General features: G+C 36.0%; 1 protein-coding gene across 1 annotated transcript; it reads left to right on the top strand.

The window, feature by feature from the left end:
* Positions 1-7,460: 7,460 nt before the first annotated feature.
* On the top strand, positions 7,461-53,802 carry LOC128552733 (uncharacterized; the record flags this gene model as incomplete). Its single annotated transcript, XM_053533789.1, has 10 exons — positions 7,461-7,561; positions 14,858-14,983; positions 15,924-16,011; positions 26,606-26,737; positions 31,549-31,681; positions 43,881-44,671; positions 46,750-47,012; positions 49,713-49,862; positions 51,330-51,432; positions 53,440-53,802. Coding segments are annotated over 10 exons (2,108 nt in total), but the record flags the coding sequence as incomplete, so codon positions are not given.
* Between the last annotated feature and the right edge of the window lie 1,690 nt (positions 53,803-55,492).

A 55,492-nucleotide genomic window follows, 5' to 3' on the forward strand; every position in this document is an offset into this window, starting at 1 on the left:
AGTTTTCAAGAACCTTTTTAATAAAAAATAATGTTAAAATATTGTCGCCGTAAGTTTTAACATAAAAAGATCGACTTCTGGGAGACATATTTTTAACGGTATGATCATACAGGCACCACACTGAGAGTAAACAACAACAAGGTCTACATTTCTGAAGACTTTTCTCTAACTGTACTTGTTGAGCGTCAATAAAATACACACCTGTGCCATGTGAGTGCCGTTTTGAAACCCCTTACCATCTTTAAAAACGGGTCATTCTTTAAATATAACAAATTAAGGCTTAGAATTTGAACTGGTTATTGCAGGAAGACATGACTAAACGATACTGTATCAAAAATGAATACATTTGGAGTATTTACTGAGTATTTTACGTGTTTTTTTGACATTTGACATTTTTGAGTCAAACGTTCACGTTTAACTCGCCGTATTTTGTTTATTTCAAGATGAAATGTTGTGACACTCACAGAACATAGTCATCAATTATTCATCAGGGCGCAGATATCTTTCATTTTAAAAAAAAATTTTGAATTACCGGAGATACAATAAGAAATACTTACACCACCGCTCCTCCAAAATCGCTTATCGAGCGCTGTATGTGTGAGTGCCATCTGTACTTGGGAGCGCCGGTACCAGGGTGTGGAAAAGAGGCCCCGCCCCGGGGAGAACTCCAGTTTCAGATAGACTTATATAGGAAAAAATTTAAAAATCTTCTTGTCTGAAACTGTAAGACATAGGCTTTTGATATTTTGTATGTAACATTGCCTTGTGGTCCTTTATAAAGATTGTTAAAATTGTGCCCCTCGGGTGAAAAGAGGCCTAGGCCTTTGATATTTGGTATTTAGCATTGCCAAGTGAACCTGTAACAGGATTGTTCAAATTATGTCCCTAGGGTGAAAAGAGGCCCCTTCCTGGGGGTCACTTGTTATATGTGTTATATAGGAAAAATACTTCAAAAATTACCAGATCATAATTCTTAGACTGTTTAATCATATTTACCTGATGTACCTAAGTGATTATGTGTCACCTTACTGTGACCTTGACCTACTAACCTATTTTCTTGTTTTTTAAGTTACAACCTTGAAATTTTGTAGACATGTACAGTTTTGCATACCGATCTTAAAAACTGACTTTCAGTGACAATGAATGTGACCTAATGACCTACTTTCGTTATATTTTAGCATCAGTTTGCCATTTGAAACATGTGGCTCATATTACTCAGGTGAGCGATTTAGGGTCATCATGACCCTCTTGGTTTGCTTTAAGCCCAGTATATTTGTCACAAATTTTGTAGCAGAAATCATCAATATGTATAGTTTAACAATGTTCTGTCTGTAAATTTTGAACACAACTTTTGAGATTCAAATTCAAAGGCATGGAAAAGCATGTGTTGCTTATCTCCCTTTCACAGCCGTAGACTGTTAGGAGTTTGGTAAACTTTCGACCAACATAGTTTGTGTTCTTGATAAAATTCTGATCATGAACTTCTTAGAATAAATTTGAAATAAGAATTTATCATGTCAATGGTTGTTTATCATTCTCCCACACAAGAGGTTTACCATTAACTAATTAGTGGGAAAAACTTTGTCCTTAAAGATGTCATTTGACATTATAAATGACATTTAAAAGAACTGCAATAGTCTGTGTTTAGGATAACAGGTTTATTTAGGTTCAAAAGTTTATTTGTTTGAAGATCATTAGATATCTACATTAAAAATCTAAATCACTATTTTCTAATATCCAGCCGAAAAGAGACACATTTCTATTTAATTGGTTTCTATGATCATAACTAATATGATTAACCCTGGAACAACTGATACGTTGTATAAGACCTTCCTGGATTAACCATATAAGAGAAATATTTTAGTTATAATTAATTCTCCTCATCTTGTGCTGTAGAAGACTTAAATAGAATAAAAAAATGCCAAATTGAGTTTTAATTTATTGTAGTCTAAGAATCACAACAAACTGATATTACATTCAGGAATTATGGATTATCATTAATCCAAACAACTGACATTGTGTTAATAACTTTATAGAACATTAAACTTCATAAAAAGAATCTTTAATACCAGGTATTGCCATTAATTTATGATAACACAACTTCTTTTATTTTTATGGGGCACTGTTGGTTAATCAAGAGAATTCTGCCTTTTAGATAGCAACTCAATTCACACTGGTTTCCTATTAATTGTGATGTCCATTTTCTCTTTACAAAGATAAGTTTTAAAAGAATTTTTCTAAGTTTGCTATTAAGTATTACTGTCACGTCTGACTTGATTTGCACCCGCATAATCTAAATGCGCTGATACCATGATGTTGAATGTGACGTTAAAAAACACAGGATTAATGTATATTTTTAGATTATTTGTTACTTGCACATGAACTGAAAAGAAACTTTGCATTCCCGGATTAAAAAAAAATGTATCAGAGAAATGAATCTACAGCAAAAGCATGATCGTTGGGGCCCATAGCGCTGACTGTATATACTGGACTAGTGGCATCTAGTGCATTTGGGGTCTAGATTCTTTGCACCCAACTATTTTTCCGCCGTCAGTCTAGTCTTGACACATTTGAAGAAATTATCTGATCTCGTTCATTAAAACCAAGAATTTTAAAACATTTACCCTTGTTCATAGTTTTTATAACAAAAGGCTGAAGAACGAAACCGTCAGGCTTACTGTCAAAAATGAAAACATCAAAAAGAAAAATGAATACAGAAAGTAGATTTTGTATGACTAGGTTTTCCCGTCAGATAGGCAGCGCCTATTTTCATATTATTCTTAAAATACTCATGAACTATTCCTTAAGAAAGTGAAGTATGTAATTTTCACAATGTGTTATTTTCACAGTGAACTAGTTTGGGCGAAAAAATGTAGGTCTTCTTTTTTAATTTGTTGTTGATAATTATTTGTAGCTGCAGTGTGTATTTCTTCTCATTAAAATGCTGTAGAAAGGAATAATACAGTGAAGTGGGTACTTTTTTATCTGTATTTTGATATGTAATGGCAATAGTTTTATGATGACGCAATTGTCATCAGTTTTTGCGATCTTAGTATCATTATTATGTTACATTATAAAGGGATAGGTTTTGTAACTCACAAAGCTAGTATTTCCTCACTTTTGTTGCTGTCATCACTTCTCTGATCATTACTTGTATCTACAAGCAAATTGAAACTTAAGCATCTGACAAGCATTGTATTTGCTGCGGAATCTCAGATGAATATGAATATCAGGCATTTCTTACGTCAAAATATACTTCATGAAATATTCAAAAAATGCACATAATTTTGTCCATTGAGTTTCAAGCATTTATCTTTATGCATTATGAAATATTGAATTGAATTAAATGAATGAAATATTCTTGAACAGAAAATGAGACATTCAAATAATGAACAAAAACATTCATGAAATCCTCATGAAGTATATTTTCAAGAACTTTGGTCATGAATGTTCATGAACTCTTCATGCACAAGAACCGTGAACAATTTCATGAATAAATCCTGGATATCACCACTTCATGAAAAATCCATGAAGTTGCCTGTTTCAAACTTCATGAACAGTTCATGAACATGTGCTGGACATGATATCATGAATAATTCATGAACTGTGTTTCATGCACATTTTATGAATAAGTCTCATTTTCTGTTCACGTTTCTTCCCCTTGGAGTCTTCATGAAGTACCTACATGAATGGTTCATGAGTACTTCATGAAAAATGACTAATATTTCAAACACCACAGTCGACCGTGATCTTTATTCAATGGTCTAAAGACCATGCATGCAGACCACAGTTAACAATTGACTACTGTCACAAATTGTGGTGCCATTAAACAAAACATAGTAGACCGTGGTTTTTCCATTGTTGTATCATGGTAGTCAATTTGAATTAGCAGCACGCTGATTCAGCAGGGTCCAGTGCCAAAGAATAACATTGTAAGCACTACAGCTGCAATATTGTCTATTGAATTAAATATTTGTTTTATCTAGGACATTTTTAACAATCAATATCTTGGCACAAAAATCACCAATAAGGCAAATCTTATACAAAGCCACATCAAAAGAGAGAAAAAAACTATTATTTGTTTACATGTCAGTTTTAAGGTTTTGGTTTGGGGTAAGTTTCTATCAGAAATATAATATGGTATGAAATTTAGTTATTTAAGGTAGTTTGGAACAAATTTTATCTACAACGTAGATTTTGATCCAACCCCGAAACTTAAGAATGTATTTAGACAAGTATTCAGCAAGTAAAAAAGATAGGGCTATATGCTTGTATTTTTTTTTTGCAGACTTAAAAAGAATATTTGAAAAAATTGGACCTAACACAAGCTTTATGGGAAAATCACAATTTTAGTGTTATATTCGCTAAAGTAAATTTAATGAAACATCTCACAGATGGTCTGTAATAGGGTGAATTAAGATATATAGGTAAGTGCGCTTGTTTTTGAGATATATGCCCGTAATTACTTGTAATATCTTTTCATATTTATGAAATGTATTTGTAATATAATTTTCGAAATAAATATGTTTAAACTAATTAAAAAGGTCAGCATATTTCAAGCTGATTCAAGGCATTATTTGGCTTTATTAAAAGTGTCAGTATTTTTAATATTTTATCTTTAGAAAGATAACAACTGCCATTTTAATAAATGTTTGCCATTAATTTATATAAAGATTTTTGTTTCCATATGCTGAGTCCACCTGGCTTTATTTTACATTATTCGTATAAATGTTGCGCCATCACTTCGGGTTAATCAAACTTGCATAATTGCCTTAAGAGTTTTGATCAACATAACATTGAAGATTCTTGTTATACTTTATATTGGTGTTCTTTTGATCGGCTTTTACAAATAAGAATATTGCTTTTTTCCTTTGTTTTAATGACTATGTGTAATGGCAATGTTATATCATTTTCCATTCATTATTTTAGATACATATTAAATAAATATGTAGGGTGCTTGTCTTTTAATAAATTTAGTATCATGGACATTCATTTGAAACTAGAAAATCATCAGACAGTATTAACATGACTAAATGATACAAACTTCTTGTGCAAACTTGAATAATGTGTTTGTCAATAAGTCCTCGGCTAAGTTCGATAACCATCCAAATCGGCCCAGGCACTTCGGAATTATGGCACTAGAATTACCGTAAAACGCTCAGTTCTTGAGACCTAAAGGACCAAAATACTACTGATTAATCATTAATAGAGTAAGAGTCCTTTTAGGGCCCTTTATTATGCGCTCTAAGTCCAATCTTCACCAAACTTATTGAAAATCGGCCTTTTTTTTCTTGTCCGCGCTCTAAGTCAAACAGTTCTTATCCAATCTTCACCAAACTTGAACCAAATGTTTTTGATCATAACTACTCGGCCAGGTTTGATAACTAGCCAAATCGGCCTAGGCACTTTGGAGTTATGGCCCTTGAATTACCGAAAATCGGCTTTTTAGCTCACCTGTCACAAAGTGACAAGGTGAGCTTTTGTGATCGCACAGCGTCCGTCGTCCGTCCGTGCGTCCATGCGTGCGTAAACTTTTGCTCTAGAGGTCACATTTTTCATGGGGTCTTTCTGAAAATTGGTCAGAAAGTTCACCTTGATGATATCTAGGTCAAGTTTGAAACTGGGTCACGTGCGGTCAAAAAATATGTCAGTAGGTCTAAAAATAGAAAAACCTTGTGATCAAAAGATCTTCATGAAAATTGGTCAGAATGTTCATCTTGATGAAATCTAGCTCAAGTTCGAAACTGGGTCACGTGCCTTCAAAAACTAGGTCAGTATGTCTAAAAATAGAAAAACCTTGTGACCTCTCTAGATGCCATATTTTTCAATGGATCTTCATGGTCAGCTAGGTCAGTAGGTTAAATAACAGGAAAACCTTGTGTCCTCTGTAGAGCCATATTTTTCATGGGATCTACATGAAAATTTGTGAGAATGTTCATCTTGATGATATCTAGGTCAAGTTCGATACTGGGTCACGTGCGGTCAAAAACTAGGTCAGTAGGTCAAATAATAGAAAAACGTTTTGACCTCTGTTGAGGCCATATTTTTCATGGGATCTGCATGAAAATTGGTGAGGATGTTCTCTTGATAGTATCTAGGTGAGTTTTGAAACTGGGTTATGTGCGGTCAAAAACTAGGTCAGTAGGTCAAATAATAGAAAAACCTTGTGACCTCTCTAGAGGCCATATTTTTCATGGGATCGGTATGAAATTTGGTCAGAGTATTCATCTTGATGATATCTATGTCAAGTTCGAAACTGGGTCATGTGCATTCAAAAACTAGGTCAGTAGGTCTAAAAATAGAAAATCCTTTTGACCTCCCTAGAGGCCATAGATTTTAATGGATCTTCATGAAAATTAATCAGAATATTTACCTTGATGATATCTAGATCAAGTTCGATTCTGGGTCACGTGCAATCCAAAACTAGGTCAGTAGATCAAATAATAGAAAAACCTTGTGACCTCCCTAGAGGTCATATTTTTCATGGGATTTGCATGAAAATTGGTGTGAATATTTATCTTGATGATATCTAGGTCAAGTTTGAAACTGGGTCATGAGCGGTCAAAACCTAGGTCAGTAGGTCAAATAATAGAAAAACCTTGTGACCTCTGTAGAGGCCATATTTTTCATGGGATCTGCATGAAAATTGGTGAGAATGTTCGTCTTGATGATATCTAGGTCAAGTTCGAAACTGGGTTACGTGCGGTCAAAAATTAGGTCAGTAGGTCAAATAATAGAAAAACCTTGTGACCTCTCTAGAAGCCATATTTTTCATTGGATCTGTATGAAAGTTGGTCTGAATGTTCATCTTGATGATATTTAGGACAAGTTTGAAACTGGGTCAACTGTGGTCAAAACTAGGTCACTAGGTCTAAACATAGAAAAACCTTTTGACCTCTCTAGAGGCCATATTTTTCAATGGATCTTCATGAAAATTGGTCAGAATGTTCACCTTGATGAAATCTAGGTCAAGTTTGAAACTGGGTCATGTGCGTTCAAAAACTAGGTCAGTATGTCTAAAAATAGAAAAACCTTGTGACCTCATACTCAATTCATGTGGGGACATGGTCCTCTTGTTTTACTCTTGTTGGCGCTCTAAGTCAAACAGTTCTCATCCAATTTTCACCAAACTTGAACCAAATGTTTTTGACTATAACCCCTCAGCCAAGTAAATTAACTGGCCAAATCGCCCGAAGCACTTCAGAATTATGGCCCTTCAGTTACATAAAATGAGCCTTTTAACTCTTCAAAGGTATATTTGTAGTAAGTAAACAGTATATAAAGACTGACTTACCATTTAGTTGATTAGGCAGTTGTGGGAGACATGCGCTTTTCTTAAAAGCAGCTCTAGTTTAGATATGAAATGGAGACATAACATATTTTTAAGGTGTGTATGTTTGTCTACAGATGTCACTTTTATAAAGACTACAATTTATTTGTATTTTTTTGTGTGTTTACAGTTGGTCTGGAGTGTTTGACTGGTCTGCCACCACACAACCCCGATGACAGAGATGGAGATCTAAGGGTGCAGCACATAGAGAAATTGAGAGATAAAATACAGGTCTAATTAAGTAGTAAATTAAATATAGGTGCAATAAGTAAATATGATACCTTGAGTACTTAAGAGTACCTTCATCACATGTTTCATGTAGTGATAGTGAAATAAAGTTGTAACATATTTCTGGTATTACATTAATGTTGCTAAAAAGCATTTTCTGTGACTTCATTACAAGTGTAGATGACATAACGAAACCACAAAAGCAATTAATGATAAAAGACTCTCCATGATATTTTTTCACACTGTACTTTATGTATTTGTTATCACTTGGAATTAAGCCCATTTGTTTTGACAGAGAATGATATGTACAGATTACATTTCAATTTATTTTAATCTAATACATATTACAGTATTATACAGAACAATGAAAAAATAAAATTATGATAAAAGACAAAATACAGCAACAACTACTAATAAGCTTTAATAATGTGGCAGTTGAGTCCAATAAGTCCAGGGGTGTTCAAAGATAATCCGTCACAAATCTATTGTAAAGCAATTACTGGATTTACCTGTATTGGAAAATAAACAGTGTCGACTGTATTTAGGTCAACTGCCACATTATTAAAGTTTATTAATAGTAAATATAAGAGATATAAGAGATGAGAGATAGGTTTTGTATATAAAAATATAAGTGTAATATGTATATATGTTCTGTACATATGAAATAAAATATAGGTCCAGTATATAAATATAAAGTCCGCCTACTTATAGGGAGAGCGCAGATCTACGAATTGCAGGGTCGTAAGATCGATCCCTGACAGGGCTTATCTTCTACGTGACGATTTGATAGAAGACAGTATGTCTGAAATCATTCGTCCAACACCTCTGATTCATGTGGAGAAGCTGGCAGTTTTTTGCGGAGAACAGGTTTGAACTGGTACAGAATCCAAGAACACAGGTTAGGTTATCTACCAGCTGTTACGTAACTGAAATACTGTTTGAAAAACGGTATGAAACCCGCAACAAACAAAACATATAAATATAAGGGATGAAATATAGCTTCTGTATATAAATATAAGAGATAAAATATAGGTTATGTTTATTAATATTAAATATATGTTCCATAAAGAAGTAGATCTAAAAGAGATTAAATAACGTTAAACTACAGATAGTATAGAAAACTTAAAGAGATACGTTTCAGGTACAAACAAGTATGAGAGATAGAAAACAGAAAGAGATATATCGCATTGTTAATGTCATGGGAGTAGACTTGTCAGTACATATTTTTATGCCCCCGAATGTGGGTATATTAAAATCGCACTGTCTATCCGTGCGTCCATGCGTTCGTATAAATTCTTGTCCGGCCTGACACTGATTAATAAAGGGATTTTGAAATAACTTGGCATAAATGTTTACCATATTGAGACGACATGTCTTACGCTAGACCCAGACCCCTAGCTGTAAGGTCAAGGCCACAGAGGTCAAATGTTAAGAGGCTCTGTTTCGTGTCTGGTGTATATCTCTGCCATTCTTCACGGGATTTTGAAATTACCTGGCACAAATGTTACCCATGATAAAGCGACATGTCCTGCGCAAGATCCAGACCCCTGGCTTTTAGGTCAATGTCACACTTAGAGGTTAAAGGTTAAATGGTTTGTTTCTTGTCCGGTTCAAAACTCTGCCATTGATGAAGGGATTTTAAAATTACTTGGCATAAATGTTCCCTATATTGAGATAACATGTCATACGCAAGACCCAGACCCCTAGCTCCAAGGTCAAGGTTAACATGGTCTGTTTCTTGTCCGGTCAATAAGTCTGACATTCATCAAGGGATTTTAAAATTACTTGGCACAAATATCTGGTCACCAAAAGATTTATACCTAAACTATGCTGGCATATTTTGCGCAGACAACTGTAGCATTCTTTGGCAAGCATTGGGGGCCTTTGTCACTAATAGTGACAGCTCTTGTTTGGTATTACACTACTTTAATAAGATTGTGATGTAAAAGCTATTTTATGTATGGTAGACGTTCGTGAAATTGACTGTTACTATAATAGACATTCGAGCATAAAACTGCTGTTCTTGTCTCTTTATTGTGGGGAAGAGGGTTTAGCAGGAGAAAAAAGTGTGTTATCAGAGAGATTCTTGCGCTTACATGTTGTTAAAACACCTTTTCATTTATGCACGTTCTGTGGCAAAGCGTAAACTCATTACGGCCCCGCAATGGATAGTTCTAAAGGAATTATGTCAGTGTGAAAAAAAAACAACAGCGCAAACATTCCTGCACATTTCATGGAAATTAATTGACATAAGTCGATAATATATTCATTCATTAGTTTTTAAATGTTTTACGCTAAAATAGTGTTAGAACATGTTCATTTCGTAATATAACATCTTTGGGATTCTGCAGATGTTATATCACGAAAAATGTTATCCCTTGACAAAGAAAGAGGAATTTTCGATGTTTCAGCAAAAAACATAACATGTGATAAAACGAAGGAAGTGGCTAGGGATCCGGTAACCGGACCTCTAGACCCGGAGTCTGGAGGTCCGGTGACCGGATCTCTAGACATCCGTACAGGGTAGGCTAGAGGTCCGGTAATCAATATGAATACTTCATAAAGAGCTAGACTGTTAAAACGGGAGATGATTTCAAAAATTTGTTTTTGTATTTTATTCGTTGTTTTTCTGGTTTGATGCATATTAAATATGAAATTGTAACAGCGATTTCCGGTAGTTACCGTTATTTATTACTCGAGCAGTAAAACGAATTTAACAATTCATGAGCAAAATCCATGTCCTAAATACTAAAGCAAAAAATAAGTTTATTATTTCAATTCATTAGTCCCGTGAAAAAAACAAGAAAAACAATGAAAGCTTCTGATTATGGCGTACAAATTACTATTATTTATTTGTCGAATTAGCGATCGTATCTTCCCGGGAGTAAAGAATTGTAAATACTTACGTTTCCTGTGACTTACCTTTAAAAAACAACGAGAAAAATGCTTGAACAAACTTTTGAAATCATCTCCCGTTTTTTAAAGATAAAATAAAGTCTGCTCTTTGTAATACAATTCTCAATATTCATAATACTTACCGGACCTCTAGCCTGCCCTATACGGATTGTCTAAAGGTCCGGTCACCGGACCCCTAGCCACTGCCTAAAATGAATGTACATGTTATCATTTGTGTCTTATGATGTCTCTTTCTGACTTGCGTGCCTTATTAGTTCACCAGAGCACAAACTGCTCAGGGTTAGCTATTGTGATCGCTCACCATCCGGCGTCCCTCCGTCGTCTGTCCGTCGTCCGTCCGGCCGCACTTCCCTTTATATAACATCTTTTAAACCACCAGGCCAATTTTGATGAAACTTTCACAGGGAAGCTCCTTGGATGGTCTTTTTTAAAAAATGTTTTATGAATTGAATTCCATACAGAATTATAGTTACCATGGCAACCGAATGGAAACACTTTAAAAATCTTCTTGTCTAAAAACACAGGTCATAGGGCTTTTATATTTGGCATGCAGCATCATTTAGTGGTCCTCTACTAAGATTGTTCAAATTATCCACCTTGAGTCAAATATGGCCCTTACAAAGACTTATATAGGGTAAACTTTGAAAATCTTCTTGTCGAAAACCACAGGGCCTAGGGCTTTGATATTTGATATGTAATAACATCTAGTGGTCCTCTAACAAGGTATTTGTTTTACAAATTATGCCCCTTGGGTGAAAAGAGGCCCCACCCTATGGGTCCCAAATTTTACATAGACTTACATAGGAAAAACCTTAAAAAATCTTCTTGTCTTAAACCACAGGACCTAGGCCTTTAATATTTGGTATGTAGCATTGCCTGGTGGTCCGCTACTAATAATGTTCCAATTATGCCCATTTGATGAAAAGAGGCCCAACCCCAGGGGTCCCAAGTTTTACAAAGACTTTTATAGGAAAAAACCTTTTAAATTTTTCTCGCCTGAAACAAGAAGACTTAGGCCTTTGATATTTAGTATGTAGTATTGTCTTATGATCCTCTACCAAGAGTGTTCAATTTTTTATTCAGGGGTGAAAGGAGGCCTCTCCCCGGGGTCCCAATTTTTACATAGACTTATATAGGGAAAGGCTTTAAAAATTTTCTTTTCTGAAAGTTTAAGTCCTAGGCCTTTGATACTTGGCATGTAGCATTGCCTAGTGGTTCCCTAACATAAATGTTCAAATTATGCTTCAGGGGTGAAAAGCGGCCCCAACCTGGGGGTCACCTGTTATATGGGAAAGATTATTTCCTAGGCTGTTTACTTAAAATTATGGGGTCACATGACTTTGGCCTTGGCCTACTGACCGTTGTTTTTGCTTTTTAAGATACAGCCTTGAAAGGATGACATATACAGTTCTGCACTCCGATCTTAAAACTGACTTTCAGTTGCCATAAATGTGACCTACTGACGTACTTCAGATTGACATACTGACCTACTTCAGATTGACATTTGAAACATGTAGGTGATATTATTCAAGTGAGCGATCTCGGGTCATGATGACCCTCTTGTTTTTAAATAACTTGGCAACTTCACCGTAATGTGCGGGTGTTCTCTACCAAGAACGTTCATATTCTTCAGCTTTGTTGAAAAGAATGATCAGAAGGTATTGTGGTCACTCTTCCCCTAAATGTATAAAATGGAACTTTAGATATCTTCTTGAATGATAATTTGCATGTAATTTGGTGAGTCTCTACCATTTTGTCCCAATTATTATTTGTCCAGAAACATTAGTTGTTGAGGTAATTTGTCTTTTGAAGTGTGGTGGCATTGTCACTTTTTCCTTTGTATGTATGGTTAAGCTTCAGAATTCATCGCAACCTGATTTCTTAAAAATGGTTTTGGATGACCTTGTACCAAGGGTGTTCAAATTATTCTGATTGGTCAGAGACATGATAGCCAGAGCAGAAAACTTTCCAAGACGACTTTCTTCCAAAATAGCTACCTGGTTACTTGTTTTGTTTCATTTAAGCAATGTTGTTATTCGACCAAGCATGTACATCTGTGCTGTATGATAACTTGAAATCCTATTTTTAGCTCACCTGAGCAATGCTCATGGTAAGATTTTGTGATCACGCTGTGTCCGTCGTCCGTAGTGCGTGCGTGCGTGGGTGCGTCCGTCGTCAACACTTGTATTTAAAAGACATCTTCTAAATGAATTTTGATGAAATTTGGCATGGATGTTTCTTGGATCATACTCTACCAAAGTTGTTCAAACGGTTCCGCTTGGTTGCACATAGGGCCCCCCAGGGCTTAAAATAGGAAAATCGTCAAACGACATCTCCTCCTAAACCGATGGTCCAATTTTGAAGTAATTTCACACAAATGGTCCCTTTGTCACCCTTTACCAAGATTGTTCAAATTTTACCGATTCGCAAAACAACAACAACAACAACAACAACAACAACAACATGGCCGCCAGGGGACGTGGTTATTTTAAACTTTATATATATAATGGAAATTTAAAAAATCTTTTTGTGTGAATCTGCTGGCCCGATTTAAGTATAATTTTACACAGAAGGGCCTTGTGTGACCCTCTGCCCTCTTTCAAATTATACCGATTCGTCAAAAAGCATGGCCACCAAGGGCCGTGGTCATTTTTCCCGGTATGTATATAGTGGAAATTAATAAAAATCTTCTTGTGTGAAACTGTAAGCCCGATAATAAAATAATTTAACGCAAATGGCCCTTGTGTGACACTCTACCAAGATTGTTCAAATTGTTTTGAATTGTTTTCAAATCGTTAAGAAACATGACCGCTAGAGGGCGTGGTCACTTTTCCCAATATGTATTTAGTGGAAAATAAAAATCTTCTTGTTTGAAACTGCTGGCCCGATTTTAGAATAATGTTACACAAATAATCCTTGTGTAATTCTGTACCAAGATTGTTCAAAATATACTGATTCGACAGAAACCATGGCCGCAAGGGGGAGTGTTCCCTTTTCCCTATATGTATATTGTGGAAACATTAAAAATCTTCTTTTGTAAAACTGCTTGCCGGATTTTAGAATAATTTTACACAAGTGATCGTTTTGTGTCCCTCTATCAAAATTGTTCAGATTATACAGATTCGTCAAAAACCATGGCCACCAGAGGGCGTGGTCACTTTTCCATAAATGGATATAGTCGAAACTTTAAAAATCTTCTTGTGTGAAACTGCTGGCCAGATTTTTAAATCATATTACACAAATGGTTCTTTCGTGACCTTCGACAAATATTATTCAAGTTTTTTCTGATTCGTAAAAACACATGGCCGTCAGAGGGCGAGGTCACTTTTCATCAGCAATTTCTTTAAATAATATCTCCTCTAAAACGATTGAAATGGATTTTGATGAAACTTTACACAAATGGGCGTTTCTTGGATCGACCTCTACCAAAGTTGTTCAAACGGTTCCGCTTGGTTGCACATAGGACTCTCAGGGCTTTAAATAGAACAATCTTCAAACGACATCTCCTAAACCGATGTTCAAGATTGTTCAGATTTTACCGATTCGTAAAAAAACAACAACAACATGGCCGCCAGGGGACGTGGTTATTTTTAACTTTAGTAGTCTGCTGACCCGATTTTAGAATAATTTTACACAAAAGGGCCTTGTGTGACCCTATATCAAGATTTTCAAATTATATCGATTCATAAAAAAGCATGGCCGCCAATGGTCGTGGTCACTTTCCACTATATGTATATTGTGGAAACTTTAAAAATCTTCTTTTGTGAAACTGCTTGCCCGATTTTAGAATAATTTTACACAAGTGGTCATTTGGTCCCTTTACTAAAATTGTTCAAATTATACCGATTCGTCAAAAAAAAAAAACATTGCCACCAGTGGGCGTGGTCAAGTTTCCCTAAATCGATATAGTGGAAACATTAAAAATCTTCTTATGTGAAACTGCTAGCCAGATTTTTAAATTTTTTTACACAAATAGTTCTTTCGTGAACTTCTACAAATAATATTCAAATTTTTCTGATTCGTAAAAAACATGGCCGCCAGAGGGCATGGTCATTTTTATCAGCAATTTCTTTAAAAAATAACTCCTCCAAAGCGACTGAAATAGATTTTGATGAATCTTTACACAAATAACCTCCAGGTAGCTCTCTTTCAAAGTTGTTCAAATGGTTCCGGTTCATTGCACATACGGGTCTTTTTTTGTTAAAATAGGTTTTCAGGTATCAGACCTTGAAACTTCTTTCCTCTAGGGGTTTAAATAATAGAAGAAACCTAACTTACTCTGTAATTAAACAAACACACCTGAAGCCTTGTACTCAGCGAGCGCTTTAGGGTCAATGACCCTTTGTTCTTTTATTTCATCAATACTCATTGGTTTTGTTTAAGGATATTTGGCTGGCAAGAGACGATATTGGACCTGACGCTGAAACTGTTTTACAGCTATGCATCCAATGTATTGCTAGTCCAAGTAAAAAGAATATATCTTCTGCAGAGATCTGTCAGAAATTGCAGGTATATCTAAAATTTCTTTGAATTTCTTTAAGTGTTGTATGTTTGATGAATTGAAAGTTATTTCAGATTATCATTTTTTTCTGATAAAGTTTAGACTTGGCATATACATCATATTACCTTATTAATAAATTGCAACCCCTGTAAAAAATAATATTAAGTTCACTGTTACTATATTTCTGAAAAACTGAAATACTGTTGAAAAACTGCGTTAAACCCAAAACAGACAAACAAATATTTCTGAAAATGAAAAATTTAATAGGGTTTACATATGAAATGGTTCAAAATAATGTCTTAAAAATCGGCTCGTAAATTTTTTATTAAAGGTAGATATCCAAGACATATCCACATAGACCTGAACGTTTTATTTAACCATATAATAAACTTTCAGTTAATGTATAACTCTGAAAATTTTCATTAGAATCTGCATTGCAAAAAAACCTGCCTGTTTGCAAAACTGTCACCAATATTCGTGTAGATTCCCATTTAAAAAACTTTTGAGGGACCTAGGTCAAATTTTCCAAATAAATAGCAAAAGGTCCAGCACACAGTCCAACAAACTTACTTTGCAGAAATAATATATCTTAGTATTGTTTTAAAAAAAAGGTTAGATCAATTTTACATAAAAAAAAATATGACCTTGCAGAACTACCATAAATTTCATTGATGGTAAAATAGATTGTTAAAGATGATATTTCTAGGGAAAAGAAAACAGTTACAATAGCTTACTGTGTGATTCATAAATTCCTTATAACGTTTGTTTTGTAAATGCCTTCTTTGCTAGTCCTGTATGTTTATGTCATCAGATGGGCCTTATGATTTGCATTTGTTCATCCAGTTTTGAGAATATACGGACTCATGTAAGTTTCAATATCAAAAATGCATTTCTATGTCAACAAATATTTAAAGTGTATGATAGTTTTTGCATTATTTATGTTTTAAGGTTCTTCTTCAACATCAAAGAATCTACAGCTGGGATAGAAAAAACAAATTGGAACACAAATGTGAAATATGTTTGATAAATCCTGCAGGTATTTATTATAAAGAAATAAAGAAATGTAGCAGAAGCATTACAAACTGATTTAAAATGACAAAGAGATTCCCGCTTCGAATTACACTGTATAAATGGACATCTGATTCAAAGTATTTAAATTGAATGAAACATGCCTCTGTTATATATTCTTTTGATTCTAATGTATGCATTGATGGTATTGTTTGCTGGTTTAAGAAAAATACACACTTATTTGGCACGCCCCCACCCACGCCCCCATTAAAAGAGGAGGTATATGTTTTGTTCACTGTCGATCCGTCGATACTTCAGCCTACAGTGATCAAACTTTAGTTGGATTTTTAGCTCACCTGAGCACAAAGTGCTCATGGTGAGGTATTGTGGTCACGCTGTGTCCGTCGTCCGTGCGTCCGACCGTGCGTCAAGTCTTCCGTCGTCAACATTTGTATTTAAACGACATCTCCTAAAACACTCATTGAATTTTAGTGATACTTGGCTAAGATGTTCCTTGGGTGGTCCTCTATCAAAGTTATTCAAACGGTTCCGCTTGGTTGCACATAGGGGCTGCCAGAGTTAAAAATAGAAAACAAAACTTCAAACGACATCTTGTCGTAAACCGATGGTCCGATGTTGAAATAATTACACTCAAATGGTTCTAATGCTACCCTCTACCAAGATTGTTCAAATTATACCGATTCGTCAACAAACATGGCCGCCAGAGAGCGTGGTCACTTTTCCCTATATGTATACAGTGGAAATTTTAAAAATCTTCTTGTATGAAACTGCCTGTCCGATTTTAGAATAATTTTACACAAATGGTCCTTGTTGACCCTCTACCAAGATTGTTCATATTATTTTGATTCGTCAAAAAAACATGGCCGCTAGAGGGCGTGGTCAAATTTTCTTTTATGTATATAGTTGAAACTTTAAAAATCTTTTTATGTGAAACTGCTGGCCCGATCTTAAAAGAATTTTACACAAATGGTACTTGTGTGACCCTCTACCAAAAGTGTTCAAATCATTTTGATTCGTCAGAAAACATTGCCGCAAGAGTGCGTGGTCACTTTTCCCAATATGTCTATAGTGGAAACTTTAAAAATATTTTATTTTTGTGAAACTGCTGGCCCGATTTTAAAATAATTTTGCACAAATGGCTATTATGTGACCCCCTTCTACAAAGATTGTTTAAATTAAACCGATTCGTCAAAAATATGGCTGCCAGTGGGGTGTTGGGGTGTGGTCACCTTTCTTCTCTGAATCAATAATAGCTAGAGCCTTGATATTTGGCGTGTGCTATCAGATTTGTAATATATATCATAATAGTTCAAATTATTGCCCTAGGTTAAAAAGTGTGTGTGACATGTATATAATTTAGCTAACATAAAAGAAACATAACTCTGTACTTATACAAACACATCTGAAGCCTTGTACACGGGTGAGCGCTTTAAGGTCAGTGACCCTCTTGTTGAAGCAACCCATCTATAATATTTCCCGTTACAGTTTCTTTTTGTTGTGGGCTTACTTTGTGATGCATGGCTCTATGGCTGTGTTTGGGATGCTCTGTGATTCCGGGAAGTCTATCCTTACCTTTTATCTTTTATAAGATACTGGCCAGTTGTCGATAAAAAATCCTTTGATTTTGGGAATATAGGTCAAATGACCTTGAGACTGAAAATTGTTTCCGCTCAAAAACTATGGAACACTTTGGCCTACAGTGTCAAACTTCATTGGATGATTTTTCTTTTGTAAGAAGATGGCCCCTATTGTTTTAGTCAATGGTCATGGAAAGAATGGCCTTGAGATTGAAAATAGTTTCTGCTGAATAGTTAAATTAAACAAGAGGGCCATGATGGCCCTATATATCGCTCACCAGAGTTGATCTGGCCTACTGACATAGTTTTGGACCCCACATGACCAAGAGTTGAACTTGACCTAAAGATGATCAAGACAAACATTCTGAATAAATTTCATTACGATTTGGTTACAACTGTGGCCTCCTGAGATTTTACAAGCTTTTCCTTTGAATTGACTGGGTGACCTAGTTTTTGACCCCAAATGACTCAGATTCGAACTTGACCTACAGATTATCAAAACAAACATTCTGACTAATTCTTATGGGTTTCAAACTTAAATTGTGGTCTCTAGAGTGTTGAAAAGATTTTCCTTTGATCTGGCCTAGTGACCTAGTTTTTTACCCCACATGACCCAGATTCAAACTTGACCTAGAAATGATTAAGACAAACATTCGACCAAGTTTCATAAAGATTGAGTTACAACTGTGGCCTCTAAGTGTTCACAAAATTTTCCTTTGATTTGACAAGGTGACCTAGTTTTTGACCCCACGTGACCTAGATTCAAACTTGACCTAGAAATCAACAAGCCAAACTTCTGATTAAGTTTCATAAATATTGGGACACAACTGTGGCCTTTAGAGTGTTCACAAACTTTTAATTTGATTTGACCAGGTGACCTAGTTTTTGATCCAACATGACCAAGTTTCAAACTTTACTTAGAGATCATCAAGACTAACATTCTGACTAAGTTTCATAAAGATTGGGCCAAAAATGTGGTCTCTAGAGTGTTCAAAAAGTTTTCCATTGATCTGACCTACTGACCTAGTTTTTCATGCCACATGACCCAGTTTCAAACTTGACCTAGAAATCATCAAGGTAAACATTCTGACCAAGCTTTATAAAGATTAGATAAAAAATGTGGTCTCTAGAGTGTTCAAAAGCTTTTTCTTTGATCTGACCTACTGACCTAGTGTTTGACCCCACATAACCCAGTTTCAAACTTGACCTAGAGATCATCAAGACAAACATTCTGATTAGGTTTCCTAAAGATTTGGTCACAAATGTGGTCTCTAGAGTGTTCACAAGCATTTTCTTTGATCTGACCTACTGACCTAGTTTTTGATTCCACATAACCCAGTTTTAAACTTGGCCTAGAGATCATCAGGACTAACATTTTGACCAAGATTCATAAAGATTGATTCAAAAATATGGTCACTAGAGTGTTCACAAGCTTTTCCTTTGATCTGACCTACTGACCTAGTTTTTGAACCCACATTACTCAGTTTCGAACTTTTCTAGAGATTATCAGTATTACCATTTTGACCTAGTTTCATAACGATTGGGTCACAAATGTGGTCTCTAGAATGTTCACAAGCTTTTCCTTTGATCTGACCTAATGACCTAGTTTTTGACCCCGGATGACCCAGTTATGACTTAGAAATCATCAAGCCGACCATCTGACCAAGTTTCAAAAAGATTGAGTCACAATTGTGGTCCCTAGAGTGTTCACAATCATTTTCTTTGATCCGATCTACTGACCTAGTTTTTGACCCCACATAACCCAGTTTCAAACATGACCTGGAGATCATCAAGACTAACATTCTGATCAAGTTTCATAAAGATTGGGTCAAAAAAGTGGTATCTAGAGTGTTAACAAGGTTTTTCTTTGATCTGACATGGTGACCTAGTTTTTGATCCCACATGACCCAGTTTCAAAGTTGACCTAGAGATCATCAAGACTAACATTTTGACTAAGTTTCATGAAGATTGGGTCACAAATGTGTCCTCTAGAATGTTCACAAGGCAAATGTTGACGCACGACGGACGCCGACGGAGGCCGGACAATGACCGGTCACAATAGCTCACCTTGAGTGCTCAAGGTGAGCTGTTGTGACCGGTCATTGTCCGGCGTCTGTCGGCGTCTGTCGTCCGTCGTCAGTTGGCCGTCGTGCGTGATCAGTCAACATTTGCCTTGTGAACACTCTAGAGGTCACATTTGTGACCCAATCTTTTTTAAACTTGGTCAGATTGTTAGTATTGATGATCTCTAGGTCAGGTTTTGAAACTGGGTCATGTGGGGTCAAATAGTAGGTCAGTAGGTCAGATCAAAGGAGAAGCTTGTGAACACTCTATAGGCCACAGTTGTAACTCAGTCTTTATAAAGCTTTGTCAGAATGTTTGTCTTGATGATCTCTAGGATAAGTTTTATTCTGGGATATTTAGGGTCAAAAACTAGGTCACATGGTCAGATCAAAGGCAAAGTTTGTGAACACTCTAAAGGCTACAGTTGTGAGTCAATCTTTATGAAACTTGGTCAGAATGTTTGTTTTGGTGATCTCTAGGTTATATTCAAAACTGGCTCATGTTGGATAAAAACAAGGTTAGTAGGCCAGATCAACTCTTGCGAGCGATATATAGGGGATATCATGGCCCTCTTGTTAGTCATTGAACTTCAATAAAATGTTATCTGTTGAGTATCTGGCTATTACTATAGAGGGAAGTAATCTAACAGATGTATAAGAAGAGATTATGATTAGCAAATTTAAATCCTGTGACCAATTAGATGATTGCCAGTTTTGTGATTGCAGTCCACACTTAAAACAACATCTCCTAAACCACCAGGTCAATTTTGATGAAACTTCACAGGGATGTTCCTTGGATGGTCTTCTTTAAGATAGAACTCTGGTTGCCATGGCAACAGAAAGGAAAATCTTTACGTCTTTTACTCCAAAACCAGAGGCCATAGGGCTTTTCTTTTTGGTATATAGCATCATTTAGTGGTCCTCTACCAAGATTGTTCAGATTATCCCTATAGGTTCAAATATAGCCCCGCCCTCGGGTCTCATGGTTTATATCGACTTACAGGGAAAACTTTGAAAATCGTCTTGCCCAACATCACAGGTCTTAAGGCTTTGGTATTTGGTATGTAGCATAATCTTTTTGTCCTCTACCAAGATTGATCAAATTTTCCCGCTAGGGTCAAATATGGCACCGCCCTGGGGGTCACGTGATTTATATATACTTATCTAGGGAACACTTTGAAAATCGTCTTGTTCATAACCACAGGACCTAGGCTTTGATATTTTGTTTGTAGCATCATCTAGTGGTCCTATAGCAAGATTGTTAAAATTATCCCCCTAGGGTCAGTTATGGCCCCGCCCCGAGTAGCACATGATCTAAATAGGCTTGTACTTTTAAAAATCTTGTCATAAACCATAGGGCCCAGAGCCTAGATATTTAGTATGTGTTATGCTCTAGTAGTTCTCTACCAAAATTGTACAAATCATTACCTTGGGGTCATTATAGGCCACGCCCGGGTGGTCCCTTGTTTTAAATGGACTTATTCATATTTGATGCGGTGGCGAAGAAATTAGAACTACGTACAAGCATAATGTTTGATGCAGATTTCAACATTCATCTTGAATGGTATTAATCATGACCTTGTGATCTACTGACCTACTTTCTAGTTTTTAGCTCACTAGAGCACGAAGTGCTCAAGGTGAGCTATTGTGACCGGTCATTGTCCAGCGTCCGTCGTGCATAGTCCGTAATCATTTGCCTTGTGAACACTCTAGAGGTCACATTTGTGACCCAAACTTTACGAAACCTTGTCAAAATGTTAGACTTGATTATCTATAGGTCAAGTTTGAAACTGGGTTATATGGGTTCAAAAACTAGATCGAAAGGCCAGATCAAAGGAAAAGCTTGTAAACACTCTAGAGGCGACAGTTATGACCCAATCTTAATGAAACTTACCCATAATATTTATCGTGATGATTTCTAGGTCTAGTTGGAACTTGGGTCATGTTGGATCAAATACTAGGTCAGAAGGCCAGATCAAAGGAAAAACTTTCGAACACTCAAGAGGCCACAGTTGTGACTCAATCTTTATGAGACTTGGTCAGAATGTTTGTCTTGACGATTTCAAGGAAAGTCTGGATCATGTGGGGTCAAAACCTAGGTCATTACGCAAGAGCAAAGGAAAAGTATTGAACACTGTAGAGGCCACAGTTCAGACCCAATATTTATGAAACTTTGATAGAATGTTTGCCTTGATGACTTCTAGGTCAGTTTTGAAACTGAGTCCTGTGGGGTCAGAAACTAGGTCAGTAGGCCAGATCAACGGAAAGGCTTGTGAACACTCAAGAGGCTCACAGTTGTGACTCAATCTTTATGAAACTTGGCTTGGTCAGAATGTTTGTCTTGATGACCTCTATGTCTACGTCATGTGGGGTCGCAAACTAGGTCACATGGTGAAATCAAAGGAAAAGTGTGTGAACACTCAAGAGGCCACAGTTGTGACTCAATCTTTATGAGACTTGGTCAGAATGTTTGTCTTGATGATCTCTAGGTCAAGTTCGAATCTAGGTCATGTGTAGTCAAAAAATAGGTCAGTAGGCCAGATCAACCCTGTTGAGCGATATAGGGCCATCATGGCCCTCATGTTTGCGTCCGGCGTCGTCCGTCGTACGTCGTACGTCGTCCGTCAACACATCCCAGCATAAGCCACCATTTCAGTTTTGATGTAACTTCACAGGACTGTTCTATGCATGATTCACATTGAAAATTAGTCAAAGAAATGAATTCCATACATAACTCTGGTTGCCATGGCAACCGAAAGGAAAAAAAATCTTCAGTAGCTAGGGCTTTGATATTTGGTATGTGGCTTCATCTAATGGTCTTTTACCAAGTTTGTTCAAATTATTTCCCTAGGGTCAAATCTTCTTGTGCAAAACCACTGAGCGTAGGGCTTTGATACTTGGTATGTAACATCATCTAGTGGTCCTATATCAAGACTGTTCAAATTATTCCCCTATGGTCAAATATGGCCGCGCCCAAGGGTCACATGGTTTATATGGACTTATATAGGAAAAAGAAACTTTGAAAATCTTCTTGTCAAAAACCACAGGGCATTGGGCTTTGATATTTGGTAAGTGACATCATCTAATGGTCCTTTACCCAAATTGTTCAAATTAAAACCCTGGTGTGAAAAGGGGTCCAACCCCGGGGGTCCCAATTTTTACGTAGACTTATATAGAAAAATGTTTTTAAAATCTTCTTGTCTGAAACCACAAGACCTAGGCCTTTGATATTTGTATGTAGTATTGCCTTGTGGTCCTCTACTAAGTTTGTTCAAATTATGTCCTTGGGGTGAAAAAAAAATCTTCTTGTCTCAAACTACAAAGACCTGGGCCTTTGATATAAGGTATGTAGCATTGCCTTGTGGTCCTCTGCTAAGTTCTTTCAAATTATGTCCCTGGAGTAAAAAGAGGCCTCGCCCTGGGGGTATCAAGTTTTACATAGACATATATAGGAAAAATCTTTAAAAAATCTTTTGTTCTGAATCTCCAAGGCATAGGCTTTTGATATTTGGCATGTTGCATTGCCTGTTGGTCCTTTACCAAGATTATAAAAAAAATACCCCTGAGGCGAAAGAGGCTTTTCCCAGGGGTCCCAAATTTTGCATAGACTTATAAATAAAAACTTAAAAAATCTTCTTGCTTTAAACTGCAAGGCCTATGCTTTTTATATTTGGTATGTTGCTTGCCAAATGGTCCTCTACCATAGTTGTTTAAATTATGTCCCTGGGGTGAAAAGAGGACCTTCCCCAGGGGCCCCATAGACCTATATAGGAAACAAATTTAGAAATCTTCATCTTTAATGTTCTTAGCCCTGACCTACTGACCTACTTTCTTGTTTCTGAAGCTACAGCAAAGAGATTTGTATATTTTTTATCAGATTTCAGTACTTACTTACTAACTGGAAGAATCTTTACCATGACCTTCTTACAAGTTTTTTTTTTGTTTTAAGCTGACCTTAGCACGAAGTGCTTAAATGTGAGCTTTTTATGATCGTCCTGAGTCCGTCGTCAGTCGTAGTCGTCCGTCCGTCGTCAACAATTTGACTTTTAACACATTAGAGGTCACAGTTTTGGTCCAATCTTAATGAAACTTAGTAAGGATTTTACCCTCCATAACATCTTGGACGAGACCGATATTTGGTCATCTGGGGTCAAAAACTAAGTCACCAGGTCAGATCAAAGAAAACGATTGTTAACACACTAGAGGCCAGATTTATGATTGTATCTTCATGAAACTCGGTCAGAATGTTAATCTTGATGATTTTTAGGTCAGGTTTGAATCTGAGTCAGGTAGGGTCATAAACTTGGTCACCAGGTCAAATCAAAGGAAAAGCTTGTTAGCACTCTAGATGCAACATTGAAGACTGTATCTTCATGAAACGTAGTCAGAATGTTAACCTTGATGGTTTTTAGATCAAATTAAAATCTAGGTCAATTTGAGTCAGAAACTAGGTCACCAGGTCAAATATAAGATAAAGATTGTTAATACTTTACAGGCCACATTTATGAATATATCTTGGTCAGAATGTTAACCTTGATGATCTGTAGGTCAAGTTCAAATCTGGGTCAGGTGGGGTCAAAAATCAGGTCACCAGGTTAAGTCAAAGGAAAAGGTAGTTAACACTCTAGAAGCCACATTCATGACCATACAGTAATAAAACTTGGTTAGAATGTTTATCTTGATAATCTTAAGTTCAGTTTCGAATCTGAGTCAGGTGTAGTCAAAAACTAGGTTACCAGGTCAAATCAAATGTAAAGCTTGTTTACACTCTAGACGTCACCTTTATGATAATATCTCTATGAAACTTGGTCAAAATGTTAATCTTGATGACCTTTAGTTCAAATCTGGGTCAAGTGGAGTCAGAAACTAGGTCACCAGGTCAAATCAAAGGAAAAGCTTATCAACACTCTATAGGCCGGATTCATGATATATCTTAATCAAACCTTGTCAGAATGTTAATTTTGATAATCTTTGGTTCAGATTCAAATATGGGTCTGGTTGGGTGAAAAACTAGTTCACCAGGTCAAATAAAAAGAAAAGCTAGTTAACACATAGAGGCCACATTTGTGACCATACGTAATGGAACTTGGTCAGAATATTAATCTTGATGACTCTTAGGTCAAGTTTAAACCTGGGTCATGTGAGGTCAAAATCTAGGTCACCAGGTCAAATCAAATGAAAAGCTTGTTAACACTCTAGAGGCAATATTTATGACTGTATCTTCATGGTAGTTGGTCAGAATGTTAACCTTGATGATCTTTAGGTCAGGTTTGAGTCTGGGTCATGTGGAATGTGACCTACTGACATACAGTTTTGTTTTTAAGATACAGCCTTGAAATTTGGATGACATGTACAGTTTTTGCACACTGATCTTAAAACTTCAGTGACCACGAATGTGACCTACGGACATACTTTCTTCAGATGAGCAATACAGAGCCCTAATAGGTCTTCTTGTTGAAGCTTTATCAAAGAAATTTGTTTAAGCAAGCAGTTAAACTCAGGTTAGCGTTATAAGACCATAATTGCCCTCTTGTATTTTTATACTGATTTCAATACTCATTTTAATATTCTTTACCCTGAACTACTGACCTACATTTTTGTTTTTGAAGCTACAGTAAAGCAATTTAGGCCACAAGTTTTAACTTTTAAACAGATTTCAGTAGTGATCTTGAATATTCTTTATCATGACCTACACAACTAGGTTTTGTTAGTGAAGATTAAGCAAAGAAATTTGTTCAAGCAAGCAACTAAACTCAGGTGAGTGATGTAGGGCCATTAGTGTGTGAGTGAGTGAGTTGGGTTTTACGGCGAATCGACACAAAATGGTCATATATCGCCGGATACGGCCATTATGTCCCTCATGTTTTATAAAGTGGGGCACCGCTTTCCTTTTAGGGACCACCAGAGCCAAAAATACAAATACATTTAAATAATTTCTTCCCATGAACTGCTTAATGCATTTCCATTTATCTTGATCCGTAGCATCATTGTAAGGTCCGCTCTCAAATCTCAAATATAGTTAGCCCGCCCGCTTAGCTCAGTAGGTAAGAGCGTTGGTCTACGGATCACGGGGTCGTGAGTTCGATCCTCGGGCGGGGCGTATGTTCTCCGTGACTATTTGATAAACGACATTGTGTCTGAAATCATTAGTCCTCCACCTCTGGTTCATGTGGGGAAGTTGGCAGTTACTTGCGGAGAACAGGTTTGTACTGGTACAGGATTCAGGAACACTGGTTAGGTTAACTGCCCGCCGTTACATGACTGAAATACTGTTGAAAAACGGCGTTAAACCCAAAACAAACAAACAAAAACAAATAAGTTATTATAAAGAGATCTTTCAAAACACATTCAGCCTGCTTCATCTATGTATACATTTTCTACCCAGTTCTAAATACTTAAAGCATATAGTGTTTGAATCATCTGTCATCTGTCTAACTAATTTATGTAAGCAACTTCTACTACCTAAAGAACTTTGACGTTACTACATTACTGTCCTCTTCTAAAGTTGCACACTCTCTAGCCCGTTTAAACTCTTGAGACTCAAGTGAGCGATCTACGGCCATCATAGCCCTCTTGTTTAAACAAATGTATTTTTACATTGATGGTGATTGCTGCTGTATATACTCAGCATGAAACACATGATTAGCAATTGCTACATTTAAAATTAATATCTATGGAAAAATATTTCAGTGATAGATGCATGGTAGAACTTCAATATTTGTATTGCGTTATGTGTTCTGTTACAGAGAACCATAGTGTACAATGTATACAAAGGATGGCCAACAGTATTCAGCTGCTTAACAGTATTTTGCTTTAAGATATATTTCTTTCCAAAGTATTTTTCACCTTACAACACTGTTGTTGATATTTCAAAAGAATTGCCATGTTAATATCAGCTTTGATATTTCATGTAACATTTTGTAAATAAGTAAGTCGCTTTGAATATTTGTGTTACTTTTAGTTGCAGATGATGTGTTAACGCACAAGGCAAACTGCCTTTGCAATATAGCAGTATGTATTGCTTGTATCAGAAATTCATACGTCAACAACATCAAATGCCATTCTTGTGATGCAGACATATTTCCAACAATTGGTAAGAATTGTTTTAGTCCTTAAGAATAAAATACCATGGACAAAGAAAGAAATTTGTAATTTCTGATAACAACTATACAGTATAGTATAGACACATTTCGGATGACAAGAATTGTATCTCCTTGATAAGACAGTTTAAATGATAAATGTTTTCTCTGAATAATAAATGTTTGTTTATATATAGATTTTGCTTACCTGAGTATTTTGTACTCAATGGCGAGTTATTCTGATCACTCACCAGCCGTTGTACGTCGTCCATCTATCAGTCCATACATTTCTTCATAAAACATCTCGGTAGAACGTCTGCTTTGAGTGCGGGAGGTCGTGGGTTCGATCCTTGGCCGCGTCATACCAAAGACGTAAAATGATACTAGTAGCTTCTTCGCTTACTGCTCAGCATTAAGAGAGTAGTGCTAGGACTGGTCAGCCCGGTGTCAGTAAAATGAGATTTAGTGGGGTATCATGCCACGTGTTTTCGGGGTGATAATCTAGAGTGGAAGCTCTATAAAGTTGGGCACAGTCCTCACTGCTACAAGTAGACACCGTAGTTTGTATGATGGAAAAAATGTTGAAAAAGACGCTAAACCCAGACAAAGACGATCAGACAACATCCCGTGTGTGTTAAGGTCGAATGCACCACCTACCGATTTTCAACGGACTGTTATGAATTTTTCACAAATTAAAGTTGACGATATTTCCGACAGACTGTAAACCACCTAGTTTGATTTATTACCTTACAACAGGTAAAACTGACATAGAAGTTCCCTCAAAACTCCCCGGGAAGACACCTATAATATTAAGGAAACTGCCAGATAGTATTTTCAAATTAAGTAAATATGAACATGTGTATAAAATGCAATTGCTGTCGATTCCTTAAAAGGAAAATTGGGTCACCGTTTAAGATTTTATTCTTATTTGGTAATTTTTTATTAATTTGAATTGAGTATCTCTTTCTATGGTAGATATTGGAGGATATAATGAAATAATACCACAATGAAACAGATGAGTGTTCCTAGAAAATATTCTATACATATCCAACAAATACTACTCAACCGCAAAAGAAAGTGTGCACTCGGGTTTTCGTCAACTGAAGCAGATTATGTTTTCCAAAGTAGATTATTTTGTCTAAAAGAATGTTATGTTCGATACCAAAATTTGGCCAATTTGATGTGTTTCGATTGTTTCCAAAATTTTGACATTTATGGGAATTTTTGGCTATTCAAAGCCAACAGAGGTTCAAAACGGAAGTTGTAAATCTCTTTCTTGTCAGATTATATAAAGCTGCCTGTTCCGCAAACATTATTTTGTTTAGATATCTTGTTTGACCACCTCTACTATTTATTCAAGCATTGATATGGTAACGCTTAGGCCTAACATAACAGTAGAATGACGTCACGAGGAATTTCATTCCGTTCTTAAGAGGCGGTTGTCACCCGAGGTCTGCTGGATCCATGGCGTACAGCAACTCGACCAGTTTGCTGACATTGTTGGTGCAAAAGAATTATGACATTACTCTGGCACCCAAACGTTCTGCTGACGTAAATAACGTTGTCATCCCATTGAAGCATTGTTTAATTCGCTGAATTTCACTAAGTCGTGGCATTTTACAACAGCACAGATTTGAAATCTAATGTGTTTTTCCTTTCACCAAAGGTATAAGAAAACTGACAAACACGTTTGTGTAGACATGTACTTTTTCTATGGACAGCACGTGCAAATTGTGCAAAAGTCCAATATCGCTTGTTATCTTGACTCCACCAAGATTTTATCGTAAAATTGAAGGCAGATCAATAGAACATGCTTCGAGCAAAGTATGTTGCAAATTATAGTATGTTGCAAATTATAGACTGATACCTCTTTTAGAACTGAGAATATTAAAATTTAAGAAGTGCACACTTTCTTTTGCGTTTGAGTATTATTGACACCACTTTTGCCAAAGTGTCTCTCCAAAGTATACAGGGCAATTCATTGATGCAAGCATCAAAGACGCCACCAAGTGTTGTGTCTGAAGTACATTTATTGCAATATGAGAAATCACCTAATCATTACTTTATTAGTCTGACTGGCTACAAGTTATCAACATTAGCACATAAAATAATATATGTTATAAACTGTTTAAAACATGAAGAATAAACATGATAGAAAAGTTTTACCATGCAATACAAATCCTCTACCTGCAATGACATTAACATTGCGAGTAGGTGGTCCCTTTACATACAAAATTAAAGTAATTATTTCACTAACTAAGGTCATCTCCTGTGAAAAGTTCTTATATGCAGGAGCGTGTGTATGAAGTTTCACAGAAATGCAGTTTGTTGGGAAATGAGGAAATGTTGAAATTATTTCCAAGTTGTGGTTCACAGAATCCATTATTTTTATTATCATGTAATGTAATGAGTGTTTTCTATTTACTGATGAAGTTTTATGGACCTTAGTCACCTACATTATAGATTTCAGAATGCAGATTATACACAGCAATTTACTGTTTCCCTTGACAAAAACAATCAAAAATTTTGTCCAAGAAAAGAATCATATAACATAAATAATCTCTATATTGCCCCTATTTACAAAGCATGAATCTTTCTTATATACTTTTGAATATCATAGAATTCATTTTTATTTTCGGACGAACGATAAACTTGAAGTCCTCGTTGAACTGTAAGTTACTAGGAGTATGTCAGTGTCTAGTTCAAATCTAATATTACAAGAAATTTAGAAAGCATAATAACCCACTGCCAAAGTGTAGAAAATATTTCAATGAAAATGTTTTTTTTTTATTTTATTTTTTTTTTGTCAGGAATGAACAAATACAAAAACTATCTATTAAATAATTAATTAAAAACAAAAAAGAAAAAAAAAGAAGCAAGTAACAAGATATAATAAAACCAGAGCAACTGACTAGTCATATAAGATCAATGAACATATAAATTCAACAAGGAATTCTATTTTAAAGTCACTGATGCTTTGATAAGTTATGGTCTCATGGCTTTTGATATTTCGATCTAACCACATTTAAAGAAGTATTAACTTGTCACTGACAAATTCAGCCAAGTGCTCTTTAGCCTATTGCACGCCTTAGTTGACAGTGTATATCTGTAAACAATGAGTAGATCTATATGACACATAAGCAAAAAAAAAAGAAAGAAAAAAGAAAAAAAAAACAAAAAAAAAAAAACAAACAAAAAAAAAAACAAATAGAAATAGGAATTTGCAAAAGTGTGCGCATTCTGAAATTACATCACTGTACCTATCAACAAAGAAAATAAGACAAAAAGGTTAAAAATAAGTTAACAGCGGCACTTCCTTCGTTCATTTCAACATATCTATGCTTATTGATTCCTTTATTTACTTTGTAAATACGTTTTTTTTTCCAAGGAATTTTTATGCAGGCAATTGTAATTTTCCATAATTTTTTTTTAATATTCTCTTCGAAGTTGTAATATACACGAACGCTCCCTTGTCCAGGCGATTCACGCTTTACAGTATGGTATATCTGCGGTGTATTCTATTTATAGAAAATGAGATAGGTAAGTAGGTCATGCTAAAAATAGAAATAGAAAACTTGACTTACAGAGTAACCTCCCTTATCAATAAATCGGATCAACATTTTTGACGAAATTGTAAATAAAAAAATATGTTCTGCTCTATAAATAAGGAGAGGAAAGACAGATAGCATTGTTTTAAATCACATAATAAGTTGCATTACTTACATTTTTTATGTTTTCTTTTTGCCATTTTTTGTTTATTCACTAAAATGTATTGTGCAATATCGTTGATCCTTTTGCAAACTATTCACTGTGTTCAGTTTATCACTCCGAAACTATTCATTACCATCTTTACAGGGTCCGAAATAAAAGTGTATCCCATATACTCGACACCGCCTTCAGGGCGGCGTCGAATTAACATTCATTTTCGAAATGAGTAAAGGGTTTATGTTGATTGACAAAATTTGCTATATTTCACTTTGTTTACACTCTTATCATCTTCATTTCTTCACCAATCCTAGTCATATTTATATAGAATGTATATGACTTTAAGATCTTGCATAATTTAGATTATTAATGAAATTAGGCTGGTAGGACAAGAGTTATGTGCCCTTGATTGACAAAATTTACTATATTATACATTATTTACACTCTAGCATCTTCATTTCTTTACCAATCCTAATCATATTAACATATAAAGTGTATGACCTCAAGATCCTGGTTAATTTAGACTATTATTGAAATCCGGATGGTAGGACAAGAGAAATTGCTAAATATCTGCTTTTTTACACTGAAACAGCATCATTTCTTCACCAGTCCAAATCATTTTGACACAGAATGTGTACGATTAAAAGATCTTGGATGAGCTTCAAGAGCTAAATCATTTTAACAGGACCAGAGTATTGTGTCCTTGATTTACAAAAAAATGCTATATCTAACATTGTTTTGCATTTATCTTTTTTCAGCAGTCCTTATCATGTGCATGTGATTGATTTGAAAGTTAAGGTATATGTCTTCAGGTGGTCTCATATTATCAGGGTAGATAACTCTTGACTGATTTTTTTTCAAATTACCTCCCTTTGTCTTTAATTAAAATGATTTGTTGTTTGTGTTGGGTTTAACGCCGTTTTTCAACAGTATTTCAGTCATATTTAAGTCAGCGACCATAACCACTCAAGAGCAGAGGTCATTGACTTCACCGATGCAGCATTTTAATTGTTAAAGGTATTTACATGCGTGTAAAACAAAATTCTTAAAACGTTTTGACAAAATTTAAACCTAGTAACAGTTATAGAATAATTATTTTACCTATATCTTATTTTTTCAGGACATTTCTGGGCAGCACTACTTATAATTGGAAATGACGTGAAAGACAGTGAAGTTGCGAGAGTTTTCAAGAAAGATATCATGGAAGTATACAGACTGATCGTATCAATGTGTCCTCGAATAATGGGAATAAGGTGATTTGTAGCTCGCCTGAACTTAGTTCAGGTTAAGCTATTAGTATGCACTTAAGGACTTTCGAAAAAAGCTGCATCCTTAAATGGCAATTATTTCATTCCTGCAACTTATAACGTATTATGGCATTTTCATTTTAGCAGTATATATAAATAAACAATAAGTAACATTCTCTTTTAAGTGCTCAAGGGGGAGCTACTGTGGTCAGTGATTGTCTGCCGTCCATTAACATTTTCCTTTAAACAACATTTCCTGCTAAACCACTTAGCCAGTTTTGATGAAACTAAACAGAGATGTTCCATGGATGGTCTTCTTTAATTTGTTTTCAAAGAATTGAATTACGTTCAGAACGATGGTTACCATGGCAACCGAAAAGAAAAGCTTAAAACATCTTGTCCAAAACCACAGAACTGGTATGTAGCATCATCTAGTGGTTCTCTACCAATATTATTTATATTATCCCCTAGGGTCAAATATGGCCTCGCTCTGGGAGTCACATGGTTATAAAGACTTATATAAGGAAAATCTTTGAACATCTTCTTTTCCAAAACCACAGGGCCTAGGGCTTTGATACTTAGTATGTAGCTTCATCTAGTGGTCCTTGACCATGACTGTTCAAACTGTCCCCCAAGGATCAAATATGGCCTGCCCTAGTGGCCACATTGTTTATGTAGACTTATATAGGGAAAAACTTTGAACAACTTCTTGTCCAAAACCACAGAGCCTATTGGGTCTCTACAAAGATCGATCAAATTATATCGCCCTTGGGTTCACGTGATTATATAGATTTATGTAGGGAAAAACTTTGAAAATAGTCTTGCGCAATACCACAGGGCCTAGGGCTTTGATATTTGATATGTAGTATTGTATAGTAGTCCTTTACCAAGATTGTTCAAATTATCCCCCCCTGGGGTTAGGAATTGACCGCCCCGGGGGCGCATGGTTTAAAAAGACTTGTGTAGGAAAAGAAAAATCTTGTCTCAAACTTAAAACCACAGAGTTTTGAAATTTAATATGAAAGATTGTCTAGTGGTCGTCTATCAAGTGTGTTCATCTTCAGCCCCTGGGGTCAAAATGGCCCTGTCTCAGGGGCTGGGGCCACAATTTTGAATGACAATGTCTGCCTGTCGGTCAACATTTTCGTTTCCAGACTCAAGTCTAAAATTTTGCAACTTCGAAACTTTACAGAATGACTTAGAATGACTAAGCATCACTTAAGGAGGATCCTAGTTGTTTTAAGTTATTGCCATCGCTCACCGTCCGGCTTCACTCTTCCGTCCGTCCGTCCGTCCACACTTTCCTTTAAACAACATCTCCTAATGAATTCCGCACAGAACTATGGTTGCCATGGCAACCGAAACGGAAAGCTTAATACCTTCTTGTCCAAAACCACAATGCCTAGGACTTTGATATTTGGTTTGTATGTATGTAGCATCATCTAATGATCCTCTACCAAGATTATTCAAGTTATCCCCCTGTGGGTAAAATATGCCCCCTTCCCCTTGGAGTCACATGGTTTACATAATCTAGACTTATATAGGGAAATCTTCTTGTCAAAACTACAGGGCCTAGGGCTTCTATTTTAGCTTACCTGAGCACAAAGTGCTCATGATGAGCTATTGTGATCACGCTGTGTCCGCCGTCCGTCGTGCGTGGTGCGTGCGTCCGTCAAGTCGTCCGTCCGCTGTCATCATTTGTGTTTAAACGACATCTCTTCCAAAACAAATGAATGGATTTGATGAAACTTGGCCTTGATGTTTCTTTGGCGGTCCTCTACATAAGTTGTTCAAACGGTTCCGCTTGGTTGCACATAGGGATTGCCAGAGCTAAGAATAGAAAAACAATTCAAACGACATTTCCTCCTAAACCGATAATCCGATTTTGAATAATTTCACACAGATGGTCCTTATGTCACCCTCTACCAAGATTGTTCAAAAACCATGGCCGCCAGAGAGCGTGGTCACTTTTCCGTATATGTATGTAGTGGAAACTTTAAAAATCTACTTGTACGAAACTGCTTGCCCGATTTTAGAATAATTTTACACAAATGGTCTTTGTTGACCCTCTACCAAGATTGTCCAAATTATTTTCATTTGTTAAAAAAACATGGCCCCGAGAGGGCGTGGTCACTTTTACCTCTATGTATATAGTGGGAACTTAAAAAACCCTCTTGTGTGAAACTGCTGGCCCTATTTTAAAATAGATTTTCGCAAATGGTCCTTGTGTGACCCTCTACCAAGATTGGTATATTTATTTTGATTTGTCTAGAAAGACGGCCGCCAGAGGGCGTGGTTACTTTTCCCTCTATAGTGGAAACTTTAAAAGTCTTCTTGTGTGAAACTGCTGGCCCGATTGAGGGACTGAGCTATTTTGATTTCCGTCTTCTGGCCTGTTCCGTCGGGCCCTTAAGGGTGTTTCCCTTGTTGCTCTGTCTTCTGCAAAGGCATTGAGTACATGCGTTTTAGGTTCTTAAGGATTGCATTTTTATATTATATCTACAAGGGCATCTTTGTGTTTTACATTACATACCTTCTGTTGCCTTTACGTATGTTAGGGATTCACCTGGCGGGGATTACTTTTATTTACACTGTCTTGTGACTTATGAACATGGTGGGGGTAAGAGTGAGGTTAGGTGCACCATAAACCGGTTTAAGCTCCCCGGTGGTGGTTTTGCCACTGACCGTTCCAAGGCGGTGCCCCACTGTGTTCCTGTATTTGTTTGTTTTGTCCTTTTGTGTTCATGTTTGTGTAGGGTGTGCGGGGGTTGTTCGTGTGTGTCTTTGGGGAGGCTGCGTTTTTTGAACGTGGCTTTCCTTGTTGGATATTCTTTCTTGTTTTTTGTACACAAAAACATGGCCGCCAGAGGGCATAGTGACTTTGCCCGATTTTAAAATAATTTCACACACATGGTTCTTGTGTGACCCTCTACCAAGATTATTCAGATTATTCCGATTCATCAAAAACATGGCCACCAGAGGGCGTGGTCAAATGTATATAGTGGAAACTTTAAAAATCTTCTTGTTTGAGACTGAAAAAGCCCGATTTTAAAATGATTTTGCACAAATGGTTCTTGTGTGACCCTCTACGAAGATTGTTCAAATTATTTCGATTCGTCAAAAAAACAACAAAAACGGCTGCCAGATGGCGTGGTCACTTTTCTTCTCTGAATCAATAATAGCTAGAGCCTTGATATTTGGCATGTGATATCGGATCTGTAATGTCCTCTACCAAGACTGTTCAAGTTATCCCCCTGGGGTTAAATATGGCCGTGCCCCGGGGACCAAGGTTTATCTTGACTTATATAGGGAAAAAACTTTGAAAATCTTCTTGTCCAAAATCACAAGGCCGAGGGCTTTGATATTGGTATGTAACATCATCTAGTGGTTCTGTACCAAGTTTGTTCAAATTATCCTCCAAAGGTCAAATACGCCCCGCTCTGGGGCCACATGGTTTAAATAGACTAAATAGTCTGCAATTTTCACTGTTTGCCTTGTTTTCGGTGCTTCCGAGGGATCTACCTTCCATATTTTATTTTTTGTTCAGGGAAAACCTTAAAAAATCCTGTCTTATTCCATAAAGACCAGAGCTTAGATATTTTGTATGTATTATCCTCTACTGGTTCTCTCTGTTTAAATCATGACTCTGGGGTAAATATAGGTCACGCCCAGGTGGGCCTTGTTTCACTTAGACTTACATGTATTTGTTTTTGAAGCAGTGGCAAAGAAATTTTGACCACAAGCAAAATTGTTGATACAGATTTCAATATTCATTTTGAAATGTCTTAATCATGACCTACTGACCAACTTTCTTGTTTTTTAAGGTACAGCGTAGAAATTTTGACCACGTTTACAACTTTTGGTACTGATTTCAACACTCATCTTTAATATTATTGACTTTGAACTACTGACCTACTTTCTTGTTTTAAGAAGCTACAGCAAAGAAATTTGGACCACCTGTTTATTTTCTTAACAGATTTCAGTAGTAATCTTGAATAATATTTACCAAGACCTACTCACCTAGTTTTTGTAAGTGAAGCTTAAGCAAGCAAGCAATTCAACTCAGGTGAACGATATAGTGCCATCATGGCTTGTTTAGGTCAAAGGTTAAGGTTACAGGGACTACATTTAATTTCTTTTTTTTCGTTTTTCGTACTGTACTCTAAGTCAAGAAGTATGTAAGCACTACTTGATGGGGATCTTTACTGATTTTTTGGTTTCCAAACTCTAAGTTATAAAGTATAATAGCTTCAGTGAGATTTGTGTTACATAGCCTGCCTGAAATAACAATAATTTATATGATTGGAGGAATTGTATCAGTATCAGAGCAATGGTACACTGGAATATGCGTTTCATGTAATAAACATTAAAATGCGGAAATAGGTTAGCTTCCTTGAATAATTCTTTGAAACATATTCCCTAGAATTGTTGAATATCTCAGAATTATAACAATGTCAGTATATATAATTACATAATGAATGTAAAGTTTAAACATAAATTTGCACAGTCAAATTGTTAGTCTTGTAAATTGTTGTGTTCTAGTTTGAATATTTGTTTTTACATAGAAATGTTTTAGTTAAGGAGAATATCCTATTTTTTAATGTAGGTATATCAGAGTATTCAGACCAGCTAATCTTATGAAGTACTATTTTCAGATTGCAATATACCACAAATACTGACCTAGTTAATAGAACTATATATTTTTAGCTCGACTATTCAAAGATTAGGTAGAGCTATTGGACTCGCCCATGCGTCGGCGTCAGCGTCCCGATTTGTGGGAATGGACTGAATCTTCACACACTTAGGCCATACCAAATTGATTAATAGTTCTTCGGAAAATTTTCCAAAAAAATAGGAGAGGGCGAGCGAAATTTTTATTTTATTTTTTTTTCTCAATTTTCATCTTTTCAGAGGCGGGTAGATTTTACATGGAGCGAGCGGGCTTTTTTATTTTTTTTCCCAGCTTGAACCCTTGAGGAGGCGGTTATGATTATATATAAAGTTATCATTTCTTTAGAAATAACACAGAAATCAAACATTTACAGTGTGGGTAACACAGTATATAGCTTTTCTATATGTTTTAAAGACTACATGAATGATTTTGCAAATAAATTCTTGCCAAAACTCACTGAATCACTTTATTTTTTTTATTTTGTAATTTTAATTACTAAGGAATGAGTGTCTTATTTTTAATTTTGATTTTTCTACATTAATCTGAAGACGTGCCTATTTAATGGCACAGGATGAGGAATATTTAAGACAAAACAGGCACATGATTGTGTGGAATAACATTTCTTCTGAAACACAGTTAGATCGCTTTGACACATGAACAAATTTGTGCCCCTAGTGGAACTCCAACCCATAGAGGTGAGGGGAAGTAATAAACCACTTGACCAGTGAGACCAAACGGAGTTGGGCATACAGATGCTTCGACATTGCTCGAATCCCTTTGGAATAATTTCTTAACAGATCATGATCAGGCTAGCTTAATTTAGCTTTTGTGGTAGAGATTCATTTCAAGCAAAAATAATAACAGACGGACAAAGAATGATCCCAATATGGCCACCCTTAAAAGTGTTGTTTGTTGTGCTTTGACTGAACTAGAAATTTAGAGTTGGGGAAGTCTGTTTTCTTTCAATCAATTTACAGCCAATTTTAAATATATCCTGGCGTCATGTGTACAAACAGGCAAAACTGGGGTTACAAAAGGACAGATTTTGTTAGAAATTATTTTCATATCAACACTACTTATTTGAAAAGCTAAACAATTTATAAATTGACTAAATGCGTTTTGATAGAATATCTGACTGCTGTACTAAAGAAGTTACGTTCAAAAAGATTTGGGCCGAGACAATGTGATAGGTCGGACAGGATCTGTGAACAAATATATTTTTAAGATAGTAGTTGGCCTCAGCTTTGGGCTCTAGATCTAACATGCTGAAATAAACAACTGATAACAAATGGTTTGAAAACTTTATATCTGAACAATATTTCCAAATATTTTTAACTGCATCCCCGTGCACGTCTTACAAGTCGGGCTTCGTTCTTTTCACTGTATTGAACAAAAGTAGAATGTGCCAATTTCATTACCTACCGGCACATCGAAGGCCATGTGTGGCACTAGCACAGACTACTCCAGATTTAAAACAAATGATGAACAACACCATAATTCCTTACTTTTTGAGTTTGGATCATCAGCTACATGTATTACGGGCGCATAAAATCCAATCAATATCATTTTGACGCATTAAAACAGCGATAAAACCTGTTTTGTCGTTATTATTCCGGACCGCGTACTCGAAAAAAAAATATTTTTTTCGGAGATTTTTATGTACGTGCGGGCGGGTAATTTTTATTTTTTTTTCTCGGGAATGAAATTAGTGATGCGGTAGTTCCGACGAACGACATATCAATTTGGTATGGCCTTATTTACTGTGGCAAACGGACTTACATTGCACAGGTTTCATAACTCTATTTTTTCTTTTTTTTTTACAAAATTGTGCCCCTTTTTCGACTTGTTTTATTAAGGTTTTGTATGTAAGCTGGTATCTCAGTACTCACTAATGGGAATGGATTGAAACTTCAAACACTTGTTAACTGTCATGATCGGACATAAACTGTGTAGGTCCCATAACTACTTTGCATTTTGTTCAAAATCATGCCCCTTTTCCGACTTAGAAAGTTTTGGTTAAGTTTTTTTAGCTCACCTGAGCACGAAGTGCTCAAAGGTGAGCTTTAGTGATCGCCCTGTGTCCATCGTCCGTCGTCGTCCGTCGTCCGTTGTCCGTCCGTCCGTCCGTCCGTCGTCAACAATTTGACTGTTAACACTCTAGAGGTCACATGTTTGGCCCAATCTTAATGAAACTTGGTCAGAATGTTTCCCTTAAAAAAATCTTGGACGAGTTTGATATTGGGTCATCTGGGGTCAAAAACTAGGTCAACAGGTTAAATCAAAGGAAAAGCTTGTTAACACTCTAGAGGTCACAATTTTGGCTCAATCTTAATGAAACTTGGTCAGAATGTTACCCTTAATAAAATCTTGGATGAGTTCGATATCGGGTCATCTGGGTTCAAAAACTAGGTCACCAGGTCAAATCAAAGGGAAAGCTTGTTAACACTCTAGAGGTCACATTTTTGGCCCAATCTTAATGAACCTTAGTCAGAATGTTACCCGGAATAAATTCTTGGACGAGTTCGATATTGGGTCATCTGGGATCAAAAACTAGGTCACCAGGTCAAATCGAAGGAAAAGCTTGTATACACTCTAGAGGTCACAATTTTGACCCAATCTTAAGGAAACTTGATCAGAGTGTTATCCTGAATAAAGTCTTGGACGAGTTTGATATTGGGTCGTCTTGGGTCAAAACCTAGGTCACCAGGTCAAATCAAAAGAAATGCTAGTTTACACTGTAGAGGCCACATTTATGAACTTAGCTTAATGAAACTTGGTAAGAATATTAATCTTGTTAATCTTTAGGTCATCTTCGAATCTGGGTCAGATGGGATCAAAAACTAGGTCACTAGGTCAAATCAAAGGGAAAGCTTGTTAACACTCTAGAGGCCATATTTATGACTGTATCTTCATGAAACTTAGTCAGAAAGTTAAACTTAATCATCTCAAGGACAAGTTTGAATCTGGATTATGTCGGATCAAAAACTAGGTCACCAGGTCAAATCAAAGGAAAAGCTAGTTAACACTTTAGAGGCCACATTTATGACCCTGTCTTAATGAAACTTGGTCAGAATGTAAATCTTGATGATCTTTAGGTAAAGTTTAAATCTAGGTCAGGTCGGGTCAAAAACTAGGTCACTAGGTCAAATCAAAGGGAAAGCTTGTTAACACTCTAGAGGCCATATTTATGACTGTATCTTCATGAAACTTAGTCAGAAAGTTAAACTTAATCATCTCAAGGACAAGTTTGAATCTGGATTATGTCGGATCAAAAACTAGGTCACCAGGTCAAATCAAAGGAAAAGCTAGTTAACACTTTAGAGGCCACATTTATGACCCTGTCTTAATGAAACTTGGTCAGAATGTAAATCTTGATGATCTTTAGGTAAAGTTTAAATCTAGGTCAGGTCGGGTCAAAAACTAGGTCACTAGGTCATATCAAAGGAAAACCTTGTTAACACTCTCGAGGCCACATTTATGATTATATTTTCATGAAACTTAGTCAGAATGTTAAACTTGATGATCTTTAGATCAAGTTCGAATCTAGGTCATGTCGGGTCAAAAACTAGGTCACGGGGTCAAATCAAAGGAATAGCTAGTTAACACTTTAGAGGCCACATTTATGACCATATCTTAATGAAACTTGGTCAGAATGTTAATCTTAATGATCTTTAGGTCAATAGGTCAGGTGAGCGATACAGGGCTTTCACGGCCCTCTTGTTTATGTTAGCTGGTATCTCAGTATCCACCAGTGGGAATGGATTGAAACTTCAGACACTTGTTCTCTGTCATCATATGACATGCTGTGCATAGTTTCAATAACTCTATTTTGCAATTTTTCAAACTAATGCCCCTTTTTCGACTTAGCAGGTTTTGGTAAACTTTTATATGTAAGCTGGTATCTCAGTATCTACTAGTGGGAATGGATTGGAACTCCACATACTTGTTCACTGTCATGATCTGACATGCACTTTGCAAATTCCGTAACTCTACTTTGCAGTTTTAGCTCCCCTGAGCACAAAGTGCTCAAGGTGAGGTATTGTGATCACGCTGTGTCCGTCGTCCGTGTGTGCGTCAAGTCGTCCTTCGTCAACAATTATGTTTAAACGACATCTCCTCCAAAACCACTGAATGGATTTTGATGAATCTTTACACAAATGATCTCTGGATAGCCCTCTTTCAAAATTGTTCAAATGGTTCCGGTTCATTGAACATAAGGGTCTTCTAAGATTTTAGCTATCTGACTTTAAACATGCTTCTCTAGAGCTTTGACGTTTGGCATATGATATAAGGATTTTACTCTCTACCATTCTTGTCCAAATTATTACCTAAGGTAAAAAAAGGCCGTGCCCCTGTAATTGACATGTACTTACTATAGGCTTTTTATATAAGAAACAGTGAAAATCTTCTTCTCTGAATCAACAATAGCTAGAGCCTTAATATCTTGCGTGTAATATCAGATTTCTGTCATCACTATTCAAATTATTGCTTTAGGGTCAAAAATGTGTGTGACAAGTCTAAAGTTTAAAGTCATACAATGGGACTTTATTTCGTTCCAATCCTGACTTAGTCAGTTGGGATTTTTTGCCCCCGAAGGTGGGCATATTAAAATCCCACTGTTCGTCCGTACGTCCGTGTGTGCGTCTGGTAAATTCTTGTCCGGGCTGTAACTCTTCCATTCATTAAAGGATTTTAAAATAACTTGGCATAAATGTTCACCATGATGAGACGACTTGTCATGCGCAAGACCCAGACCCCTAGCTCTAAGGTCAGTGTCACACTTAGAGGTCAAAGGTTAACATGGTTTGTTTCGTGTCCGGTCTATAACTCTGCTATCCATGAAGGGATTTTGAAACAACTCGGCTTAAATGTTTGCCATAATGAGACGATTGTCATGCGCAAGGTCCAGACATCTAGCTCTGAGGTCAAGGTCTCACTTAGAAGTCCAAGGTTAACAGGGTATGTTTCGTGTCCGGTCCATAACTCATTCAGAGATTTTGAAATTACTTGGTATAAATGTTCATCATAAAGAGACGACATGTCATGAGCAATACCCAGACCCCTAGCTCCAAGGTCAAGGTCACACTTGGATGTCAAAGGTTAACATGGTATGTTTCTTGTCTGGTCTATAACTCTGCCATTGATGAAGGGATTTGAAATTACTTGGCATAATTGTTCCCTGTAATGAGATGAGGTGTTATTCGCAAGACCCAGACCACTAGCTCCAAGGTCAAGGTCACACTAAGAAGTCAAAGGTGTTTCTTGTCTGGTCCATAATTCTGCCATTTAATAAAGAATTTGAAAATAGTTTGACACGAATGTTAACCATATTGAGATGTGTCACGCTTATGACCTAGGCCTTTTAGGTCAAGGTCACAAAATGATATGTGATTTTTTTGCGCATACATCTGTGGCATTCTTGGGCCTATTTCGGGAGCATTTGTCACCCATAGTGACAGCTCTTGATCATCATAAAATGCTATATTCTTTGATTTGTTACGGCTAAAATGCATAGAAATTATGTGACGGAAGGTGCCTGTGTTAGTCCATCTGTCAGTCTATCTGTCAGTCTATCTGTTCGTTATATTTCATGATGGAATTGAGGTGATGTACAGAGCATACAAATAAGGTTAGCAGATCAAAGACAAAGGTTACAAATTGAGCCCAATGGTCAAATCTGATGTCTTATTTTGTGTCCAGAGCATGAAATCACTGAAGGAATTGACTTCAAACTTGGCATATAGCTAGGTTGGAATGAGACAATGTACAGAGTGTATCAAATGGATTGGTATGCCAGATGTCACAAATTGAGTTCAGATGTCATGTTTTGTATTCGTAGGATGAAAACTATTCACGATATGTAAGACTCGAAACTTGAAATATAACAATTAGATGATAATGCAGTGCACACAATACTCGTTGCTAGGTTGAAGTTTAAGGTCACACATTGAACTCAAAGGTAAAATCAGACATCATATTCCGTATTTTAGCTTTACTAATAAAACATTCAAGTTATTTACTTGAAACCTGGCATATAGGTAGGTTGCGATGAGACAGTGTGCAGCATGCTGCATTACTCACATTCCCATCCAGCCCAATAACAAGTTTTGTTTTCAGTTAGTTTCTTGTGCCGTGGTATCCTATCATTGCCACAACTCCTCCGCTCGCCCAACTCCTTCTGGTAATTATCAAAATTCACTGTTTTTAATAGCAATATTATTTTCCATTATGTTTTCAACTGATAAGTCAAGTTATTCCAAACTCATGGTTTTACTCAGCATGGATATATGGCTATATCCTTCTTCAGACAGCATCTCTGATATTGTGTGATTGAAGTTGATAAAGATTTGCCTGTATGTTCCTTGGGTGATCTTCTTCCAAACTGTTCTGCATGGTTACACATAAGGGCCGCAAGAGCTAATCATAGAAAAACCTTCAAATGACATATCCTTCTAAACCGGGTGTCCGATTTTGAAATAATTTTGCATAAATATTACCCAAGATTATTCAATATGTTCCGATTTGTCAAAAACATGTCTGCCAGCATTTGTGTCACTTTTCCCTATATGTTTTAGTGGGAACTTTAAATATCTGCTGGTATGAAACAACAGTCCCAATTTTAAATTAATTTTTCTTGTGTGACCCTTTATGAAGATGGTATAGATGACACTTTTTCGTCAAAAACCGTGTGGTCACTTTTCCTTTATGTAGTGGAAAGTGTTTGATCTTTTCTCTTAGTAGTGTATGTCATCATTCCCCAAACGTTTTACATTATGGCCCTCTTGTTTATACCTACATCTTGGAAATTTCTATTCGTTAGTATTTTTTAACAAAAACAATTTTAGCAACTAAATTCATTCACACAAACAATTGATCAAGTTTAAGTAAGCAACATTAACATTAGGCGTAAAAATGTTTGTTTCCGGTATCCCGACCTACTCTAAATTTTTGGCCCAACCCTAAATGTTTTTATGGCCTTGGAGAATATATTTTTTTTCAACTTTTTAACAAAAGATTGCATAACTGCACTTTTCATGCTTTAAACATGGCCAGTGATGATAGAAATCAACTTACTGATGCTCTAAAAGCATAACCCTCTTATTTGTATTCATTTTTTGGCACAAAAATAATTTCCGAAGTCTCTCTTAATAAAAACAATTACAAAAAAAAAAAAAGAGATCCGACCTACCTACCCTTATTTTTATGAGCATGTTACTGGAAACAAAGCATTTTTAAGGCCTTAGTCAAAATAATAAAACTTTAATTGAAAAATACTTAAATAATAAACGCATTGATTATTTGAAACCTTGAAAAGCTTCGTGAACTCTACATAGCATAGGTATAACAACTAGTTTCTGGATAGCTTAACATTTCCATATAAAAAAGTTGCTACTTCTTTTTATTATAAATTTGCTGTTTCAGGTGCTTCTTGTTTTATATAATTTTTTAAAGAAATTCAGATATATATACAAGATTTAAACTATTTTGCAACAGTGTGTTCATGTATTATAAATGTGTTTTCTTTTTCTCTAGACCAGAAAACGTATTTGTTGTTGAAGCAAAATCACCTGGCCAGAAGGGAGACCTGAAGTCAAAGCTTGAATCTGCTGTAGAGCAAATGTCAAAGACAGACAAAACTCAGACAGTATTGGTATATTATTCCGGACACAGTGATAAAAATGGTTTAGATTTAGAGAATGATCAGGTTTATGTTACTGGAAATGAATTTAGCACTTACATGAAAAGAATTGTCACCTCCAGAAATACAGCAACAGACTCGATAGAGTTTAAAAATGCTGTATCACCTGCAGTTAGTCCAAAACGATTCATTTGTTTCCTCGATTGCTGTCACCCCCCAAATTTAACAAGCTTGCATGATCCCTGTGTATGTGTTATCCAGGTAAATGCTTGCAGATCTCAGCGTCAGTCAATGGTAGAAGCAAATGGCAGTGTTTTTACAAAATTCTTCATTCAAGCATTAACTCAGTCAGCACATGGGAAAGAATGCATTGATGATCAGTGTGATTGTACACCAATAAAAGGAAACTTTATAACAGTTGAGCAGTTGGTTGAGTACATGAGGTACCATATGAAAAGATACCAAAGGAAAAGAAATATTGAGACGTACAATGCACCGGAGAAACATGAAATGCATGTGACTTCACATGATGAAAAAATTGCTTATAATATAGATTTCCTTGTGCAACTAGAATTCCGATTCAAAGATCCAGATAGTGGTGGTGACATGATCAAGAAGAGGATCAAGCCTCACTTCATTTCAGATATGCAGGGTTTGTCAAGGATTTTGTTTGCAACTTTCATTGGTAGGTAACAATTTTATATTTGCATTTATCATGACTATAAAGGATATTGTAATGTATGTTTGTCTATGCTGATATCAGCAACATAGTGCATTTTTTAAATGAACCAGACTGCTTTGAACAAAACACTGTAGAAAGTCTGATTTGTCATAATAACCGGAGAGTGTGGTTACATTTTACTTTTTGTATATTGTTGAAACTAAAATCATTGGAATATATCAAACTGATTCCACAGATGTAACCCTTTATTTTAGTATTCAAGCCATCTGTCACAAAATTGATATATATTAGATATCTTTGATCATTCACGTAATTGTCTTTTTAGCTCACCTGAGCCAAAGGCTCATTGTGAGCTTTTGTGACCGCTCAATGTCCGTCGTCCTTCGTCCGTCGTAAGTAGTGCGTCGTCCGTCCATCAACATTTTATAAAAAATCTTTTTCTTGAAAACCACTGGGCAGAATTACACCAAACATCACAGGAATGATCCTTGGGTGCCCCCATTTCAAAATGTTGCCATGGCATCCGGAAGGAAAACCTTTAAAAATCTTCTTGTCCAAAACCGCAAGGCATAGAGCCTTAATATTTAGCTTGTGACACAATCTAATGGTTCTCTTAGAAGATTGTTCAAATTGTGGGTGAAAAGAGGCCCCGCCCGGGTGGGGGGGGGGGGGGGGGGGGGAATGAGGGAGGGGGGGGGGGGGGATTCTAAAGTTTTACATAGTCTTATATAGGAATAAATACTTCAAAACTATCAGATCTTATTTTCTAGACTGTTTAATTAAAATTACCTGATGACTCCAAGTGATTAGGGGTCACTTGACAGTGACCTTGACGTACTGACATATTTCCTTTTTTTAAAGATACAGCCTTGAAATTTTGATGACATGTACAGTTTAGCACACCGATTTTAAAACTGACTTTCAGTGACCATGAATGTGACCGACTACTGACCTACTTTCTAATATTTTAGCATCAGTTCGTCATTTTAAACGTGCAGCTCATATTACTCAGGTGAGCGATTCTTGGTCATCATGACCCTCTTGTTTATAGTGTTTCAACCATTAAATAACAAGGTTCTACATTTTGAAAATTATGAGTAGATGAAGTTCGACGATTTGAAATTAGTCCTGTTGTTTTGTGATTCAAGTACTTATTTCAGATTATAGGTTGTTCATTTGAATGCATTAAAGGGATTCAAGTTCAAGGAAATAGAAGGAAACACTCTTAATAGAATAGCAAATGCTTTACTATTTCAGTTATTCAGTGGCTACATTAAGAGTTACATGTATGAATAAAAAAATATACCTAACTATTGCTTATGACAAAGAAACACACTGTTTAAAGAAACATTTACTTGTGATGAAGCCATTTTTTCAAACTGAACTTATGATTATAAACAACGACCTCAGTAATTAGTGCAAGAGAGCAGTCTGAGTACTTCGTATATATTGTTGAAAGGGAAATAAATTGAATGAATAATTCAATGTCAAAAACCAAAAAAGGCTGATGTACTACGTGGAATTGTCTATGCGTACATGTCTCATATGATTATGCATACACGGCGTGCATGACAGGTATAAATGTATGTTTAGAATTTTAGGCCTTTTTAAGGAACTGTGTCCCGAGACATTGCCTTTCAAATAACGTGTCAAAAATGAGATGGTGTGCACAACACAACATTAGGTAATGTCAGTTCAAGGTTCAGGCGATGAGATCAATATTCAAATAGGAATTAGTTTGTGTTTGCTCTGTATTTTTCCCGCGGAAGCATTTTCGAATGTTCACAATTGAGATTGATATTTGGTTATGTTAATTCAAATTCAAAGTTGTATGGTTACATCAATTTCCAATGGTCAAATAGTGGTTATTTACCGTTTGTACTGAGAATGTTTTTAAACAACTTGCCAAAGGTATAAACCATAATGAGGTGACCAGATGATTGCAGCTATACAAGTTGTTTGTTCAGGGTCAAGGCTGCAAGCTCGAAATTAAGAGGGATTAATTTATGACAGTTCTGTAACTTTTATCCGGTAAAATTTGATACAGAATTCAATTGGGTCTGTCTTCCTTTGGTATTTAGAGAAGAAGTTCCCAGCTTTGTCCTTTGACGAGACAGACTTAAATGTTTACCAAGACTGTATATGTGTCGAAATTGACAAAGGACCAAAGGAGACTGAAGAGTTGGATACCATAGAAAAAGTGATGAAAGCATGGAATGCGAGAAGAGATTTAGCTGTTTCACTACGGCGTTTATCCAGTATCAAGAGAGGAATGGTCCTATTGAATTTACACCCAGTAAAAATACAACAGTTCCTGGAGAACATTTGTATTGCCAGCCTAAAGGTAAGGATTGATGGTTTTAAAAGCTCAAAAGGAATTTAGTAAACCATACAAGCTTTTTGAAAAACGTTAACTTTTGAATATATGGTGTAGAGTAGTAATATTTTTATCTCGCCTGAGTACGAAGTGCTCAAGGGTGAGCTATTGTGGTAAGTGATCCTCAGTCGTCCCTCGTCAGTCAACAGTTTCCTTTAAACAACATCTAAACCACTCGGCCAATTTTGACGAAACTTCACAGGGATGTTCCTTAGACAGTCGTCTTTAAAAAGTGCTGAGAGAGTAGAATTAAATTCCATTCAGAACACAGGTTGCCATGGCAGCCGAAATGAAAAACTTTTTTTGGGTCCAAAACCACAGTCATATCCTAGGAGTTTGATATCTGGTATGTAGCATTATCAAGTGGTCCTCTGCCAGGATTGTCCAAATTATCTCCTTTGGGTCAAATATGGCCCCCGCCCTGGGGGTCACATTGTTTATATAGACTTACATACGGATTTTTTTTAAAAACCTTACTGTCCGAAACCACAAGGCCTAGGGCTTTGATATTTGGTGTGTAGCATCATGTAGTACTCCTCTTGGGTCAAATATGGCCCCCATCATGATTTATATAGACTTAAATACGGAAAGTTTTGAAAACCTTCTTGTACAAAACCACAGGGCCTAGGGTTTTGATATTTGGTATGTAGCAACTACTATAGTATTGTAGTCCATTACCAAGATTGTTCAAATTATCCCCCTGAGGTTAAAAATGGACCCGCCCCGGGGGCATAAGGTTTAAATAGACTTGTTAAGGGTATTCCTCAAACATGCTCTGAAACCATTGGTTGGAAAATAAAAGAATATGCCCTGAGTTAATTGGGTGGTCCTCTTTCAAAGTTGTTCAAAGGTGCCGCTTGGTTGAACAAGGAGTTTAAAATAGAACAAAATCTTTTAACAACATCTACACCTTGCCCGGTTTCAAAATGATTTCACAAATGGTCATTCTGTAACACTCTATCAAGATTGTTAAAATTATTACGATTTGATGAAAAGCATGCTTGTCAGGGCATTGTCACTTTTCCCAATACGTAAATAGTGGAAACTTCAAAAATATTTTGTATAAAACTGCTGGACCGTTTTTGAAATAATTTCACAAAATCAGTCCTTATATTACCCTCTTCTAAGATTCTTGAAATTATTACTATGTCAAAAAAATGACCGCAAGAGGTCGTGGTCAAATTACCCCTTTGTGTATAGAAAATTTAAAAATCTTCATATATGAAACTGTTAGCCTGAGTTTTGAATAATTAAATATAAATGGTCCTTGTGTGAGCCATTACCAGGATTGGTAAAATTATTCTCATTCCGTAAAAGCATGGGCGCCAGAGGGTGTGGTCACTTTTTCCTATTTGAATATATGGAAACTTTATAAACATTGTATTAAACTGCTGGCCAGATTTTAGAAAAGTTTCATACAAATTGTCCTTGTGTGACTATCTACCAAGAATGTTTGAATTATTAAGATTTGTGTAAATGCATGACCACCATGGGGGCGTGGTCACTTGCCCTATATGTATTTAGTGAAAACTTTAACAAATGATCTCGTATGAAACTGCTGGCCCGATTCTAAGATAATTTTACAGAAATGGTCCTTGTGTGACCCTCTACCAAGATTGTTCAAATTATTCAGATTTGTCAAAAGACATTGCCGTCAGAGGGAGTTGTCACTTTCCCTATATGTATATAGTGGGAATTTACTACAAATCTTCTTGTGTAAAACTGCTAGCCCCAAATGGTCCTTGTGTGACCTTCTACCAAGATTGTTGAAATTATTTAGATTCTTAACAAATCATGGCCGCCAAAGAAAAGGTAGAGCTATTGCACACACCCCGGTGTTGGCGTCGGTGTCGGCGTCGCCGTCGCCGTTGGTTAAAGTTTTTGATAAAGTCAAATATCTCTGTTACTATCAAAGTTATGACTCGAAACTTAAAATAGGTATTTACTATCAAAGTCTACACCAGGAGAAACAATCCCTATAACTATGATTTGAATTTTGACAGAATTATGTCCCTTTTTAACTTAGAATTTTTGGTTAAAGTTTTTGATAAAGTCAAATATCTCTGCTTCTATTAAAGCTATTGACTTGAAACTTGAAATACTTATTTACCATCAAACTCTACACCAAAAGAAGCAATCCCTATAACTCTGTTTGAATTTTGACAGAATTATGCCCCTTTTTAACTTAGAATTTTTGGTTAAAATTTTTGATAAAGTCAAATATCTATGTTACTGTCAAATCGTTTGACTTGAAACTTAAAATACTTATTTACCATCACAGTCTACACCAGGAGAAACAATCCACATAACTCTGATTTGTATTTTGACAGAATTATGCCCCTTTTTAACTTAGATTTTTTTTGGTTAAAATTTTTGATAAAGTCAAATATCTCTGTTACTATTAAAGCTTTTGACTTGAAACTCAAACTAGTTATTTACTATCAAAGTCTACACCAGGAGACCTAATTCCCATAACTCTGATTGAATTTTGACAGAATTATGTCCCTTTTTAACTTGGATTTTTTTATACTGGCAAAGCTCTAATTCAGAGTCAAGCACTGAGAAAAGTCGAGCACGCTATCTTACGGACAGCTCTTGTATTTCAAAAATGTTCAAATAATAATTATATTCAAGCAAGACTTATGCAGTAATGACATTCCTTTTTAGGTATGCAGTGTTCCATCCAACTTTAGTTTCACGATTCCCTTTGCTGACATTCCAGAATTAAAACGTAAAATAGGACGAAAACCAGGGGGTGAACTAAAAGTGTTTAGAGATCATCTTTCAGATATTATGAATGCTTGCAGGTTAGAGGAGGTGAGTTTTGTTATTTTAGGCTGAAATAAGTTAAATTCACAACAGTGTTATAATGTATAGAGAGGACATTTTTTGTCTCTAAGATCGAATATATTTCACCGAGGGAACACTATAATGCATTTTTTCACGAGTGGCGCATCCAGGAGTGAAAATACAAATTATGGTGTTCACGAGTGAAATGTAATTCGATTTTACACAGAAACAAACAAATTTTCTATTTATTTTATGTATTTTAATGTTTTTGTTTCATATTCAGAGTGTCCGCAGTCATGTGCGTCGAAGAAAAACTGTAAATAGTTCTATTACGTTTCCTGATTTCTTTTACATTTTATAATGATAGAAAGGGTCCTTGTATGACCCTCTACCAAGGTTGTTCAAATTATTCCGATTCGTCAAAAGACATTGACGTCAGAGGGAGTTGTCACTTTCCTTATATGTATATAGTGGAAATTTATGATTCTGTTAGTATTTTTATACATCTATATCTTTACTGAAGTATTTTTGCCAGGATTTTCTATAATTTATTAGTTCTTTTTTTCGCACTGAAGTGTAGTTTCGTACCAGTGGTAACTAAAAATGATATTATTGGTTAGATCCCTGGTAGCGTCATACCAAAGTCGTAAAAGATGGTACTATAGCTTCCTCGCGTGGCGCTTTGCATCTAGAGGATAGTGCTAGAACTGGTCAGCCCGGTGTCTGTATTTTGTGACTAAGAGGGATATCATTTCACGTGTCTATGGCGTGATATTCCAGTGAGACAGCACTAAAGAGTTGGGCATTGTGCTCCCTGATGCAAGAATACATCATCATATATATGACTGAAGAGTTATTGAAAAAGACGTTCACCCCCCCCCCCCCCCCCTGCCCCCCACAAACACGCACACAAACACAAACACACATAAATGACCAAATTTACTTCATACACTAAACAAACCTACAAACTGACCTACATATAAATGACCTTAACCTTCATATAATTTTCATCTTTAAACTTGAAACCTAAAGAAAAACAAGATGTTTGGTCATACACCCGGGAAGGGGGTGGGTATGCATGACTTAACGTTTTGAAATTGCAGCTCCTTGTTTCAAATTGGAACACTTGGCCCCGTCTAGGGTCTACTAGGGCTAACAAGACCAACCTTAAAATAACTTCTTTTCATGAACCTCTTGATGGATCTTCATTGGATTTGGGGTCTTCCTCCACCATCAAAGTGCCATATGACCTATATTTATGTCAGTATATCATTAAACCAAAAATATTGGTTCCATTTGGTCCTTGTTAGAGGACACCATAGCTAAACATATATATTATTTACAAAACAACTTACCACGAAATACTAATGGTTATGCATATTTGGGCCGAACTTTATCAGAAGCAAGATCGGATGGTGAAGGTCCCTTTTAGGTAAGTCACTTCTAAAGGCCAGTTTTGGCCTCTTGTTTTTTTGTATGCATCTTCTTTTACAGAATGAGGATGCACTGTTCGCAATTATCCTCCCGAATCCTGAAGACAAAAGAAAACTTCCATTTGTATGTTACAAGATGACAATAATCAAGAAATTGCAGCAAGGTAAAGTTATTTACCTCAATAAGTTTATATAGAGCCTGAGTTTGTTATAGAACCATTATTAACGATAGCAAATAAGTTGATTGTGATATTAGTAATGTTGGAGATCATGAAAATACTAGTGGTAACTTTAAAAATCTTCTTGTGTGAAACTGCTAGCCCGATTTTAGAATTATTTTACACAAATGGTCCTTGTGTGACCCCCGATCAAGATTGTTCAAATTTTTTTTGATTCGTCAAAAAACATGGCCGCCGTAGGGCATGTCCACTTTCCCCTATATGTATATATTGGAAACGTTAAAAATGTTCTTGTGTGAAACTGCTGACCCGATTTTAGAATAATTTTACACAAATGGTCCTTGTGTGACCCGTTACCAAGATTGTTTAAATTATTTTGATTCGTCAAAAAACATGGCCGCAATAAGGCATGGTCCTTTTTTTCCTATATGTATATAGTGGAAACGTTAAAAATCTTCTTGTGTGAAACTGCTGGCCCAAATTTAGAATTATTTTACATAATGATCCTTGTATGACTCTCTACCAATATTGTTCAGTTTATTCCGATTCGTCAAAAACACGGCCACCAGAGGACGTGGTCACTTTCCCATTATGTATGTAGTGGAAATTTTAAAAATCTTCTGTGAAACTGCTAGCACGATTTACAGTACAGCCTCTCCAGAGTGGCCCTCTCTTAAGCAAAAACCTCTATAACAACATCATTAAAATTTCCCTCAGCTGAAATATACCATCAAATTTACCTCTCCAGAACAACAATCTCTACATAACAGTCAATATTTCTATTTCCCAAAGGGTGTTGCTCTACAGAGGTTGCACTGTAAAACATATTTTACACAAATGGTTCTTGTGTGACCCTCTACTAAGGTTGTTCAGATTATTCAGATTCGGCTGCCAGAGGGTGTGGTCCCTTTTCCCTTTATGTATACCATACTTGTCCATATTATTGCCTTATGGTAAAACATGGCCACGCCCCTGTGTTTGACATGTACTTACTGTAGTTTTTTATATTTGAAACTTTGAAAATCTTCTTCTCTCAATCAATAATAGCTAGAGCATTGATATTTGGCGTGTGATATCAGATATTTAATGTCTACCATAATTGTTTAAATTATTTCCCTGGGTTCAAAAGTGTGTGTGACATGTATATAATATATACTTACATAGAAGAAACCTAACTCTGTACTTATACAAATACACGTGAAGCCTTGTACACAGGTGAGCGCTTTAGGGTCAGTGACCGTCTTGTTCAGGTAAAATTTTATTTTTATGTCGGGTTTGTGCAGAAAGGGTGATTTCAAAAAAAACAAAAAAAAAAAAAAAAAAAAAACAATGTCCACAAACATTTGATTAAATAAGTTTCAAACCATAATTATACACCTATTATCACTAAGGTAGAGAAAAGTATTGTTATACATAGTTCCTGGTCATAAAACACTCTATCATTTATCACCCATCTTACTGGAAATTTATTGAACTTTCAAATAAAGTTTAATTATTTTCCGATTGGTATTTCACAATACTTACCCAAAGGTATTTTCTTGAAGTTTGAAGTATTTGCTATCATATCAAATAGGTGACCACCATATAAAATAGGTTTGAATTTTCAACCCCAATGTCACACTTTTGCTTCATCATTTTGAAAACCATCCAAATACTGTTGAAAACTGTGCTGAACTCGACATAAACAAACAAACAATTAATATTTTATTATATTTACGTAATTCATTGCAGTCCAATTTAAAAAGAATTTCGCTGGAAATTGTGACTGTTGACATCCAGTTATTTTTCATATTGTGCGAAGTAATTTGTAATTTATCCGGATATTTCACTGAAAATGCCCTTTTATAGCAGCAGAAATGACAAATTATAATTTTATTACAAGGATTTGGCAAATAATGTAAATATCAAACTTAAATATGAGGCACTTTATTACAACTGTCTTAGTAATAAAAACCCAGTTTAATCCTATATAATGAAATGAATTTTGTACAGAGGGACCAACAGGGATTGGGCGATCCATTGATACTGAAAATGAAGGTGTAGCTGAAACGGTACCTAAACAAGTTTATAATACTTCAACCACACCTCCGAGATATGAGACCAGCACAAATAATGAAATGAATACCCACTCTGGGAATAAAAATACTACAGACAGGGGAGTAGTACAACAATCAGTAGGAAAGGGTAATTATATCTCTTCAAACTATTTATGATCCCAATATATGAGGGAGATATGTAGATTTTGTCCTGTCCATTTGTCTGTAATCACTCACTGAACTGCTCGTCTTAAACTACTGCTTACATTTCATCCAAATTTGTAGGAATGCTCAGTATCATCGCAAATATTGTGTATCGTCTGCATTTTGCATTCAAGTTCCGTTTTGGATAAACCAGCCATTTGAGTACGCCTAAAAACGAATCTATATTATATATGGGTATGGTTTAACTTTTTTTTCTGTCTATCGTTGTGATATGGTTGAATATAGCATAATAGTTCACCTTGAAGCAGTATGGGGAGAAATATGCTTTCACTTGAAGCAGTCTCTATTATAAGTATGGTAATCGTTTGTACAGAAAACTAAGAGGTACATGACAACATAACTTGAGTGGCTACATGCGGTTTTGGGTTTTTGGATGAATTTTAATGATGTCGGAAAATATTAGAAAAGATCAGTCTTTCCGTGATTTGATTAATTGCACATGTCACTCACTTAATAAATCTCCCGCCACGAGTGGTGGAGGGTTATAGAAATTGTCTCCGTCTGTCTTTCCGTCCTTCCGTCTGTCCAAACAAAAATCGACTTATATTTCTTAATTAATGAAACAAAAAACCATATGAATTATACAAATTCAGTAAAAACTCAAAATTAATGAAAAACTAAATGTATTATACATAATTATTCAGTAAAAACTCAGAATGTCAAAATTTTATCCAAAGGCCCACAATCGCACGTCGCAGCTCACATTGACTGTGTAATTATGACTGCAATAACATTTGCAAATAAATGTTTATATTATTGTATGAGTGAAAGCTTTTAGTCCCTCGCCGTTTTTCGAAGAAATAAAGGGAAATAGAAATAGGCTGCGTCATTCCATCCGTCCTTCCGCCCGTCACACTTTGTGTCCGGTCCATAACTTTGCTATTTATGAAGATATTCTAAAATAACTTGGCATAATTGTTCCCGATGCGACGTGTCATTCGCAAGACCAGGACCCTATCTCCAATGTCAAGGTCACAATTAGAGGTCAAAGGTTAACAGGGTTATCCGGTTCATAACTCTGCCATTCATCAAGGGATACTTGGCACAAATGTTCCCCGTAATGAAACGACGTGTTGTGCGCAAGACGCAGACCCCTAGCTCCAAGGTCAATGTCACCTTTGGAGATTGGTGGGATGCATAGCCTTCCCAAAGTCATAGCAACTACGTATACCGACATTAGTGAAATTGTAGTTACAAATGCCGTTACTACCTTTTCTCCATACATACGCAATAAAAGTAGTTCAGCACTTCTATGAAATTCGAGGGTCTGACAGAAAACAGATCGATACCATTTATTTAGCATATGCAATTAATGTGAACACGTATGCTTTGTAAATGAAAAATATGGCAGGGACTATACGTTCTTGTAAAGAACTATGTATACGCGTTGTACTACTTTACGACGTAAATATTTACCACGTGACCAAGACCAAGAACTCGTGGTTCCGGTTCAGCGCTACCTTTCTCCATACATGCACCGTAAAAATAGTTCAATACTTGCAAGGAATTGATGAAAGATATGAGAGTAAACAGATCGATGCGATTTATTATAGATATGCAATAAATAAGAACACTAATTAATTGTTAAATAAAAATGTAGTTTTGATCGGATCAACTTGTAAATTTTATAAATGTATTGATTTTTGTCTACACATTGAACTACTTTAATTACGCGGCAAATAGTTGCCATGTGACCAATGCAATGACCCACGAAAAACTATATTAATCCGCTAGAATATAACTTGTCGGTAGCACCAATCGTTATAACGTGAAAATCACCGAAT

This window comes from Mercenaria mercenaria, unplaced genomic scaffold (assembly GCF_021730395.1).
Source record: "Mercenaria mercenaria strain notata unplaced genomic scaffold, MADL_Memer_1 contig_3096, whole genome shotgun sequence".
Classification (NCBI taxonomy): Eukaryota; Metazoa; Mollusca; class Bivalvia; order Venerida; family Veneridae; genus Mercenaria; species Mercenaria mercenaria.